Here is a 72,089-nt window from a genome sequence, read left to right as displayed (position 1 = left end):
CCTTAGCCGACTTCCCCCCTCTTGAGCATGGTCGTACTCGAAAATTCGGGAATCCTTCGAGAATGGGCCGGTGCGCACTAACCCGAGAGCAAGGCCCCAAGCCAGCCGTAACGAGCAAGGTGCTGTGCCTACGAACCCGCCATTATTGATCTCTTCTAACCATGCTAAGGACGGTGAGGGTAGGCCGCGAGACGTTGATGTGCCGATGGCCGAGGCAAGCTCGGACTCGAGGGACAAAGGGCGCTGGAGGGCCGAGTTATCCGGCACGATAACCGGGAATAAACAAGAGGGCTCGCCTAGCAACGTTAGCCCCGGCGGGACCGGAGCCGCTGAGGGGCACACGACCAACCCAAGGTCCATGGCGGGATATGGTTCGGGAAGGTCCGAGCTCCGAACGTCACCAAGCCTTTGTCCCGGAAAATATTCTAAACATTGGCTATGCTACCACATCAAATGGGCTCCCGGCGATTTATTTCTCATCATCGGAGACACAGAAATTGGCAACGAGACTCGGCCATGCTATCGTCGGTAAGTTCTCCCATTCTATTCCGGCTTCGCACCAAATACAAAAAGCACTTGATAACATCAAATTTAGTCGAGGCTTTACATGGAAGTATATTAATGCAAAACATGTTCTTGTTCAATTTGAGGATATTGCAGACTATGCTAGGCTGCTTGGTGGCCCCAAGGAGACCCCGGTGTGGTATGTTGATCGACATCCTATGCGAATCTTCAAATGGGCGCCGGACTTTGATGCATATTGTGAATCCCCCATAGCGGCAATTTGGTGTAACCTAATTGGCCTCCCCATCCACCTGTTTGACCAATCGGCCCTTTTTGCCATCGAAAAACTCCTTGGGACCCCTATCCAAGTGGATCGAGCTACAGCCAACAAGACACGACTATCATTTGCCCGAATTTGCATCGAGATCGACATAACGAAGCCACCACCCGAGGAGATCAACCTTGACATTTGTGGGCGTGAAACCGTGCAACAAGTGAGGTGGGATAAGATCCCGGCATATTGTAGTGAGTGTAGGCACGTGGGGCATAAAAGTGAGGCTTGTTATGCGGCGGGTAAAGCGGTCCGACCCCCGAAGAGGAACTACAATATTACCACGCCGAGACAGCCACACCAAGGGGCCCAAGGTTTGAAGGGAGGATATGACCAACCGAAGGAAAACTTGAACAGCAAGGAGGGGAAAACAACATTGGAGACCCAAAGAAATGGAAGCTCAACCGATCATAACAACAAGCAATAGAGATACGAATGTTGGAGTTTGGCAAGGACCGGATGTCATGGGCGCCTTGCATGCGGATGGCCCCGTGGATTTGGCCCTCCGAGCCGACGAGGGTGACAAGGACAGGAGTGCAACCCATTCGCATTGTAGGGACTCGGCTTTCACACCCTTTCATCATGGGAAAGGCCGAGGGAACAAGGCGAAAGGAGATACACGTAAGCACCGGGTCACACCCTCGTCCAGGGTTGGAGGACGGTGCGACGAAGACTCAGCCTCGGGTGATCTAGGTTCTCCGTTGGCTGGAAGAGGGTGATAAAAACACTAGGTTCTACCAAAGAGAATTTGGTTGCGAATCAACAAGATTAATGCTAATGGGAGGGAGCTCACGGATGACCTTGAAATCAGAAACTCGGCGGTCGAGTTCTATCAAAATCTCCTTGCACCAACTTACCCGGAGTTGGCTGCCCCGGACCTAGACCTCCTGCAACAACTTCCTCCCTCGAAGCAATTGGAGGATCTCCCCAAGCCGCCAGATGCGGATGAAGTGAAAAGGGCGGTTTTTGACATCTCAAGAAATAGTGCCCCCGGGAAGGATGGGTTCTCGGCCTTGTTCTACCAAGCTTGTTGGGGAATCGTGGGGCGAGATGTAGTGGATGCGGTTAGGCAAATTTTCTGTGGGGCCTTCCTCCGGTGAAGTTTCACGGCAACAAGTATTGTTCTCATCCCTAAGAAGCCGTCCCCCGACACTTGGGGAGACTACCTGCCCATCAGCTTGTGCAACGTCATCAATAAGGTGATTCCAAAAGTCCTCACGAAGAGACTCGCACCCTTTCTACCACGTGTCGTCTCACCGAATCAAAGTGGGTTCGTAAAGGGGAGGCTGCTAAATGACAATGTGCTCCTTGCACAGGAAATGTTCCATGAACTTGGCCGATGCACCCTGACCCCGAACGTCGCAATCAAGATTGACATGGCTAAGGCCTATGATCGGGTGCAATGGCCCTTTCTGCTCAAGGTCCTTAAGCAAATGGGAACTTGCTAGTTCTCAATCAAGATTCCCGGGCCCTTGGATTGCGCTTATTGAAGGATGCATGGGAACTTGCTAGTTCTCAATCCTCATTAATGGCTCCCCAACAGGTTTCTTCAAATCCACCCGTGGGCTCTCAGGCAAGGTGATCCCATCTCCCCTGCCCTCTTTGTGTTAGCAGCAGATTATCTCTCACGCACCCTCAACAGGCTTATTCTTGGGCACAAAGAGATGACCTTCAAAGCCAGTCGTGGAAGCTTAGAGATCAGCCACCTTGCATATGCCGACGACATCATTATTTTCACGCAAGCGGCCACGACATCCATCAGGAGGCTTAGAGCGTGCCTTGACCACTATGGAGAGGTGTCGGGCCAACAAATCAATCTGGCCAAGAGCAACTTCTACATTGCGGAAGCACATGAAGGATGGTCGAACTCTATCCAAATGGAAGGGGGCTTCTCTAGAGGTACTTTCCCGTTCCTTTATTTGGGGGTTCCAATTTATCGAGGTGTGAAGCGCTCGGATATGTTTATGTTCCTACGGGAAAAGATAGCGGCTAGGATCTCAGGGTGGGCCCATCGACACATTTCTTTCGGGGGGAGACTCACATTGATCAAGAGCACGCTTGAGGCGGTCCCACTGCATATCTTTCAAGCAATCGAGCCTACCAGTGGAGCCCTCAAGCAGCTGGACCAGCAAATGGCTCGCTTCTTCTGGGGATCGACTAGTGATAAGAAAAGGACACACTGGATTGGCTGGGACCAAATCTGCCTCCCCACGGCCGAAGGGGGCCTTGGTATCCGCAACCTTAAAGAGGTGCTTCGTGCTTTCAATATTAAACTTTGGTGGAGGTTTCGTGAACAGAACTCCTTGTGGGCACAATACATGATGGCCAAATATTGCCACAAAGCATCCCCTCTAAAATCTAGAGCGTCCGGAAGGTATAGCCCGACGTGGAAAAGGTTGCTAAAGGTGCGACATCAAGCTCATCCCCACGTTAGATGGGTGGTGGGACAGGGGAAGATTTATTTATGGGACGACATTTGGATTGGGGATGTTGCGCTAAGGGAGCTATGCATTGACGACCGGGCGCCCCCCTTGACTATGGTTTCGGATTTCATCCTGGATGGGACATGGGACGAGGCCAAGTTACACATGCTCCAGGACCAAGCCGGCCTCTCCTGGATGGACGAATTCTCTTTGGCCACGACATGGGAAACCATTCGCTCACAAAGGCCAATCATCCCGGGGCTTGATGATATTTGGAAAGCCGGACTCACCAAGTCAATTGCAATTTTCAATTGGCGCCTCTTGTCGAATCGGATCCCGGTTGACACAAAACTCCAATGGAGAGGGATTGAGATGGCATCCAAATGCCAATGCTGCCCTATTGGACCGAACGTTGAATCCTTGCAACACCTTTTTATTCAAGGCCGTGTGGCAACTAGCATATGGAGGGAATTTGATGGGTGGTTCGTGGGATCTTCTCCGCCGATCAGAATCAATGATACAATCCCGGAGAGAGTCGACGTGTGGTCACGAAGGACACAACAACAAGATAAGAAACACTTGTGCCATGCCTTGCCATATCTCATCATTTGGTTCATTTGGGCGGAACGAAATAGGAGCCGACATGACCAAGTCCCCTTCAAACCTTACAATATGATATGGCAAGTGCAAACCTTCATCCGGAATGGTATGGCTATTGGTACCATCAAGCCGAAGCATTGGAGAGGCATGCTCTTGAAGATGAATGTCCCAAGCCAAGTCGAGTCGCGAAGGCCAAGACCGCTTGCCATCCAAGTCAAGTGGCACCCCCCGGACCAGCCCTGGATAAAGATTAACACGGATGGTGCAATTTCGTTGGTGACGGGCAAAGCCGGAGGAGGAGGGGTAGTACGAGAGGATACCGGAAAGTCCTTGGCGTATTCGCTACCCCACTCGAAGCTCAATCAGCCCTTGAGGCCGAACTTATGGCCATCCACCACGGCCTCGTCATAGCTAAGGAGTTCAATCGGCCTATTTGGATTGAATCAGACTCCGAACAAGCCATCAAGTTCTTCAATGGTACAACCTGGGGGCCGGCGCATATCTGCCGGACCATGGCGCGCCTCGCCATCCTCAACGACAACACCACACCCGAGCCACCTTCATCCACCGGGAGGGAAACAAAGCGGCTGATTGGTTAGCCAAGATGGGACTGTACCTTTCAAGCTTCTGTCACATGTCCGAACAAACGATCCCTAGAATGCTCAAAGCCATCATCCGTATGGACGAGATGGGCCTCCCCAACATTCGAGTCCGGAATGAAGATCGCGAGTAAACAAGGAGCCGAGGAGGGACGGTTTTATCATGAGCTCAACGGACGCTGGAGAGTATGGTGGTGTCGCGCTACCCATGGCATGTCCCCCTCTTACTCTTATAGCGTAATTGTTCTAGTGGTTCTTTGTAATTATTTTTGGTTTCCCTAGACTTAGATAGTTCGTCCTTCTTGTATCTCCTCGAATGTAACATCTTTCGCATTGCAATATAGGGATGAGGGACCCACGAACCCTCCACCGTGAAGGTCTTTGATTAAAAAAAAAAAACACCCTCACATGCCATCCCAACATCTAGCATAGGATTCACGTGGGGTGTGGTACTTGCATCATGTGGGTGGTTGACCAACTCCAACTCCTTTCGTGCTTCACCAAGATTCCGGCCATCTGGCGCCGGCGACGTTCCGGCCACCACCTCGTGGTCGAGCCCAACCCTTTCACGCTTTGGAGCATTCCCATCCTTTGCCATTTAAGCTAAAGTGCTCAACATTTCCCCAATAAGGACTCACTTATTTTCCGGCGACTCATTTTCTTCTCCATGGTGTTTGGCGAAGATGCAAAATTAGCCATTTCAAAGACCATCTTCTTCTTAGCCCTACTAACCTCCGAACCAGTTTCGAGGCCAACGCGTTTGAGGGCATGTCGTGATTTCTCCGGGTGCGGCGTGCCAACCCTTTTCGTTTTTGCCCGTACTATTGAGTGAAAGTTCCATTCCGGCGAGGAGAGGGGCTGCACCAGGTGAATCAAGGCCGCGGCATCCCCCTCCGACAACTTATCACCGGCCTTCTCCATTTGTGGGATGCAACAATCACATTTCACCTCCCTCAAAGGGGAGGGAGGAAGAGAGGGCGAATTCTAGAGAGAAGGGAGAGCTTCTCACTCTAGAATGGCGCATTACTCAAAAGGCCTTCTTCCGAATGAAATGATCCTGCCCAGTCTTTATGTATCTCGGCTATATAGAAATTACTCTTGGCGAGGTTGATTTGTTGGTCCGAAACCTCCGCATAAACTTCAAGGCATGATCTTAGGGGCCTAATAGATGGCGCGGCCGCTTGGGTGAATATGATGATGTCGTCGGCATAGGCTAGATGACTTATCTCCATGCAGTGCCGAGCCGACTTAAAAGACATCTCTTTGTGTCCCAGAATAAGTTTATCAAGCGCCCTTGAGAGGTATTCCGCCGCGATCACAAACAGAGCCGGGGAAATGGGGTCACCCTGTCGGAGACGTCGGGTAGATTTGAAGAATCCCGAGGGGGCGCCATTAATTAGCACCGAGAACCAGCATGTGCCAATGCATCATTCAATGAGGGAGATCCAAGCTTCCGGGAATCCCATCCGACGTAGGACCTTGATGAGGAACGGCCACTGGAAGCGGTCATAGGCTTTATCCAAATGGAAGGGGGCTTCTCTAGAGGTACTTTCCCGTTCCTTTATTTGGGGGTTCCAATTTATCGAGGTGTGAAGCGCTCGGATATGTTTATGTTCCTACGGGAAAAGATTGCGGCTAGGATCTCAGGGTGGGCCCATCGACACCTTTCTTTCGGGGGGAGACTCACATTGATCAAGAGCACGCTTGAGACGGTCCCACTGCATATCTTTCAAGCAATCGAGCCTACCAGTGGAGCCCTCAAGCAGCTGGACCAGCAAATGGCTCGCTTCTTCTGGGGATCGACTAGTGATAAGAAAAGGACACACTGGATTGGCTGGGACCAAATCTGCCTCCCCACGGCCGAAGGGGGCCTTGGTATCCGCAACCTTAAAGAGGTGCTTCGTGCTTTCAATATTAAACTTTGGTGGAGGTTTCGTGAACAGAACTCCTTGTGGGCACAATACATGATGGCCAAATATTGCCACAAAGCATCCCCTCTAAAATCTAGAGCGTCCGGAAGGCATAGCCCGACGTGGAAAAGGTTGCTAAAGGTGCGACATCAAGCTCATCCCCACGTTAGATGGGTGGTGGGACAGGGGAAGATTTATTTCTGGGACGACATTTGGATTGGGGATGTTGCGCTAAGGGAGCTATGCATTGACGACCGGGCGCCCCCCTTGACTATGGTTTCGGATTTCATCCGGGATGGGACATGGGACGAGGCCAAGTTACACATGCTCCAGGACCAAGCCGGCCTCTCCTGGATGGACGAATTCTCTTTGGCCACGACATGGGAAACCATTCGCTCACAAAGGCCAATCATCCCGGGGCTTGATATTATTTGGAAAGCCGGACTCACCAAGTCAATTGCAATTTTCAATTGGCGCCTCTTGTCGAATCGGATCCCGGTTGACACAAAACTCCAATGGAGAGGGATTGAGATGGCATCCAAATGCCAATGCTGCCCTATTGGACCGAACAATGAATCCTTGCAACACCTTTTTATTCAAGGCCGTGGGGCAACTAGCATATGGAGGGAATTTGATGGGTGGTTCGTGGGATCTTCTCCGCCGATCAGAATCAATGATACAATCCCGGAGAGAGTCGACGTGTGGTCACGAAGGAAACAACAACAAGATAAGAAACACTTGTGCCATGCCTTGCCATATCTCATCATGTGGTTCATTTGGGCGGAACGAAATAGGAGCCGACATGACCAAGTCCCCTTCAAACCTTACAATATGATATGGCAAGTGCAAACCTTCATCCGGAATGGTATGGCTATTGGTACCATCAAGCCGAAGCATTGGAGAGGCATGCTCTTGAAGATGAATGTCCCAAGCCAAGTCGAGTCGCGAAGGCCAAGACCGCTTGCCATCCAAGTCAAGTGGCACCCCCCGGACCAGCCCTGGATAAAGATTAACACGGATGGTGCAATTTCGTTGGTGACGGGCAAAGCCGGAGGAGGAGGGGTAGTATGAGAGGATACCGGAAAGTCCTTGGCGTATTCGCTACCCCACTCGAAGCTCAATCAGCCCTTGAGGCCGAACTTATGGCCATCCACCACGGCCTCGTCATAGCTAAGGAGTTCAATCGGCCTATTTGGATTGAATCAGACTCCGAACAAGCCATCAAGTTCTTCAATGGTACAACCTGGGGGCCGGCGCATATCTGCCGGACCATGGCGCGCCTCGCCATCCTCAACGACAACACCACATCCGAGCCACCTTCATCCACCGGGAGGGAAACAAAGCGGCTGATTGGTTAGCCAAGATGGGACTGTACCTTTCAAGCTTCCGTCACATGTCCGAACAAACGATCCCTAGAATGCTCAAAGCCATCATCCGTATGGACGAGATGGGCCTCCCCAACATTCGAGTCCGGAATGAAGATCGCGAGTAAACAAGGAGCCGAGGAGGGACGGTTTTATCATGAGCTCAACGGACGCTGGAGAGTATGGTGGTGTCGCGCTACCCATGGCATGTCCCCCTCTTACTCTTATAGCGTAATTGTTCTAGTGGTTCTTTGTAATTATTTTTGGTTTCCCTAGACTTAGATAGTTCGTCCTTCTTGTATCTCCTCGAATGTAACATCTTTCGCATTGCAATATAGGGATGAGGGACCCACGAACCCTCCACCGGGAAGATCTTTGATTAAAAAAAAAAAACACCCTCACATGCCATCCCAACATCTAGCATAGGATTCACGTGGGGTGTGGTACTTGCATCATGTGGGTGGTTGACCAACTCCAACTCCTTTCGTGCTTCACCAAGATTCCGGCCATCTGGCGCCGGCGACGTTCCGGCCACCACCTCGTGGTCGAGCCCAACCCTTTCACGCTTTGGAGCATTCCCATCCTTTGCCATTTAAGCAAAAGTGCTCAACATTTCCCCAATAAGGACTCACTTATTTTCCGGCGACTCATTTTCTTCTCCATGGTGTTTGGCGAAGATGCAAAATTAGCCATTTCAAAGACCATCTTCTTCTTAGCCCTACTAACCTCCGAACCAGTTTCGAGGCCAACGCGTTTGAGGGCATGTCGTGATTTCTCCGGGTGCGGCGTGCCAACCCTTTTCGTTTTTGCCCGTACTATTGAGTGAAAGTTCCATTCCGGCGAGGAGAGGGGCTGCACCAGGTGAATCAAGGCCGCGGCATCCCCCTCCGACAACTTATCACCGGCCTTCTCCATTTGTGGGATGCAACAATCACATTTCACCTCCCTCAAAGGGGAGGGAGGAAGAGAGGGCGAATTCTAGAGAGAAGGGAGAGCTTCTCACTCTAGAATGGCGCATTACTCAAAAGGCCTTCTTCCGAATGAAATGATCCTGCCCAGTCTTTATGTATCTCGGCTATATAGAAATTACTCTTGGCGAGGTTGATTTGTTGGTCCGAAACCTCCGCATAAACTTCAAGGCATGATCTTAGGGGCCTAATAGATGGCGCGGCCGCTTGGGTGAATATGATGATGTCGTCGGCATAGGCTAGATGACTTATCTCCATGCAGTGCCGAGCCGACTTAAAAGACATCTCTTTGTGTCCCAGAATAAGTTTATCAAGCGCCCTTGAGAGGTATTCCGCCGCGATCACAAACAGAGCCGGGGAAATGGGGTCACCCTGTCGGAGACGTCGGGTAGATTTGAAGAATCCCGAGGGGGCGCCATTAATTAGCACCGAGAACCAGCATGTGCCAATGCATCATTCAATGAGGGAGATCCAAGCTTCCGGGAATCCCATCCGACGTAGGACCTTGATGAGGAACGGCCACTGGAAGCGGTCATAGGCTTTATCCAAATGGAAGGGGGCTTCTCTAGAGGTACTTTCCCGTTCCTTTATTTGGGGGTTCCAATTTATCGAGGTGTGAAGCGCTCGGATATGTTTATGTTCCTACGGGAAAAGATAGCGGCTAGGATCTCAGGGTGGGCCCATCGACACCTTTCTTTCGGGGGGAGACTCACATTGATCAAGAGCACGCTTGAGGCGGTCCCACTGCATATCTTTCAAGCAATCGAGCCTACCAGTGGAGCCCTCAAGCAGCTGGACCAGCAAATGGCTTGCTTCTTCTGGGGATCGACTAGTGATAAGAAAAGGACACACTGGATTGGCTGGGACCAAATCTGCCTCCCCACGGCCGAAGGGGGCCTTGGTATCCGCAACCTTAAAGAGGTGCTTCGTGCTTTCAATATTAAACTTTGGTGGAGGTTTCGTGAACAGAACTCCTTGTGGGCACAATACATGATGGCCAAATATTGCCACAAAGCATCCCCTCTAAAATCTAGAGCGTCCGGAAGGCATAGCCCGACGTGGAAAAGGTTGCTAAAGGTGCGACATCAAGCTCATCCCCACGTTAGATGGGTGGTGGGACAGGGGAAGATTTATTTCTGGGACGACATTTGGATTGGGGATGTTGCGCTAAGGGAGCTATGCATTGACGACCGGGCGCCCCCCTTGACTATGGTTTCGGATTTCATCCGGGATGGGACATGGGACGAGGCCAAGTTACACATGCTCCAGGACCAAGCCGGCCTCTCCTGGATGGACGAATTCTCTTTGGCCACGACATGGGAAACCATTCGCTCACAAAGGCCAATCATCCCGGGGCTTGATATTATTTGGAAAGCCGGACTCACCAAGTCAATTGCAATTTTCAATTGGCGCCTCTTGTCGAATCGGATCCCGGTTGACACAAAACTCCAATGGAGAGGGATTGAGATGGCATCCAAATGCCAATGCTGCCCTATTGGACCGAACGTTGATTCCTTGCAACACCTTTTTATTCAAGGCCGTGGGGCAACTAGCATATGGAGGGAATTTGATGGGTGGTTCGTGGGATCTTCTCCGCCGATCAGAATCAATGATACAATCCCGGAGAGAGTCGACGTGTGGTCACGAAGGACACAACAACAAGATAAGAAACACTTGTGCCATGCCTTGCCATATCTCATCATGTGGTTCATTTGGGCGGAACGAAATAGGAGCCGACATGACCAAGTCCCCTTCAAACCTTACAATATGATATGGCAAGTGCAAACCTTCATCCGGAATGGCATGGCTATTGGTACCATCAAGCCGAAGCCTTGGAGAGGCATGCTCTTGAAGATGAATGTCCCAAGCCAAGTCGAGTCGCGAAGGCCAAGACCGCTTGCCATCCAAGTCAAGTGGCACCCCCCGGACCAGCCCTGGATAAAGATTAACACGGATGGTGCAATTTCGTTGGTGACGGGCAAAGCCGGAGGAGGAGGGGTAGTATGAGAGGATACCGGAAAGTCCTTGGCGTATTCGCTACCCCACTCGAAGCTCAATCAGCCCTTGAGGCCGAACTTATGGCCATCCACCACGGCCTCGTCATAGCCAAGGAGTTCAATCGGCTTATTTGGATTGAATCAGACACCGAACAAGCCATCAAGTTCTTCAATGGTACAACCTGGGGGCCGGCGCATATCTGCCGGACCATGGCGCGCCTCGCCATCCTCAAACAACAACACCACATCCGAGCCACCTTCATCCACCGGGAGGGAAACAAAGCGGCTGATTGGTTAGCCAAGATGGGACTGTACCTTTCAAGCTTCTGTCACATGTCCGAACAAACGATCCCTAGAATGCTCAAAGCCATCATCCGTATGGACGAGATGGGCCTCCCCAACATTCGAGTCCGGAATGAAGATCGCGAGTAAACAAGGAGCCGAGGAGGGACGGTTTTATCATGAGCTCAACGGACGCTGGAGAGTATGGTGGTGTCGCGATACCCATGGCATGTCCCCCTCTTACTCTTATAGCGTAATTGTTCTAGTGGTTCTTTGTAATTATTTTTGGTTTCCCTAGACTTAGATAGTTCGGCCTTCTTGTATCTCCTCGAATGTAACATCTTTCGCATTGCAATATAGGGATGAGGGACCCACGAACCCTCCACCGTGAAGGTCTTTGATTAAAAAAAAAAACACCCTCACATGCCATACCAACATCTAGCATAGGATTCACGTGGGGTGTGGTACTTGCATCATGTGGGTGGTTGACCAACTCCAACTCCTTTCGTGCTTCACCAAGATTCCGGCCATCTGGCGCCGGCGACGTTCCGGCCACCACCTCGTGGTCGAGCCCAACCCTTTCACGCTTTGGAGCATTCCCATCCTTTGCCATTTAAGCTAAAGTGCTCAACATTTCCCCAATAAGGACTCACTTATTTTCCGGCGACTCATTTTCTTCTCCATGGTGTTTGGACGTTGAGAAGACCTTGTGCTTCCGTAGGCTTGCCCCAATCTTCTCGAACTAGATCACTGAAGCCATCATGGCGGATCCACATACTTTGAAAGCGGAAGGGGCTGCCCCCGGAGTGAGTACTTGGCAGCTTGCACCGCAACAGCACCGGGCCATGATCCGAGGCCACCCGTGGAAGGTTTGTTGCCCTCACCGATTCAAAGATTCAGGCCCACGGTTCATTTACCAACACCCGATCTAGTCTTTCGAAGAGGCCATTCTTGGACCACGTAAAGTCCGACCCGTCATAGCCTGGGTCAAGTAGTCTGCAGTCCTCGATTGCTTCAGCGAAGTCGATCATCTCCGTTTGTCGATTAGTGTCACTTCCGGCCCTATCTCGTGTAGAGAGGATGGTGTTAAAATCCCCGCCAATGATCAAGGGCATCCCTTCTGTGTTTACTGAAATTTCTCTCATTTTATCCCAAAGCGCAACTCGTTCTCCCCTAGTACACTTTGCGTACACGGCCGACACCATAATGGAACAAGGTAGCCGCGGGAAAATATGAAGTTAATTGACGCATTCGCGATCCCCCTAATGTTCCAAAATATGAAGTTAATTGACATGATTAACAAGAGGGGGACGTACCCGGTGGGTGTGAAGGCCCGCCTTGGAATGCAATGATTTCTAGATCATTTCCTTTTTAGCATGGTTCGGCTTCCATGAGATTGGGGTTCGCCTCGTCCACCTCCTCAAAATGGGCCGTGTTCATTTCCCAAACTTCATGTTCGCCATCATCGTGGTCAACGAAAGTTTCATCGGCCATGAGGGAGTAGTACCGGTTGGAACTCATGAGGCTTTCCCTCTCTTTTGCTTCGGCCTTCTCAAGATCAAAGTGTCGATACGATCCGCTCAATCTCCCTCGTTCCCCGGCCAAGGAGGTCCCTTCGTGGCCATCCTTGAGTTTCCCTAGCATGGCACCTTCCCGCCCTCGTTCTAGTGAGGATGCTCTACCGAGCGAGCCTCTCGGTTGATTGCGGGTTTGGGGCCCGTACCGGTCCTTTTTGTTGTGATAGGGAACCATCTCCGAGCCATGTTCACCCGGCATGTCCCCCATGATGTCCGGGCCTAGCCCTCCCGGACCATTGCCTCCTCTAGCCTTCGAACTCGTACTTGGCTGACTTTCCTTGGCTTTGTTCTTCCCTTGTTGTTGCCATTTCGTATTGGATTCATTTTGTCTCAGTTCCACTGTGGTGCTCTTGGTTCCTCGTTCCCCTTGTTGTGGCTGTTTCGGTGGGGCTACATTATAGTTCCGTTTTGGTGGACGCTCTGACGGCCTTGCCGCATAACATACCTCACTCCTATGCCCCACGTGTTTACATTCTCCGCAATACGGTGGAATTTTATCCCATTTTACTTGCTGCACCACTTCCCGTCCACATATGTCCAAGATGATCTCCTCGGGGTGTGGCCGTGTAATGTCGATTTCGATGCATATTCGAGCGAAGGAGAGGCGAGATTTGTTGGCCGTTGCTCGATCAATCTGAATTGGCGTTCCAAGCAGCTTTCCTATGGCGAAAAGGGCTGATTGATCAAAGAGATGTATGGGAAGACCGATATGGTTGCACCAAATTGCCGCAATGGGTGATTCACAATATGCATCAAATTCGGGCGACCATTTGAAAACTCTCTTCTGGTGACGATCAATAAGCCTAACCGGCGTGCCTTTTGGGCCACTTAAGAGCCGAGCATAATCCGCAATGTCCTCGAATCGCACAAGAATGTGTTTAGCATTAATGTATTTCCAAGTAAAGCCACAACGAAATTTAATTTTTTCGAGAGCCTTTAGAATTTGGTGCGAAGCCGGAATAGAGTGTGAAAATTTACCTACGATAGCGTGCCCAAGGTTTGTCGCTAGCCTTTGAATTTCAGCCCAGGAGAAGTAGATTGAAGGGACTCCATTGGATATCGATGCAAATCCGATGTTTTGGATGTTCTCCGGGTCGAAGGCTTGCGGGCCATCGGGGTTAGGTGCGCCTCGGACCATGTCGGCCATGGAGAACGGCTTGCTCCCGTGCTTCGCGACCTCCTCCTTCCCTTGGACCTTGTTGTTGTTCATCAGGTTCATGTGAGGCTTCTCCGTCGCCATGGCTTGGGGGCCTTTCGTGTCCTCGCAATGCATTTCACCACGCTTGTCACCTTCAGCCATTGGTTCATCGGTGTAACAAGGCGCCTCCAACGCACCCTTCGGTGGTTGATTACTAGTAGATGTCGCGGATGATCCCCCGGGGGCCGATGTGTCTCGGATGCTATGTCCCTTCGGCTGGGCTCTCGGCCAGGCCGGGGCCGAGACCGCCTGTGGAGCGCCGGCCTCAAAATTCGCTCGGAGCTTCCTAGTACGTCCCGGAACTAGGGGCGGGAAATCCTGCAACGAGAGCCCGCTAGAGGCGACCGGGAGGGCCGAGGGGGTCTCGAGTGCCGCTACTTACATTGTGGATGGATTCATTATTGAGGTGGCATCTTCCGGTGGGTTTCCGGCAAGGAGAGGCTGCGCCGTCCATGTGTCCAATCGTTCCGGCGAGTCCAAGGAGGCCACTTGCAAGATTGAACTCTTTTTTGGCTGCATTATTAGGGAAGCGTGTAGTGCAGCATGTGACAACCCGGGAGAGTAGGGGACAAAGGCACTTTCACAAAGCATGTTTGGTCCTTTAGCCATTTCGGGTAAGTTGACTCTAGCACACTCCAAAGCACTTTTGGCTTCACTTGATTCATCAAGATCCGAGGGGACTGTGACGGATTCTTTGGTCGTATCTTCTCCAACGGTCATCAAGTCGCCACCGGTGTGAGGGCCTGCCGGCGAAGCCCCGGCGGCTACGGCGTTGTCCTCTAGGGCCAGATTTTCCATTTTACGTTTTCCTTTGCAGTCGAGGATATTTTCATCATTCTCACGGCCATCCTTCTCCGTGTCATGGCCGGGGCTCTCTGAGAATATGGCCGCTTTGTACCGTGGTGACTCGGAGCCGGGACTGGAGTCATTGCCGAACGAGAGCTTTTTCCGGAGCTGTTTGTCTTCCGGGAGAGGGGAAGGGACAAAGCGCTTCCGGCCATTCCCTTTTGACGGCGGGCCTGGCGTGTTTATCCTTGTTTTGCATCTATTCTTCGCCGCCTTCAACTTTGTGGCTTTGGTCGTCGGTTTGGGAGGTGGTTCATCGGGCGACCGAAAGACCATTAGGTGGTCCGCAATGGTTCGAGCTTCCTCGTCCCCAATATCGGGGTCCGGTGGAGGAGGGTCAGGCATATCTAGACCAAGGAGCGGGGGTAGGGGGTGGAAAGAGGGTGGGTTGGCTGACGCTAGTGTTCACCGTGGGGCCTTGGGGTGAAGGGCGTCCGACGGGATTGTGGATGGTGGAGTGAGGGAGGCGGGGTTAAGTGGTGGGGGTGAGATTCCGGCGGGACAATGCGGTAAGGTGGGGGATTGTTAGAGAGAAGGAGGAGCTTCTCACTCTAAACCCTTCCTTCTCGTTGTAGGGAGGATGGGAGTTAGCCGCCTCGTGAGGATTTTTGTGATAATCTTGTTGGAGACGTTGCAAAGGCTGATAGGGCGGTAGTCACTCCACGAGTCCGGGGCGAGCTTCTTCGGGATGAGTACGATGCTCGTGGTCGTGATGCTTCGAGGGAGGAAGGCTCCCCCAAAGAATTGTCGGATTGCGTCAACTACATCCACACCAACCGTATCCCAACATGATTGAAAGAAGGTGGCTGTGAAGCCATCCGGTCCTGGGGCACTATCTCCGGAAGAGCGACCACCTCGCGTGATGGTGGGAGGCGTTGAATCAAGCTCAAGTCCGGCTCCAAGAGCGTGAGGGGACCCGTTTGTCGATTAGTGTCACTTCCGGCCCTATCTCGTGTAGAGAGGATGGTGTTAAAATCCCCGCCAATGATCAAGGGCATCCCTTCTGTGTTTACTGAAATTTCTCTCATTTTATCCCAAAGCGCAACTCGTTCTCCCCTAGTACACTTTGCGTACACGGCCGACACCATAATGGAACAAGGTAGCCGCGGGAAAATATGAAGTTAATTGACGCATTCGCGATCCCCCTAATGTTCCAAAATATGAAGTTAATTGACATGATTAACAAGAGGGGGACGTACCCGGTGGGTGTGAAGGCCCGCCTTGGAATGCAATGATTTCTAGATCATTTCCTTTTTAGCATGGTTCGGCTTCCATGAGATTGGGGTTCGCCTCGTCCACCTCCTCAAAATGGGCCGTGTTCATTTCCCAAACTTCATGTTCGCCATCATCGTGGTCAACGAAAGTTTCATCGGCCATGAGGGAGTAGTACCGGTTGGAACTCATGAGGCTTTCCCTCTCTTTTGCTTCGGCCTTCTCAAGATCAAAGTGTCGATACGATCCGCTCAATCTCCCTCGTTCCCCGGCCAAGGAGGTCCCTTCGTGGCCATCCTTGAGTTTCCCTAGCATGGCACCTTCCCGCCCTCGTTCTAGTGAGGATGCTCTACCGAGCGAGCCTCTCGGTTGATTGCGGGTTTGGGGCCCGTACCGGTCCTTTTTGTTGTGATAGGGAACCATCTCCGAGCCATGTTCACCCGGCATGTCCCCCATGATGTCCGGGCCTAGCCCTCCCGGACCATTGCCTCCTCTAGCCTTCGAACTCGTACTTGGCTGACTTTCCTTGGCTTTGTTCTTCCCTTGTTGTTGCCATTTCGTATTGGATTCATTTTGTCTCAGTTCCACTGTGGTGCTCTTGGTTCCTCGTTCCCCTTGTTGTGGCTGTTTCGGTGGGGCTACATTATAGTTCCGTTTTGGTGGACGCTCTGACGGCCTTGCCGCATAACATACCTCACTCCTATGCCCCACGTGTTTACATTCTCCGCAATACGGTGGAATTTTATCCCATTTTACTTGCTGCACCACTTCCCGTCCACATATGTCCAAGATGATCTCCTCGGGGTGTGGCCGTGTAATGTCGATTTCGATGCATATTCGAGCGAAGGAGAGGCGAGATTTGTTGGCCGTTGCTCGATCAATCTGAATTGGCGTTCCAAGCAGCTTTCCTATGGCGAAAAGGGCTGATTGATCAAAGAGATGTATGGGAAGACCGATATGGTTGCACCAAATTGCCGCAATGGGTGATTCACAATATGCATCAAATTCGGGCGACCATTTGAAAACTCTCTTCTGGTGACGATCAATAAGCCTAACCGGCGTGCCTTTTGGGCCACTTAAGAGCCGAGCATAATCCGCAATGTCCTCGAATCGCACAAGAATGTGTTTAGCATTAATGTATTTCCAAGTAAAGCCACAACGAAATTTAATTTTTTCGAGAGCCTTTAGAATTTGGTGCGAAGCCGGAATAGAGTGTGAAAATTTACCTACGATAGCGTGCCCAAGGTTTGTCGCTAGCCTTTGAATTTCAGCCCAGGAGAAGTAGATTGAAGGGACTCCATTGGATATCGATGCAAATCCGATGTTTTGGATGTTCTCCGGGTCGAAGGCTTGCGGGCCATCGGGGTTAGGTGCGCCTCGGACCATGTCGGCCATGGAGAACGGCTTGCTCCCGTGCTTCGCGACCTCCTCCTTCCCTTGGACCTTGTTGTTGTTCATCAGGTTCATGTGAGGCTTCTCCGTCGCCATGGCTTGGGGGCCTTTCGTGTCCTCGCAATGCATTTCACCACGCTTGTCACCTTCAGCCATTGGTTCATCGGTGTAACAAGGCGCCTCCAACGCACCCTTCGGTGGTTGATTACTAGTAGATGTCGCGGATGATCCCCCGGGGGCCGATGTGTCTCGGATGCTATGTCCCTTCGGCTGGGCTCTCGGCCAGGCCGGGGCCGAGACCGCCTGTGGAGCGCCGGCCTCAAAATTCGCTCGGAGCTTCCTAGTACGTCCCGGAACTAGGGGCGGGAAATCCTGCAACGAGAGCCCGCTAGAGGCGACCGGGAGGGCCGAGGGGGTCTCGAGTGCCGCTACTTACATTGTGGATGGATTCATTATTGAGGTGGCATCTTCCGGTGGGTTTCCGGCAAGGAGAGGCTGCGCCGTCCATGTGTCCAATCGTTCCGGCGAGTCCAAGGAGGCCACTTGCAAGATTGAACTCTTTTTTGGCTGCATTATTAGGGAAGCGTGTAGTGCAGCATGTGACAACCCGGGAGAGTAGGGGACAAAGGCACTTTCACAAAGCATGTTTGGTCCTTTAGCCATTTCGGGTAAGTTGACTCTAGCACACTCCAAAGCACTTTTGGCTTCACTTGATTCATCAAGATCCGAGGGGACTGTGACGGATTCTTTGGTCGTATCTTCTCCAACGGTCATCAAGTCGCCACCGGTGTGAGGGCCTGCCGGCGAAGCCCCGGCGGCTACGGCGTTGTCCTCTAGGGCCAGATTTTCCATTTTACGTTTTCCTTTGCAGTCGAGGATATTTTCATCATTCTCACGGCCATCCTTCTCCGTGTCATGGCCGGGGCTCTCTGAGAATATGGCCGCTTTGTACCGTGGTGACTCGGAGCCGGGACTGGAGTCATTGCCGAACGAGAGCTTTTTCCGGAGCTGTTTGTCTTCCGGGAGAGGGGAAGGGACAAAGCGCTTCCGGCCATTCCCTTTTGACGGCGGGCCTGGCGTGTTTATCCTTGTTTTGCATCTATTCTTCGCCGCCTTCAACTTTGTGGCTTTGGTCGTCGGTTTGGGAGGTGGTTCATCGGGCGACCGAAAGACCATTAGGTGGTCCGCAATGGTTCGAGCTTCCTCGTCCCCAATATCGGGGTCCGGTGGAGGAGGGTCAGGCATATCTAGACCAAGGAGCGGGGGGTAGGGGGTGGAAAGAGGGTGGGTTGGCTGACGCTAGTGTTCACCGTGGGGCCTTGGGGTGAAGGGCGTCCGACGGGATTGTGGATGGTGGAGTGAGGGAGGCGGGGTTAAGTGGTGGGGGTGAGATTCCGGCGGGACAATGCGGTAAGGTGGGGGATTGTTAGAGAGAAGGAGGAGCTTCTCACTCTAAACCCTTCCTTCTCGTTGTAGGGAGGATGGGAGTTAGCCGCCTCGTGAGGATTTTTGTGATAATCTTGTTGGAGACGTTGCAAAGGCTGATAGGGCGGTAGTCACTCCACGAGTCCGGGGCGAGCTTCTTCGGGATGAGTACGATGCTCGTGGTCGTGATGCTTCGAGGGAGGAAGGCTCCCCCAAAGAATTGTCGGATTGCGTCAACTACATCCACACCAACCGTATCCCAACATGATTGAAAGAAGGTGGCTGTGAAGCCATCCGGTCCTGGGGCACTATCTCCGGAAGAGCGACCACCTCGCGTGATGGTGGGAGGCGTTGAATCAAGCTCAAGTCCGGCTCCAAGAGCGTGAGGGGACCCGGGGCTAAGAGATTTTGGAAGTACTCCACCGCCGAGTTCCTAATCTCCAAGTCATCCGAGAGTTCTCTCCCCCCTACATTGATCTTGTGAATGCGCATTCGTAACCTCTTCTGTTTTTTTTTTAATCAAACACCTTCACGGTGGAGGGTTCGTGGGTCCCTCATCCCTATATTTCAAAACCAAAGAGGATTACAATCATGAAGTACAAAAGGGCCGAACAATCTAAGGCTATGTGACCAAAACTATTTACAAAACACACTAGGACAATTAAACCACAAGAGTAGGGAGAGGTCGTGCCAAAGCTAGTACGACACCTGGGTACTCTACGGCCCTCGGCGCTTTCACTTCACGTGACTATCCTCGAAGTCAAAGAGGTAACTCGGTCGGGTCCAACAATTGCCGGAACTCACCCATCGCCCCTTAGGCTAATGTAGGGCGTGCCCGACTTTTCAAGATGGATGATTGCACGAAGTAACCTAGGTGCTGAGTCTTCCGCGATGGTCTGGCGAAGTGTGGCTTCAATTCCCAATTGAGCTAGAAGGGCTGCTGCTTTGTTGCCAACGTAGTGGGTGGTGCTAATTCGGCTATTGCTCTCGGCCATCAAATGTCGAATGTTAACCATGAGGTGCCGGACGTTGGCTGGTCCCCATTCGCCTTTGTTAATCAGAGGCGGGGCTTGTCTCGAGCTGGTCTCGACCCATGTCCGATGGCCACAGCCTCTAGCATGGGAGAGGTCCCGGCAGATCATCTCCAATTCCGCTTCGAGTTCGGACTTCGCGGCCAATGGTGCGAGGAAGGCCGAGACAAGGTTGCCGTGAGGATTCCGAAAGATGCCTCCGCCACCGGATCGACCTGTCACCTCAATGTAGGCTCCCTTGACATTAAATTTGATCCATGGGGGGTCCGGTGGCTGCCATTTCGTGACCATGACTCTCTGCTCCGGCGGTCTCGGTCTTGGGGGTGTCGCGACTACCCCGGTGTTATTGACACCGACAAAATGTTTCGGTCGAAGCCGTTCCCCTTCCACAAGCCGTTGGATGTGCAACTGAACTTGCCAAATAACACTAAACGCCTTGAACCGAACTCCATCATGTCGGCTATTATTCCTCTCCGCCCAAAGAAACCAAAAGATGACGCAAGGTAGAACCCGGGCTAAGTGCGTTTTTGCAGTTCGATTGGATCTCTTTCACCATTTATCCAATCTCGACGGGATGGTGTCTGCCTCGAGGATGGGCTCGCTGCCGTGAACCATTCGTCGAAGAATCTCCAGACTCGGATAGCCCCTTGCCCGCTGACAAAAAGATGTTGTAATGTTTCGACCCTTGGGTGTGAGATGCATTAATGACACTTCGAGGCCAAGCTAATGTTCCACCATTGGAGCTTGGCATCAACCGGGATCCTATTTGGGATTAGTCTCCACATAAATATTGACATGGATGTTGTGAGGCCTTTGTTCCAAATGTCCTCGAGGGCCGGGATGATAGGCCGGCGGGTGCGGTTTGTGTCCCATGCCGAGGCGACCGTGAAATTGCCATGCCGGGATAGGCACCACCTCGGGACATCATTACTCCCCGAGAGAATGGGGACGTTCAAAATATTCTCGGCGATGTGGGGCGGGATGCCAGATTGGCGTTGGGTCATTGTAATCCATGCTTGATCCCACTGGCCGTCGAGCCAAAAATCTGAGACCCGCGTCATGGGGTTTCCCCTCGTGTCAATACAGCTCTCCCTTAGAGGTTTATCCCCGAGCCAAATATCATCCCAGAACAGTGCTTTGCCGTCACCAATGATCCATTGGATATGGGCCTGGGCAAATGGCCATGCCGAAGCCAATATCCTCCATGTTGGGCTGCTTCTACCCCGAGACTGCTCCAGTCAAAGGGGACTTTCTTGGTGCAATATTTGCTATATAAGTGGGTGACCCAAAGAGAATTCTGTTCCCTAAACCTCCACCATAGCTTGATATTGAAGGCCTTGAGGACATCTTCAAAGCGTCTGATCCCTAGCCCGCCTTCCGCTGTGGGGAGGCAAACTTGCTCCCAACCAATCCAGTGAGTTCTTTTCTTCCCTTCAACCGATCCCCCCATAAGAAGCGTATGATTTGTTGCTCAAGAAGCTTGAGGGCCCCTTTGGTCGGCTCGATGGCTTGAAATACATGGATCGGAATAGCTTCAAGTGTACTATTGATGAGAGTAAGCCTCCCACCGAATGAGAGGTGGCGGTGGGCCCATCCCGTGATCCGTTTTGAGATTTTGTCTCGGAGGAAAAGGAACATGTCCGTTCGCTTCGCACCTTTATAAATGGGGACTCCAAGATAAAGGAGGGGGAACGTACCTCTAGAGAATCTCCCTTCTGTTTCTACAATGGCCGCATGTCCTTCATTGTTCTCCATGATGAAAAAGTTGCTCTTCGTTAGGTTTATCAATTGACCCGAGACAGCCGTGTAATCATCAAGGCAAGCTTTCAATTGTCGTAAGCAAGGTGACTAACCTCAGTGCTGGCCCGGGTAGATTTGAAAGTCATTTCTTTCTTCCCAAGGATCAAATTGTCGAGGGCTCTAGATAAGTAGTCGGCGGCATTAACGAACAGGGTCGGTGAGATGGGGTCTCCCTGTCGCAACCCTCTGGTAGACTTAAAGAATCCCGTGGGCGCACCATTAACCAAGACCGAGAACCAACAATAGCCTATGCATCTCTCCACCATCTTGATCCACGGCTCGGGAAAGCCCATTTGCTTAAGTACTTTGGACAGAAAGGGCCACTGAACCCGGTCGTTGGCTTTCGCCATATCCAGCTTAAGGGCAACATTTGGTGCTGGTTTGCTACGATAGAGCTCATGGAACATTTCTTGTGCAAGGAGGACGTTGTCGTTGAGAAGCCTTCCTTTAACGAAACCACTTTGGTTTGGAGAGAGAACCTTTGGTAGGAAGGGGGTGAGCCTAGACGTGAGGATCTTCATAATAATCTTGTTTGATACGTTACATAGGCTGATCGAAAAACGTGTTCTAGAGAGAGATGCTCTCCCTTCTCTCTAGCAATTCCCCCTTTTGAACGATAATCCACCTTTCGACCACCCCCCCACGCCGACCTTCCGTTCATCTCCACACCTCACCAACCTCCTTCCAACTCCCCGGTTCGGTTGGTGTCTTCACTCTCCATCAACCATGCCGGAACACCCACCGGATCCTCCTCCGGGGTCCGAGGAACCCCGTACCATCTCGGACCAGCAAATGGTTCTCCGTGCGGCCGAGGCCCCTCCCTTGGTCCAGCAAATGACGTTCGCGTCGGAAGAGGCTGCCTCCACGAGCCTTCCCCCCAAGAAAATGGCGAGGAAAACTTTGAAAACGAAGGTGAAAGAGAGGAAAAGTACCCCAGCCCCTCCCACCAAAGGTGATGGCCGGAAAAGGTTTGTACTCTCTCCCATGCCGGAAGACAAGCAACTCCGGAAGAAGATCGACTTTGGGGCCGAAGGTAGCTCTCCGGTTGGAAGCCCAAAATGCAAAACATCCTTTTTTCCGGCGAGTCCCGGCCGCGACACGAAGGTGGTTCCACCCGGGAGTGAGGTCACTAACGTCACCTATGTTGAAGAGGATGAGAGAATTGCCATTGGTCTAGACTCCGGCGACAATGCCGGCGAGATTACATCCCCCGTTCAAATTTCCGGCGAAATTCATGACGCCGGCGGCGGTCAGCCGACCGTTGGAGCAAGTGATGACTCAACCTGGTACGCCTCCCCAACCCCCCTTGCTATATCACGTGATGCACAACACCCCATGGTGGAAGGAGTAGTCAACTTGCCATATATGGATAAAGGTACAAAATCTCTTTTGGAAAGCTCCTTTGTCCCTTACCAACCTTGTGGAGGTGTCACATGTGCTGCAAATGGATCCTTGGGAGACACAATAGTCAGCAACCCTGATTTGGCAAAAGAAACAAACTCTCTTTTGGAAAGCCATATAATTCCTTACCATCTTGATGAGTCACATGGTGCTTTGGTTGATGGGTCCGAAATGGATGGGAAAAAGGACAACATTCTTCACCTTGCCTCCATGGACATGGCGGAAATGCTAGACAACATGGCGGCTCAACCTCTTATTGCCCCTAACAAGTCGGAGATTGAACACCCTTCGGTTGAGCTAACTCCTCTACGAGTGACGGCCAACGAATCACCGGTGCCAATGGTCTTGGAGTCCTCGACACCTTCCTACGAGGATTTCCCTCCTCTTGAGAGGGGGAGAACCCGTAGACTCCGGGACTCTTTTGAAACTAGTCGACCCCAGCCCGGGAAGGTAGGAAGTTGGTCGAAGCCTATCTCGGGTGACCATCTATCCCATGTCTTCATGGGACGTGGTGAGGACTCGAACGACATCAGCCGAACCCCGAACTCGGAGCCGAGGGGCATTCTAACGGTGGGACCCGCTGATATCTCGGCCACTGTGGCCGTTGAAGGCGTCGAGGGAGCCTCGAGCACGTCGGGTACCACGGGCGTCCCGGCCATGTCGGCCATCCCGGCCATTGCGGGAGTCTCGGGCACGCCGGGTGTATCGGGTGTCGCGGAAATGGGAGGTGTTTCGGGTGTATCGGGTGCCTCACGAGTCTCGGGCACGGCGGGTATTTCGGGTGGCTCGGGAGCCTCGGGCACAGCGGGTGCATCGGGTGCTGCGGAAATGGAGGGTGTCTCGGCCAATTCGGTCGAATCAGGCACGTCGGGTGCACCGGGTGGCGCGAAAATGGAGGGTGTCTCGGGCGTCTCGGGCACCTCGGGAGCGGCAAGCGCATCGTTTGGTATGGGGCCGCTGGAGATGAACCACACGAGATGTGTCCCGGAGAAGTCCCAAATTAACCCCGGCCAACCAAGCAGGGACTACACGGCCAAAACAGGAGAGTTGCCGAACAAAACCATGAATGGCTCGAACCAAGCTGGGTGTGGCACGACCAACCCGAAGCATAATCAAAGCCCAAAGACCATGGCGGACCTGCTCCGGGGAACACCAAATACCGAAGGGCCACAAGTCTTTGTGCCCGAGACCATCCCCAACATTGGCTTTGCATCCACCTCGAACGGCATCCCGTCTATCTATTTCTCCGGTGCCGAAATTCAAAAGGTGGCAACCAACCTTGGCCATGCAATCGTTGGTAAGTTTTCGCACTCTATCCCATCATCCCTTCAAATCCAAAAAGCTCTTGATCATATCAAGTTTAGTCGTGGATTTTCATGGAAGTATATTAACGCAAAGCATATACTTGTTCAATTTGAGGATATGGCTGATTATGCACGGCTTCTAAGCGGGCCTAAGGGCACCCCGGTCTGGTTTATCGATAGACATCCCATGAGAGTCTTCAAATGGTCTCCGGATTTTGACGCCTATTGTGAATCTCCCATTGCGGCTATTTGGTGTAATCTAATTGGCCTCCCGATACATCTTTTTGATCAAGCTGCCCTATTTGCTATCGGGAAGCTCCTTGGCACACCGATCCAAGTGGACCGAGCGACGGCCAACAAGGCCCGCCTATCCTTTGCACGCATGTGTATTGAGATTGACATTACCAAGCCGCCCCCCGAAGAAATTATCCTGGATATTTGCGGACGAGAATTGGTGCAACAAGTGAAGTGGGATAAAATCCCATCTTATTGCCATGAATGTAAGCATGTAGGCCATACGGGCGAGGTGTGCTATGCCGCCGGGAAAGGGGTGCGACCGCCGAAACGGAATTATAATGTGGGAGCATCCAAACAATCGCAACACGGACAGCAAGCTACGAAAGGAAAGCAAGGACAAATAAATCATAACAGTGGCAACAAGGATGGGAACCAACAAGGAGACACCTTTGGAGATCTTAGCGTGGTGGTGGCCGAACCAAATGTGGATAGTGTGGATGATCACGAGTGGCGAGGGCCGGACATTATGGGCAACTTTCGAGGGACTCACGCTCATGGCGCGGGCCCTACCTCGATGGTCGCGATGGGGAGTGATGGCTCGGACCACTCTCATCCGAGTTCCGCGCATACCAGACATGGCTCGAGGGACGATTGCTTTCCCCTAGACCCGAAAAGAAATTTTGTGGATAAGAGGAGTGATTTCACGTCGAGACGAGGAGGGATGCGAGGCTCGGGGCGACATCACGCGACTTCGGGCCGAGATGCCCAAAGAGACCGAAGCCTTCTTAGCACCAACCAATACTACTCGCTAATGGCTAGCGAAGAATTCATGGGAGAAGAGTTTGAGAGTGCTGACCTTGCGGATACTCTCATGATTGAGGGAGGCGAAGGGGCAACGGATCAGCCCCGGCGCTCCAAGGGTGAACACAAGCATGCTCCCAAGAGTGACCAAAAGAGTGCATCCCACGGAGGCCCTTCATGCCTGCCGGGTATGAATTCCCACTGTTAATTATGTCATGCAATTTGTTGTTTTGGAACGCTAGGGGAATCGCCAACGCGACGACCCAAAACGTCCTTAAAAGATTAATACATGCTCACTTAATTCATTTTCTTGCAATAATGGAACCACTTACCTCACCCAACCCGGAGAGATTCTCGAAGGCCTTGGGGATGGTCTTCAAAGGTTCGAATAGTAATGGAAAAATTTGGGTTTTTGTGGAGGAAGGGGCGGATTTTGAGATTAAGGAAGATTCGGATCAGGTCCTACATGGCTCCTTTTCGTCCCCTCGCTTGGCTCACCGCATTGCATTATCGGCGGTCTATGCCAAATGCTCCAGGGCCGAAAGATACCCACTGTGGGAGAAAATGAAGGATATTGCTCAACTCGAGGAAGGAGCCCCTTGGCTGATTGGGGGAGACTTTAACACTATTCTGGCATCCCGAGAAAGGGTCGGTAGTAACACAAGTCGGCAGGCCGAGATGATTGACTTCGCTAATACCATCGAAGACTGTAAACTCCTGGATCCGGGCTTTGATGGAGCCGAGTTTACTTGGGCCAAGAACGGCCTATTTGAGAGACTGGATAGAGCACTGTTGAGCGAGGCATGGGCGGGAGTTTTTGAGACTACTAGGGTGACGAACTTGCCCCGAGTTGCATCGGATCATGGGCCGGTCCTCGTCAAAAGCACTCTCCCGAGCACAAACCAAGGAGGTAAAGCGTTCAGGTTTCAAAATATGTGGATAAGGCATGAGGGATTTTTGGATGTTGTCCGGCAAGATTGGACAAGCCCAACCGAGGCCGGGGGTCTACTCAACTTACAAATCAAGATGGCTAGAGTAAAGAAAGCCCTTAAGCGGTGGAATAAAGAGGAGTTTGGGAATATCCACGCTAATATTAAACTTATGGAAGAGGACATTGCCGCGGCCCAAGAGGCGTTTGAAGAAAGGCCGTCGCCGGACAATAGGACGTTGATCAACAAACTCATTGCAAATTATATCCTCCTTCTCAAAATGGAAGAGGACTTTTGGAGGCAAAAGGCCACCCTCCGATGGCTTGCGGAGGGAGACAAAAACACAAGGTTCTACCAAAGTTGGGTAAAACAGAAAAGAATCCGAATGCGGATCCATAAAGTTAACGCCCATGGCCGAGAGCTTACTGAAGAAAATGAGATCAAGAACTCGGCGGTTGAATTTTATCGGAACCTCCTAGTGCCCGATCCAATGGAGTTAGCGGAACCCGATCTTGGGATTATCCGACCTCTCCCTCCCTCGGCATGTATGGAAGGCTTGACCACTCCACCCGACGCAGATGAGGTTAAGCTAGCCGTCTTTGATATCTCTGGAAACAGCACGCCAGGGCCCGATGGATTCACGGCGTCCTTTTACCAAGCTTGCTGGGGGTGTGTAGGGCCAGATGTGGTTGAGGCGATTAGACAATTCTTCCAGGGGGCTTTCCTCCCGAGGAGTATTACTGCCACTAGTATTGTCCTCATTCCCAAAAAGGAATTACCGGAGGCATGGGGAGACTACAGGCCCATTAGCCTTTGCAATGTGATTAACAAAATCATCACTAAGATCCTAATGAAGCGACTCTCTCCGCTCCTCCCGGAGGTCATCTCCCCGAACCAAAGTGGCTTTGTTAAAGGCCGGCTCTTAAATGACAATGTCCTTCTTGCACAGGAAATGTTTCATGAATTGCCACGGTGTACCCCGTCTCCCAATGTTGCGATCAAGATTGACATGGCCAAAGCATATGATCGTGTACAATGGCCTTTCCTCCTTAGGATTCTTCGATGCATGGGCTTCTCGGAAACGTGGGTCTCCTTGATTGATAGGTGCATTGGATCATGCTGGTTCTCAGTTTTAATTAATGGTGCTCCGGCGGGCTTCTTCAAGTCCACCAAGGGCCTAAGGCAGGGAGATCCCATCTCCCCGGCTCTCTTCGTTATTGCTGCGGAATACCTATCTAGGGCCATTGACAAAGCTATCCTGGGCCATAAAGACATGGTCTATAAAGCCTCCCGCCGATGCATGGAGATAAGCCACCTTGCCTATGCGGATGATATAATCATTTTCACCCAAGCAGCCGCGGGGTCCCTACGGAAACTCAGAAGTTGTCTCGACGAGTATGCGGGGGTCTCAGGGCAGATGATCAACCTCTCCAAGAGCAGCTACTACATTGCCGAGGAGCATGGACGTTGGGCGAACTTAATTCAAGCAGAAGGAGGCTTCACCCGAGGTACCTTCCCCTTCCTTTACTTGGGCGTTCCAATCTATCGGGGATGCAAACGGTCGGATATGTTCATGTTCCTCCGGGAGAAAATTGCTAGAAGGGTCTCGGGTTGGGCACATCGACACCTCTCCTTCGGTGGGAGGCTCACCCTTATCAAAAGCACCCTAGAGGCGGTTCCCCTTCATATCTTCCAAGCAATTGAACCCACGGGCGAGGCGCTTAAGCACTTGGACCAGCAACTTGCCCGATTCTTTTGGGGGGCGTCGAATGATAAAAGGAAGACCCATTGGATCAGCTGGGATCAGATTTGCCTCCCCTTCGCCGAAGGCGGCCTTGGCGTCCGGAAAACAAAAGAAGTGTTACGCGCGTTTAATATCAAACTATGGTGGCGATTCCGCGAGCAAAACTCTCTATGGGCCAAGTACTTGATGGCTAAGTATTGCTATAATGCTTCGCCCATTACAGCTAGACCCTCTGGGAGGAATAGTCAAATTTGGAAAAGGCTCCTAAAAGCCCGGCCCCAAGCGCAACCACATATCCGTTGGATGGTGGGGCAAGGGAAAGTGTATTTCTGGGATGATGTCTGGATCAAGGATTCCCCCCTCCGGGACCTTTGCATCGATGATAGGGGGGACTCCAAAGCACTTGTGGCAGAGTTCATTAGGGAAGGGGCTTGGGACGTTTCTAGACTGCAGTTGCTCCAAGACCAAGCCGGGCTATCCCAGTATGTTATTAATCATATCCTTGCCACTCCGATCATGATGGGGGTGGAAGATGTTCCGAGATGGTCTCTCTCGCGATTGGGAGACTTCTCCCTATCCACAACGTGGGAAACCATCCGGTCGCATAGACCGATCGTCCAAGGCCTTGACAATATTTGGAAGGCCGGCCTCGCTAACTCTATTGCCATCTTCAACTGGCGCCTCTTATCGAACCGAATCCCAGTTGACTCAAAGCTCCAATGGCGGAGAATTGAGATGGCGTCCAAATGCCAATGCTGTCCACATCGCCCGAACACGGAGTCACTTCAACATCTTTTCATCCAAGGAAGTGGGGCGGTTAGTGTGTGGAGGGAGTTCGATGGCTGGTTCGAGGGTGCCTCCCCATCCCTCCGGATCAATGATACGATCCCGGAGAGGCTTGTGGTGTGGTCCCGGCGGACACAACAACAAAACAAAAGGCATTTGTGCTATACCATTCCCTATCTCATCCTCTGGTTCCTGTGGTCCGAGAGAAATAGAAGCCGTCACCAGCAGGTACAATTCAAACCTTACAATGTAGTGTGGCAGGTCCAAACTTATATCCGGAATAGCATGACAAACGGGCGCCTAAGTCCGAAACATTGGCACGGTGTTCGGGTCACTTTTGAAATCCCTAACCGATCCGACGCAAGAAGGGAGAGGCCGCTAGCCATGGCGATCAAGTGGAACCCACCGGACAGACCGTGGATCAAAGTTAATACGGATGGGGCTTTCAATGTGGAAACAGGTAAGGCCGGGGGAGGCGGGCTGGTACGGGATGCTGAGGGCAAATTGCTTGTGGCCTTTGTAACTCCCCTCGAGGCTCACTCGGCCCTTGAAGCCGAACTCATGGCCCTACAACTTGGATTGGAATTCGCTAAGGAGTTCGAGCGACCTATTTGGATTGAATCAGATGCAAAACAGGCAATCAATCTCCTAAAAGGCTCGAAATGGGGGCCGGCTCACTCTTGCCGAGCCATGGCGCGCCTTACGATCACCAAGAAACAAGTCACTTTCCGGGCCACTTTCATCCACCGAGAGGGTAATAAGCCGGCGGACTACCTAGCCAAAATGGGGTTGTCGTTGGAGAACCTTAGCCGCTTAACGACACACACAGCCCCGAGATTACTCATTGCTATGATCAGAATGGACGAGATGGGAATCCCTAATGTTCGGGTTCGGGAGGAAGAATAGCCGCTATTTGATGGTATTGTTGTATGAGGCGAAAGTTTTTGGTTTGTAGTAATCTTGTTGATCACTTTTGTAAGGAGTAGGATGAGGTCCGAGACAATTGGAATCGGACCGCATACTACTCTTGATTTGTGTAGGCACACCACTTTTGGGTGTGGCCTTATCCTGTAACATCTTGACTGAAATCTAGGGATGAGGGACCCACGAACCCTCCACCATGAGGGTGTTTAAAAAAAAAAAAAAAAAAAAAAAAAAAAAACGTCACATAGGCTGATCGGCCGGTACTCTGACCACGAAGACGGGTTGAGCGTTTTCGGCAGTAGAACAATCATCGTTGCTGTGATGCTCCGAGGGAGATACGCCCCTTTGAAAAATTGGAGCACCGCGTTGACAACATCGTGGCCAATGGTGTCCCAGCATTTATGATAGAATGTAGCGGTGAATCCATCCGGCCCCAGTGCGCTATCCCCCGATATTTCCCACACCGCTTGCTTGACCTCCTCTGTCGACGGGAGGGAAATCAGACCGCTCCAATCAGTTGTGTTCGGCATTTGTTGGATGAGGCTCAGGTTTGGCTCAATTAGGGGAGGGGTTGGGGGAGCTAAAAGATCCTGGAAGAACAAAGCTGCCGACGCCTTCACTTCGGATTCCTCGGTGAGTACCCTATCCCCCACTTGCATGCTATGTATGCGGAGTCTGGCCCTTTTTTGCTTAACCCAACTTTGATAAAACTTGGTGTTTCTATCCCCGTCTTTGAGCCACCTCACAGCTGCCTTTTGCCTCCAGAGATCCTCTTCCATTTTTAAGAGGAGGATGTATTGTGCGATGTGCTTGTTGATGTTGCTTCGATTGATCGGGGAAGGGTCGGCCTCGTAGGCTCCTTGTGCCGAATCCACCGTCTCCTCGGGTTCACGAAGGTTTGCATGTAAGTTGCCGAATACCTCCTTATTCCATCTTTTCAGTACCTTCTTAAGCCTTGCTAATTTGACTTGGAAGTTAAGGAGACCCACAGCCTCAGTCGATTGTGCCCAACTTGATGTCACTACTCCTTTGAACTCCGGGTGTCTGATCCACATGTTTTGGAAACGAAAAGGTTTACCTTGGGGTCGTGGGGTAGAGGTCTCGCACCGCATGAGGACCGGTCCATGGTCCGAGGCAACCCGCGGCAGATTCGAGACTCTAGATGACTCAAAAACGCTGGTCCACTGCTCGTTGATGAAGACCCTGTCCAATCTCTCAAACAACGCGTTCTTGGCCCATGTGATGAGGGAACCATCGAACCCTAGGTCCATTAGCTTACATTCCTCAACAACTTCAGCAAAATCCGTCTTCTCGGCCACTCTATTGGAGTCACTCCCGATTCTATCTTGTGGACTTAGGATAGTGTTGAAGTCGCCACCTATCATCCATGGTCGACCTTGTACCTCTCCCGCAATGTCTCGTATTTTGCTCCACAGAGGGTACCTTTCAGCTCTCGTACACTTTGCATAGACCGCCGATATAGCAATAGGTTGGTTGGTGGCCAGGGTGGTGAGAAGACCATGTAGCACCTGTTCCGAATCATCAAGTATCTCAAAGCTGGACCCTTCTTTAACAAAAACCCAAATTTTCCCGGCTGTGTTCACCGCCTTGAACTCAAGACCCAATAGCTTTGAATAGAAGTCCGGGTTGGGTTGAGTGAATGGTTCCATTATTGCCAAGAAAGAAACATTATAGAGTGAGATTAATCTTTTGACAACGTTACGCGAGGAAGCTTTCACTATCCCCCTAACGTTCCAAAACAAAAAGTTGTATGACATAATTAGACAAGAGAGGTCTTACCCGAGCGGGGGGAAGGCCGCCCGTTAGAGTCTCTCGATTGTGCCATCTTGCCCTCGATAAGATTGTTTCCTCGTAGGGAATTGGCATCACCACCTCCGTATAGGCGAGAGGTAGAGGGGTCCATGCTAGTTGTCTCCTCCATCCCATCGTGGTCGATGCAAAACTCTTCCACGTCCATAAGGGCGTGATATTTATTCACGCTCATGAAATTTTCTATTTCACTCTCGTGTCGGTTTCCTTGTGTGTCTCCGGTCCTAGCCGAGGGCTGACCCTTCCGGGACATGGGTGGCGAGCCGCTCCTTGCCTTGAATCTCCCGTTCCCTTTCCGATGATGCGAACCCTCCCCCACTACCATCCCCTGATTTCCGCCTTCTTTCATTTTCTTGGCCCACACTTTGCCTCCCTTGGGTGGCTCCAATATGTCCGGGATCGAGGCCGGTGGGAAGTAGGAGTCCTGGGTGATCCCCGCTTCGGCTCCCAATGGTGACTTTGGAGTTGAGTTCCCCTCGTTGTCCAACCTTTGCCTTACCCCTTCGTTCACCCCCTTGAGGACTAGTTGTAGCTCCGTCGGACCATAACCATAACCCGAGGGCTGCCTCCCTTTTTGAGCATTGAAGTTTCTTCTCGGTGGTCTTTCCCTATTGCCGGATGCATAGCACATTGCCGCCGTATGTCCCACTTGTTTGCATTCGGAACAGAATGTTGGGATCTTGTCCCACTTGACTTTTTGGATGGTCTCTCTCCCACAAATATCAAGGATAATTTCTTCTATAACCGGCTTTGTAATGTCAATTTCTACACAAATTCTCGCAAAAGACAATCTGGATTTGTTGGCCGTGGCACGGTCGACTTGGATCGGATTACCAAGGAGTTTCCCGATGGCAAAGAGGGCCGCATGATCAAAAAGGTGGATTGGAAGACCTATTAAATTACACCATATTGCTTCGATAGGAGACTCACAAAACACATCAAACTCCGGAGTCCACTTGAAGACTCTCATCGGGTGTTTATCGATGTACCAAACCGGGATATCCATTGGACCATTGAGAAGGCGTGCGTAATCCACCAAGTCTTCCACTTGAATGAGAATATGTTTGGCGTTGATGAACTTCCAAGAAAACCCCCGCGTGAACTTCATGTTGTCGAGGGCCTTTTGAATTTGGTGCGAGGTCGGGATAGAATGGGAGAACTTTCCCACAATAGCATGTCCCAAATTGTCGACCAATTGTCTCGTTTCAACCCCCGAAAAGTAAATTGAAGGGATCCTGTTACTAGATGAAACCATACCAACATTTTTAATCTTACCCGGTTCAAAGATGTGTGGGCCGTTGGGGTCCGGCTGGTTGCGGAGCAAATCTGCCATCTTCTCTGGCCTAGCTGGTGCGGGCCCCCCGCTCGCGTTCCGGGGAGGTTCCGTAGAGGTTGGTTGGGGTGTCGTGTTCCGGGGACATTGCATAGAGGTTGGGTGGGGTGTCGCGACAGCTCCCTCCGGCACATGGGACTCACGTCCAGCATGGTCGGCCACGCTCGAGGGTTGCTCCGGTCGGGGTCTCCCTTGTCGCTCCGGCGTAACCCAAGTTTCGAAGGCTCCACATAGTTTCTTGGTCCGGCCTTTCTCAAGAGGTAGGAATTGGTCCAAGGGAGCGTTGTTATGGACCTCTTGAGGCTTCGCCCACCCGACCTTAGGTACATGAGCCGAGGGTTGAGTGAAGTCTAGGACGGCCCTCCTCGGTTCCGGGACAATTGGTTCCGACTTGCCGGCGGTGAGAAGTGGTTGGGATGAAATCTGGTCAAGTACATCGACCGAATCCGCATGTACAAGGTGTGAGAGAGAGTATTTTGGCTCCTCAATTGACCCATCACCAAGGTGTTCACGTGACTCACCGAGTTGGTATGAGACAATTTGTCTTTCCATATTCGCCTCTTTTGTCTTCTCCAATTCGGGAAAGTTGACTAGTGTAGTTGTAAGAGAGTTTGTCTCCATCTCCACCTCGGCACATGCGACCAGCTGGTGCTCTTTTGTCTCTTCCATCACGCCAACGGTCATTTCCTCGACGGGAGGGTCGTCGGAAATCGCATGTCGTCTCGGCGACCGTGACCCGGCCATATCCGGCTCTTCCATCGACGATGCCGCACCGCGCCTGCCGTCTTCCCGGCTCAAACCCTTGACTTTGGGCTCCTTCTTCTCCGGTTAGACCTTGCTTCCAACGTGGTCATCGCTTCCGGCCACCTCCGCCGCCATGTCAAGTTCCGCAATCAAATTTTTGTAAATCGCTTTTTGGCCAACAACCTCGTCCCCTTCGTCGGCTATCGCTTTCTTGAGCTCCGGTTTGGTTGACGGTGATGGAGAAGGGTTAAACCTTTTCTTCCCGTCCCCCTTAGTCACCGGCCGCGGGGTGGACTTCCTCAACTTCAAGCGTTCTCCCACACTTTTGCGTGCTTCCCTCTTGCATGCCGAAGCACTTGTGATGCTATCGCCGATGGATTGAAACAAAGCCGCCGGCGAGTCGTCCTTGTCTAGGACCGGGTCATCCATGGTGAACGTCCGGCTCCCCTTGTGTGGATGAGGGAGTACCGAAGGTCTCGGCTGATGGGGGACCGCCGATGACCTTTGTGTCGTGAGCGTTTTTAGAGAGAGAAACAAGAGAGAAGGGAGAGCTGGAGGAAAGGAGTTAACCTTTTCATGAGTACCTTTGTTATGAACTTGTTGATCACATTGCACAGGCTGATGGGGCGGTAGTCCCCCCACGATTCGGGAGTGAGCTTCTTAGGGATCAGGACTATGTTCGTTTCCGTGACACTCCGCGGAAGGAACGCCCCGAGGAAAAATTATCTAACCGCGTGCACCACATCGTGTCCCACGATATCCCAACACGATTGTGGCCGTAAAGCCATCCGGCCCTGGCATACTATTTCCGGATATATCAAACACAGCTCGCTTAATTTTCATCCTCTTCAGGTGGATTTGGGAGATCCCGAAGTTGTTCCGAAGGTGGGAGTGGTGGATCAGGTCAAGATCCGGCTCACCAAGGGCCGAGGAAGTGGGGGCAAGGAGACTCTTAAAGAAATCAATCGCCGAGTTCTTGATCTCTTCCTCCCCGGTTATTTCCATTCCATTCACGGAGATTCTATGAATACGTAATCGAATCAACTTCTGTTTAACCCAGCTTTGGTAGAATCTTGTGTTCTTGTCTCCATCCACTAGCCATCGGAGAGCCGCTTTTAGTCTCCAATAGTCTTCCTCCATTTTGAGGAGAAGGATGTAGTTAGCAATGAGCTTGTTCACCAAGGCTCTATTTTCGCCCGAAGGGTTCAATTCGAACTCACACTGGGCCCCGGCCACCTTGTCTTCCATTTCCTTTAGGTTGGCGTGTATAGTCCCAAAGACTTCTCTATTCCAATGTTTGAGCATTTTCTTGGTTCGCGCAAGCTTGATTTGGAGATTGAGCAATCCCTCGGCCTCGGTAGGCTGGGTCCCCATGTATTGCGTACAAGATCCAAGAAACTTTCATGGCGGATCCATATATTTTGGAATCGGAAGGCCTTTCCTCCGGGGTGCCGGTTAGGGCATCTGCATCTAGCCAAGACCAGCCCATGGTCCGATGAGACGCGTGGGAGATTAGTGACTCTTGTTGCCTCAAAGACCTGTGGCGAAACATCATTCACCAATATTCTATCGAGCCTCTCCAAAAGTCCGTTCTTTGCCCACGTATAGGCCGATCCGTCGAACCCCGGGTCAAGAAGCCTGCAATCCTCAAGTGTCTCGGCGAAGTCAACCATCTCGGCTTGCCGATTGGTGTCACTCCCGACTCTCTCATGTGGGGATAGAATGGTGTTAAAGTCCCCGCCGACGATCCAAGGTGTCCCCTCGGTGAGGATCGAGATTTCCCTCAGCTCATCCCAAAGGTGGTATCTATCCGACCGCGGACACTTCGCATAGATAGCTGAGACGGAAATGTGGTTCTCTAGGCGTGGATATAGGTAGCGGCCGTGTAGCACCTGGTCCGAGTCATCTTCCACAACAAAGTTTGCACCCTCCTCGACAAAAATCCATATTTTCCCATTAGTATTTGAGCCTTTAAACACTAGCCCCAAAGCCCTAGAGAATTTCTCCGGGTTGGGGCAAGTAAACGGCTCCATTATTGCAAGAAAATGAACATTATAAGACTTGATTAATCTTTTTAAAACGTTTTGGGTAGATGCGTTCGCAATACCCCTAACGTTCCAAAACATGTAGTTTTCTTGGAATTCGATCATTTGTTGGTCGAGCCATTCGTGATCCATCTCGGACTCCAAGGTTGGGTTGCTCGCACCACCGGCATCGTCGCTAGTGTGCGCACCCATCTCGAACCTCTCATTAGCATCATGATCACCATCCTCATAATCTTCATCTTCCATGAGGGAATAATATTGATTGGTGCTCAAGTGGCTCCCCTTCTCTCGTTCTCCACTCTTAGCCGCGGGGGTCTTGGTTGTTGGGCCTTTTGGGCCCTTGGGTGCCGAGGCAGTCTTCCCTCCCCGGTCAGCCGAGGCAAGGCTAGCGGCATCCGATGTTGCTTCCTCGGGAGGATAGACAAAAGGCTTGACACCTGCATACTCTGCAGCGTCTCTTGGTTCCGGATCGGTGGAGTCATCCAGTCTCTTGTACTACTCTCGATCTTCATCGCTCACCTGGATGTTGGGAATTCCCATCTCGTCCATACGGGCAATGGCTTTGAGCATTCTTGGGGCTGTTTTCTGCAGACATGCGGCAGAAGGTGGTTCGGTCAAGACCCAATTTGGCTAGGTAATCGGCTGCTTTGTTTCCTTCCCTATGGATGAATGTGGTTCGGATGGTGTGTTGGCGCATGAGGATGCCAATGCGCGCCATGGCTCGGTGGGTGTGTGCAGGCCCCCATGAAGTGCTATTAATGAGCTTGACCACTTGTTCTGCATCCGCTTCGACCAAAATTGGCCGCCCAAATTCCTTGGCCAGGTCATTGCCATGGATAATTGCCAAAAGTTCGGCCTCCAAAGCTGATTGTGCTTCGAGAGGGGCCGAGAAATCGGCAAGGATATATCCTCCCCCATCTCGCACAATTCCCCCTCCGCCTGCCTTTTTTGTTGCGTCCGCTTAGGCATCATCCGTGTTGACCTTGATCCATGGTTGGTCCGGGGGTGCCACTTGACTGCCAACGCAAGTGGTCTCGGCTTTCTAGTCTCGACCTGCGTCGGAGGCTTCATCCTAAGTTGCATGCCTCTCCAATGTTTTCGCTTGATATTTCCATTGGCCATACCATTCGAGATGAACATTTGGACTTGTCAAACCACGTTAAACGGTTTGAATTGAACTTGCTCATGCCTGCTTCTATTACGCTCCACCCAAATAAACCAAAGGATAAGATACGGCATGGAGCGACTTAGGTGTTTCTTGGCTTGTGGTTGAGTTCGACGTGCCCAGACTTTGATTCTATCCGGGATAGTATCATTGATTCGTAAGGATGGTGAAGATCCCTCGAACCATTCGTCGAACTCCCTCCAAATGCTTGTTGCGCCTCGTCCTTGGATAAAGAGGTGGTGGAGGGACTCGATATTCAGCCTATGAGGGCAGCATTGACACTTGGATTTTTTTTTTTTTTTTTTTTTTTTTTTTTTAGCATTGACACTTGGATGCCATCTCAATCTTTCTCCATTGGAGCTTTGTGTCGACCGGAATCCGGTTCGATAGCAAACCGCCAGTTAAAGATCGCAATGGACTTGGTGAGTCCGGCTTGCCATATATCATCAAGCCCTGGGATGATTGGTCTATGTGACCGGAAAGTGTCCCACGTAGAGCCTACCGAAAAGTCCCCATTCCGGGAGAGCGACCACCTCGGAATATCTTGCTCGCCTTCAATTATTGGTGTTTCAAGAATCTTGTTAATCACATGTTGGGGGATACCAGCTTGGTATTGTAGCAGCTGCAACTTAGGAGCGTCCCAAGCTCCCTCTCAAATGAAGTTCGAGACCATGGTCAGTGGAGCACCCCTCTCATCCATGCAGAGTTCTCTAAGAGGGACGTCGTCGAGCCAGATGTCTTCCCAAAAGTGAATCCCTCCTTGCCCCACCACCCATCTAATGTGGTTTTGTGCTTGGGCCCGCGCCCTCAATAATCTCTTCCATGTCGCACTATGTCTCCCGGATGGCTTGGCCGTGAGAGGAGACACCTTGGAGCAGTATTTTGCCTTCATGTATCTAGCCCATAGGGAGCTTTGCCCCCGGAATCTCCACCATAACTTTATATTGAAGGCTCGTATCACTTCCTTGAATCTTCGGATGCCAAGCCCCCCTTACTCCGTTGGGAGGCAGATTTGGTCCCAACCAATCCAATGCGTCCTTTTCTTATCATTTGTTGCGCCCCAAAAGAATCGGGCCAGCTGCTGGTCCAACTGGTTAAGGGCACCGACGGTTGGTTCAATAGCTTGAAAGATATTAATTGGGATAGCCTCAAGGGTGCTTTAAATGAGGGTGAGCCTTCCCCCGAAAGATAGGTGCCGGTGTGCCCAACCTGAGACTCTCATTGCAATTTTCTCTCGGAGAAATATAAACATATCTGTGCGCTTGATTCCACGGTAAATTGGGACCCCCAAGTAAAGGAAAGGGGCGGTACCTCGGGAGAAGCCTCCTTCACTTTGAATAAGCCGTGCACTTCCTTCATGAGCTTCATCAATGTAGAAGTTGCTCTTGGAGATGTTGACTTGTTGGCCCGAGATCCTCGCGTATTCATCGATGCAAGCTCTAAGTTTTCGGAGGGAGTTTGTTGCCGCTTGTGTAAAAATGATGATGTCGTCCGCATAGGCGAGGTGGCTGACCTCCAAGCATTGCCTATTAGCCTTGTAAGACATTTCTTTCCTTCCAAGGATCATCTTGTCAATGGCCCGTGAGAGGTAATCCGCGGCTAGAACAAACAGAGTCGGGGATATCGGGTCTTCCTGCCGTAATCCTCTAGTCGATTTGAAGAATCCGGAAGTGGCTCCATTGATGAGCACCGAGAACCAGCACGATCCCACCGGGAAACCCATTCGGCGAAGGACTTTCATGAGGAATGGCCACTGTACACGGTCGTAGGCCTTGGCCATGTCGATCTTAATAGCCACATTCGGGGCCAGGGTGCTTCGTGCAAGTTCATGAAACATCTCCTGGGCCAAAAGAACATTGTCATTCAATAGACGACCCTTCACAAAGCCACTCTGATTTGGGGAGACCACCCTCGGGAATTGGAGTTAGCCTTTTCGTTAAAATCTTCGTGATCACCTTGTTAATAACATTGCACAGGCTAATGGGTCGATAATCTCCCCATGTGCTCAGTGAAGTTTTCTTCGGGATAAGCACAATACCTGTAGCCGTGATGCTCCGTGGAAGGAAGGCCCCAAGGCAGAATTGCCTAATTGCATCCACCACATCCTTGCCCACAATTGACCAACTTGCTTGGAAAAAAATGGAGGAGAAACCGTCCGGGCTTGGTACACTATCTCCGGATATATCAAACACCGCCCGCTTGACCTCCTCCTCGTTCGGTGGTGTTGCGAGGTCTGCCAGATCCACCGATTTTGGGATTTGCGGGATCAAACTTAGGTCCGGATCCACTAGAACCATGGGATCCGGCGCAAGGAGTGCTTGAAAGAACTAGACCGCTGAGTTTTGTATGTCCTCATCATCCGTGAGTTCTTGTCCGTGCGCATTAATTTTGTGGATATGCATACAGATCCGTTTCTGTTTAACCCAGCTCTGATAAAACCGTGTATTCTTATCACCTTCCGCAAGCCACCGGAGCGTTGCTTTCTGCCGCCAAAAATCTTCAAATTTGTTGACCGTTGTCCAATTCACTGGAGTTTGTTGACCGTTGTCCTATTCACAGGAGTCGGGTTCTTTTCAAATTCCTCTTGAGCCTCGGCAATCCTTCCCTCCATCTCCTTCAGATTGTTGTGGATGTTTCCAAAGGTTTCCTTGTTCCATTTCTTCAGGGTCTTTTTAATTCTCGAGAGCTTAATCTGGAGCTTGAGCAGTCCCACGGCCCCCGTCGGTTGAGACCACTTGTCGTGAACGAGGCCGATGAACCCTTCATGCCGAGTCCACATGTTTTGGAACCGGAAAGCTCTACCCACATTTTGGCCGTTCCTCATCTTGCACCTCACTAGGACCGGTCCATGATCCGATGAAATCCTAGGGAGGTTGGACACCCGTGTTGCATCGAACAAAGGAGACCACGCTTCGCTTATAAGAATTCTATCCAGCCTCTCAAAAAGGCCATTCTTTGCCCATGTGAAGTCGGCACCGTCAAACCTCGGATCAAGCAGTCTGCATTCCTCAATAGCCTCAGTAAAATCAACCATTTCAGCTTGTCTGTTGGTGTCGCTCCCGACTCTATCCCGCGATGAGAGGATAGTGTTGAAATCACCCCCGATCAACCAAGGATAACCCTCGGGCATATGCGAGATTTCCCTCATCTTGTCCCAAAGTGCGTACCTTTCCGCCCGTGTGCACTTCGCATTGACAGCCGAAATATAGACACGCCTTGCCAAACGGGGGGAAAAGTAGCGCTCATGGAGGAGTTGTTCCATTTTTTTAATCAAACACCGTCACGGTGGAGGGTTCGTGTGTCCCTCATCCCTATATTGCATCAATAAAAGGTTACAATTCATGGTCACACCCCAAAGTGGTGTTCCAATTGAAAATACAATTAGAGTAGTAAGCGGTCCGTGCCAACACGATGCGGACCTCGTCCTACTCCTTCCAAAACAAAAACAAACAACACATCTAAGCTAGGTATAGTCTTCACCACGGATTCGGATATTAGGAATTCCCATCTCCTCCATGCGAACCACGACCCTCACAAGCCGAGGGGCTGTACTAGCGGTCATGCGGTGGTAATTTGTTTTTTTGGCACCCATTTTTGCGAGAAAATCAGCCACCTTGTTACCTTCCCGATGAATAAAGGATGCACGTAAGGTAATTTGGCGTTTGAGAACTATTAAACGAGCTATTTCGTGTCTAACTTGAGGAGGCCCCCAACTTGCTCCATTAAGGAAGTTGAGCGCTTGTTCGGAATCCGCCTCGAGCCATATTGGTCGGTTGAACTCTTGTGCCAAGACTAGGCCGTGGTTGATAGCCTTGAGTTCCGCCTCGAGGGCCGAGTGTGCTTGGAGTGGTGTAGCAAAGGCGGCTAGCATCTTCCCCGCGAAGTCACGGACAATTCCTCCCCCTCCGGCCTTACCAAGGGTGTGCATAAACGCGCCATCCGTATTGACCTTTATCCATACCCCGTCCGGGGGGTGCCATTTGATCGACACGGCAATTGGCCTTGGCGCCCTTGTCTCGGCTTCAGCCGGTATGTTCAAGTTGATTTTCATTCCCTTCCAATGTTTTAGCTTTATGCTCCCGTTAGTCATGCTGTTTCGGATATAAGTTTGTACCTGCCAAACCACGTTGTACGCCTTGAATTGGGTCATTTGGTGCCGACTCCGATTTCGCTCGGCCCAAAGAAACCACATGATAAGGTAAGGCATGGCATGGCTTAGGTGCTTCTTGTTATCTTGTCGGTTTCTTCGCGACCAGACCACCAGGCGTTCCGGTATAGTGTCATTGATCCGGATTGCGGGCGAGGGTCCTTCAAACCAGCCATCAAATTCTCTCCACACTCTGGCTGCCCCGAAACCTTGAATGAAAAGGTGTTAGAGAGACTCAATGCTTGGCCTGTATGGGCAACATTGGCATTTAGATGCCATCTCGATCTTCCTCCATTGAAGCTTTGTGTCGACCGGGATATGATTAGAAAGCAGCCTCCAAACAAAAATGGAGATTGATTTGGTGAGGCCAGCCTTCCATATATGTCATCCAGGCCCCGGATGATAGGTCTCTGAGTCCGGATGGTCTTCCATGTCGTGGCAAGGGGGAAGTCCCCAAGCCAAGATATATTCCATCTTGGGATGTCCGGTTCTCCGTATACATTTAGGGTGCCGAGAATTTGCTGGATTACTTGTTGCGGGAGACCGGCTTGGACATGGAGGAGTTGGAGTTTGGGTTCATCCCATTGTCCACCTCGTATGTAGTCACCAACCATTTCCTTCGCGCATCGTCTATCATCAAGCGCTAGATCCCTCAGGGTACAATTGCCGAGCCATATGCCGTCCCAAAAGTAGATCTTGCCATGGCCCACCACCCACCGAATATGTGGCTGCGCTTGTGCCCGAACTTTCATGAGCCGTTTCCAAGTTGGGCTACTTCTTGACGAAGCCCTAGCCACGAGTGGTGAGGTCGTGCTACAGTACTTGGCCATCATATAGACCGCCCAAAGAGAGTTTTGTTCTCTAAACCGCCACCATAATTTGACATTGAAGGCTCGGAGGACCTCCTTTGACTTACGGATGCCAAGGCCTCCCTCGGTGGTAGGCAGGCAGATTTAATCCCACCCGATCCAATGTGTCTTCTTCCTTTCGTTTGAGGATCCCCAGAAGAACCTAGCCAGTTGTTGATCAATCTGTTTGAGAGCACCGGCTGTTGGTTCGATGGCTAGAAAAATATGTTGAGGTAACGCTTCCAAGGTACTCTTAATGAGCGTGAGCCTTCCCCCCGAACGAGAGATGCCTATGAGCCCATCCAGAGATCCGAGATGCTACTTTCTCCCGAAGGAACATGAACATGTCAGTGCATTTAACACCTCGATATATGGGCACGCCCAGGTATAGGAAAGGGAAGGTACCTTTTTTTTTATATAGAAACACCACGAGGGTGGAGGGTTGAGGCGGACCCACACATGTGCATTGCCAAAGTCAATTGTAACGAACAAACAAAACACCGAATCTCCCAAAAGTGACGATTTGTAACAACAAATTAGAGTACAACGAGGGTCTCCCTATCAACCAGAGTGGTCATCAATGTACTCTTAGCAATTCTATTACAATTGAAATGACGGAACCTTCCCATCACAAAACATAACTCCATCCCTCAATTGAGACCCGCAATAGGGATACCCCGGCGATGGATAGTCCCTCCCGGATAAAGTTCCTCGATGAAGCCTTCCTTCTCCCGGTCGAGGGGCCCGCACGAGACATTCATTGAGCAAGTGCTCGGCTCGTTCGCGCTAGGTTCATCTCGAAGAAATGAAACCGTAGCCACGTTGTCTTTTGAGCGGCAGTAATTGATGTGTTGAGCTGTGGAGTGCGTTTCGCCCTTACGAGCCTTGCCTTTCCTTTTCCGTGACACCAATTGGAACCCATCCTCATCCACACATGGTTGACTCCCAAAGGCCGCTCTTGAGCTCGGCGGATCGGCATCCATTGTGCCCTCCTTGTTCTCCTCTTGGTTGGAACTTTCTTTCCCCTTGTTCTTGTGATCAATGTTCGGTGAAGTGCCAACCCTAGTCGACGCCTTTGGACGCCACTCTCGGCGGGTGGCCTTGGGGACAAGGTTCGAGTAAGCCTCCTTCGTTGGTCCACGGCTATCCTTGCCTCCTCCACGTGACTTCCTTCCCGATGCGTGACATTCATCTTTCACATGCCCAACATGCTTACAATTGGCACAAAACAACGGAATACGGTCCCATGCTACTTTGTATCTTGATTCTTTTCCTCGGATATTGATGATAATCTCTTCCGTCGGGGGGATAGAGATGTCAATCTCTACATATATCCTAGCGAATGAGAGACAGGTTTGATGAATTGTGGCATGGTCGGCTTGTAATGGCTTGCCTAGAAGTTTGCCGATTGCCATGATAGCCGATTCCTCAAATAGATGGGCCGGGATTCCAATGATGTTACACCAAACGGCAACATTCGGCGTTTCAAAGAAGGTATCAAAATCCGGCGCCCATTTGAACACCCTCATCGGGTGGATAGAAACATACCAATTCGAACTCCCATTAGGACCATTTAAAAGCTTAGCATAGTCGGCCACCTCTTGGAATTGGAGTAAAATGTGCTTAGCATTCAAGTATTTCCAAGAGAATGAGCCAACTAATCCCAACCCTCCTAGGGTTTTTTTAATTTGATATGTGGATGGGAGCGAATGGGAGAACTTTCCAACAATGGCTAGCCCTAGCTTCTCTGAGAGGTATTCCGTTTCTAAATCGGAAAAGGAAAGGGATGGTGTACCTTCAAAACATCCGGCTATCCCCAAGGCTTTGATCTTGCCCGCATCCAAGACGATTGGCTCGGCCTTTTGTGGGTTGTGCGCGGCTGATGCGCCCTCCACAGGCCCCATCCCCACGTGGACGAGGAGTGCTTCCGCCGGCGACGCCTGCTTTTCCAGCGAGGATTCCGGCGGCTGAGCACCGGGAACTCGGTCCCCCTTGCACATGTTGTGGGAGGATGTGTGGCACATGTTGTTGCATTTGAATTCAAATTGGCATTTTCCAAAAATGGACCAACAAATCCTTGCCCATGCAAAGTGGAGTTTGGCCTATCCTCCTTTTGTGTGTCACATGAAACCACACCCTCACATGCCAGCCGAAGAAAGCTACATTTTGTGAGAAGCTCCTCCTTCTCTCTAAAAACCCCACCTTATTGTCTCACCGGAATTCGCCCCGCCACCCACCATCTTCTCCCTCCGCCCACTCTCCCCCGCCACCCTCCTCCTCCCCCCGTCGCCTCTCACCTCCCATCACAACCTCCGCCGGTCCACGGAGCCCCATCTTGAGTGAGAAGGTGGAGGTTGCGCCCTCGCTCGGCGATGTCGGATCCGCCGCCGAGGAGTCCACCGACCCCGAGGAGGCTCAAACGCTCTCGGATCACCAAATGGTTTTTAATTCCTTCGGGAAGAGCTTGCCAACAAAACCAGCCATGCTAATGAAGGTAAAAGCCTTGAAAGCCAAGCTCAAGCTTCAGAAGAGTACTCCGGCTCCCCCTTTCAAAGGTCATGGACGTAAACGCCTTGATATCTCCCCTCTCCCGGAGGACAAGCCTCTTCGCAAAAAGCTCTCGTTTGGAGGGGAAGATAGCCCTACCGCCGGAAGCCCCACGTGCAAATCGGCCATACTCTCGGCAAGCTTCACTCATGTTGAAGAGGAGAATCTGGCGTTGGAAGCTTCCGGCTCACTACACATCTTGGAGGACGACGAAATGAGCCATAATGTACCCGCCGGCGCCGACTCCGTCGCCGTAATCCCGATCGCCGACCATGTGACCGGCGACGACGCCGGATCCGTTGGTGAAGAAAAGGACACCACCTTACACAAGGATCGAGCGTTGGTTGTTGGTCCTAACATGGGACAAGTGTCCTTGGAGAGTGTGGGAGTCAACTTTCCTAAAATGGTAGAAACAACAAATCCACTTTTTGAAAGTTCCTTGGCGCCATTCCACCCCGGACCCTCACGTGATGCCCTAGCCGTTACACCCCCAATGCATCCAAAATTGAACTCCATTTTGTAGCTAGCATCCCTAGAGTCGGCTGAGATGCTCGATAGTATGGCGGCGCAACCTTTACTCGCCGGCAAACATCCGATGGACGAACAACCAAAGGACAACCACCTCCTTCAACTCCCTTGGACGACCGATGCACCAACAACACCTCCTATGGTTGACAATGGCCCATCCTTAGCCGACTTCCCCCCTCTTGAGCATGGTCGTACTCGAAAATTCGGGAATCCTTCGAGAATGGGCCGGTGCGCACTAACCCGAGAGCAAGGCCCCAAGCCAGCCGTAACGAGCAAGGTGCTGTGCCTACGAACCCGCCATTATTGATCTCTTCTAACCATGCTAAGGACGGTGAGGGTAGGCCGCGAGACGTTGATGTGCCGATGGCCGAGGCAAGCTCGGACTCGAGGGACAAAGGGCGCTGGAGGGCCGAGTTATCCGGCACGATAACCGGGAATAAACAAGAGGGCTCGCCTAGCAACGTTAGCCCCGGCGGGACCGGAGCCGCTGAGGGGCACACGACCAACCCAAGGTCCATGGCGGGATATGGTTCGGGAAGGTCCGAGCTCCGAACGTCACCAAGCCTTTGTCCCGGAAAATATTCTAAACATTGGCTATGCTACCACATCAAATGGGCTCCCGGCGATTTATTTCTCATCATCGGAGACACAGAAATTGGCAACGAGACTCGGCCATGCTATCGTCGGTAAGTTCTCCCATTCTATTCCGGCTTCGCACCAAATACAAAAAGCACTTGATAACATCAAATTTAGTCGAGGCTTTACATGGAAGTATATTAATGCAAAACATGTTCTTGTTCAATTTGAGGATATTGCATACTATGCTAGGCTGCTTGGTGGCCCCAAGGAGACCCCGGTGTGGTATGTTGATCGACATCCTATGCGAATCTTCAAATGGGCGCCGGACTTTGATGCATATTGTGAATCCCCCATAGCGGCAATTTGGTGTAACCTAATTGGCCTCCCCATCCACCTGTTTGACCAATCGGCCCTTTTTGCCATCGAAAAACTCCTTGGGACCCCTATCCAAGTGGATCGAGCTACAGCCAACAAGACACGACTATCATTTGCCCGAATTTGCATCGAGATCGACATAACGAAGCCACCACCCGAGGAGATCAACCTTGACATTTGTGGGCGTGAAACCGTGCAACAAGTGAGGTGGGATAAGATCCCGGCATATTGTAGTGAGTGTAGGCACGTGGGGCATAAAAGTGAGGCTTGTTATGTGGCGGGTAAAGCGGTCCGACCCCCGAAGAGGAACTACAATATTACCACGCCGAGACAGCCACACCAAGGGGCCCAAGGTTTGAAGGGAGGATATGACCAACCGAAGGAAAACTTGAACAGCAAGGAGGGGAAAACAACATTGGAGACCCAAAGAAATGGAAGCTCAACCGATCATAACAACAAGCAATAGAGATACGAATGTTGGAGTTTGGCAAGGACCGGATGTCATGGGCGCCTTGCATGCGGATGGCCCCGTGGATTTGGCCCTCCGAGCCGACGAGGGTGACAAGGACAGGAGTGCAACCCATTCGCATTGTAGGGACTCGGCTTTCACACCCTTTCATCATGGGAAAGGCCGAGGGAACAAGGCGAAAGGAGATACACGTAACCACCGGGTCACACCCTCGTCCAGGGTTGGAGGACGGTGCGACGAAGACTCAGCCTCGGGTGATCTAGGTTCTCCGTTGGCTGGAAGAGGGTGATAAAAACACTAGGTTCTACCAAAGAGAATTTGGTTGCGAATCAACAAGATTAATGCTAATGGGAGGGAGCTCACGGATGACCTTGAAATCAGAAACTCGGCGGTCGAGTTCTATCAAAATCTCCTTGCACCAACTTACCCGGAGTTGGCTGCCCCGGACCTAGACCTCCTGCAACAACTTCCTCCCTCGAAGCAATTGGAGGATCTCCCCAAGCCGCCAGATGCGGATGAAGTGAAAAGGGCGGTTTTTGACATCTCAAGAAATAGTGCCCCCGGGAAGGATGGGTTCTCGGCCTTGTTCTACCAAGCTTGTTGGGGAATCGTGGGGCGAGATGTAGTGGATGCGGTTAGGCAAATTTTCTGTGGGGCCTTCCTCCCGTGAAGTTTCACGGCAACAAGTATTGTTCTCATCCCTAAGAAGCCGTCCCCCGACACTTGGGGAGACTACCTGCCCATCAGCTTGTGCAACGTCATCAATAAGGTGATTCCAAAAGTCCTCACGAAGAGACTCGCACCCTTTCTACCACGTGTCGTCTCACCGAATCAAAGTGGGTTCGTAAAGGGGAGGCTGCTAAATGACAATGTGCTCCTTGCACAGGAAATGTTCCATGAACTTGGCCGATGCACCCTGGCCCCGAACGTCGCAATCAAGATTGACATGGCTAAGGCCTATGATCGGGTGCAATGGCCCTTTCTGCTCAAGGTCCTTAAGCAAATGGGAACTTGCTAGTTCTCAATCAAGATTCCCGGGCCCTTGGATTGCGCTTATTGAAAGATGCATGGGAACTTGCTAGTTCTCAATCCTCATTAATGGCTCCCCAACAGGTTTCTTCAAATCCACCCGTGGGCTCTCAGGCAAGGTGATCCCATCTCCCCTGCCCTCTTTGTGTTAGCAGCAGATTATCTCTCACGCACCCTCAACAGGCTTATTCTTGGGCACAAAGAGATGACCTTCAAAGCCAGTCGTGGAAGCTTAGAGATCAGCCACCTTGCATATGCCGACGACATCATTATTTTCACGCAAGCGGCCACGACATCCATCAGGAGGCTTAGAGCGTGCCTTGACCACTATGGAGAGGTGTCGGGCCAATAAATCAATCTGGCCAAGAGCAACTTCTACATTGCGGAAGCACATGAAGGATGGTCGAACTCTATCCAAATGGAAGGGGGCTTCTCTAGAGGTACTTTCCCGTTCCTTTATTTGGGGGTTCCAATTTATCGAGGTGTGAAGCGCTCGGATATGTTTATGTTCCTACGGGAAAAGATAGCGGCTAGGATCTCAGGGTGGGCCCATCGACACCTTTCTTTCGGGGGGAGACTCACATTGATCAAGAGCACGCTTGAGGCGGTCCCACTGCATATCTTTCAAGCAATCGAGCCTACCAGTGGAGCCCTCAAGCAGCTGGACCAGCAAATGGCTCGCTTCTTCTGGGGATCGACTAGTGATAAGAAAAGGACACACTGGATTGGCTGGGACCAAATCTGCCTCCCCACGGCCGAAGGGGGCCTTGGTATCCGCAACCTTAAAGAGGTGCTTCGTGCTTTCAATATTAAACTTTGGTGGAGGTTTCGTGAACAGAACTCCTTGTGGGCACAATACATGATGGCCAAATATTGCCACAAAGCATCCCCTCTAAAATCTAGAGCGTCCGAAAGGTATAGCCCGACGTGGAAAAGGTTGCTAAAGGTGCGACATCAAGCTCATCCCCACGTTAGATGGGTGGTGGGACAGGGGAAGATTTATTTATGGGACGACATTTGGATTGGGGATGTTGCGCTAAGGGAGCTATGCATTGACGACCGGGCGCCCCCCTTGACTATGGTTTCGGATTTCATCCGGGATGGGACATGGGACGAGGCCAAGTTACACATGCTCCAGGACCAAGCCGGCCTCTCCTGGATGGACGAATTCTCTTTGGCCACGACATGGGAAACCATTCGCTCACAAAGGCCAATCATCCCGGGGCTTGATGATATTTGGAAAGCCGGACTCACCAAGTCAATTGCAATTTTCAATTGGCGCCTCTTGTCGAATCGGATCCCGGTTGACACAAAACTCCAATGGAGAGGGATTGAGATGGCATCCAAATGCCAATGCTGCCCTATTGGACCGAACGTTGAATCCTTGCAACACCTTTTTATTCAAGGCCGTGTGGCAACTAGCATATGGAGGGAATTTGATGGGTGGTTCGTGGGATCTTCTCCGCCGATCAGAATCAATGATACAATCCCGGAGAGAGTCGACGTGTGGTCACGAAGGACACAACAACAAGATAAGAAACACTTGTGCCATGCCTTGCCATATCTCATCATGTGGTTCATTTGGGCGGAACGAAATAGGAGCCGACATGACCAAGTCCCCTTCAAACCTTACAATATGATATGGCAAGTGCAAACCTTCATCCGGAATGGTATGGCTATTGGTACCATCAAGCCGAAGCATTGGAGAGGCATGCTCTTGAAGATGAATGTCCCACAAGCCAAGTCGAGTCGCGAAGGCCAAGACCGCTTGCCATCCAAGTCAAGTGGCACCCCCCGGACCAGCCCTGGATAAAGATTAACACGGATGGTGCAATTTCGTCGGTGACGGGCAAAGCCGGAGGAGGAGGGGTAGTATGAGAGGATACCGGAAAGTCCTTGGCGTATTCGCTACCCCACTCGAAGCTCAATCAGCCCTTGAGGCCGAACTTATGGCCATCCACCACGGCCTCGTCATAGCTAAGGAGTTCAATCGGCCTATTTGGATTGAATCAGACTCCGAACAAGCCATCAAGTTCTTCAATGGTACAACCTGGGGGCCGGCGCATATCTGCCGGACCATGGCGCGCCTCGCCATCCTCAACGACAACACCACACCCGAGCCACCTTCATCCACCGGGAGGGAAACAAAGCGGCTGATTGGTTAGCCAAGATGGGACTGTACCTTTCAAGCTTCCGTCACATGTCCGAACAAACGATCCCTAGAATGCTCAAAGCCATCATCCGTATGGACGAGATGGGCCTCCCCAACATTCGAGTCCGGAATGAAGATCGCGAGTAAACAAGGAGCCGAGGAGGGACGGTTTTATCATGAGCTCAACGGACGCTGGAGAGTATGGTGGTGTCGCGCTACCCATGGCATGTCCCCCTCTTACTCTTATAGCGTAATTGTTCTAGTGGTTCTTTGTAATTATTTTTGGTTTCCCTAGACTTAGATAGTTCGTCCTTCTTGTATCTCCTCGAATGTAACATCTTTCGCATTGCAATATAGGGATGAGGGACCCACGAACCCTCCACCGTGAAGGTCTTTGATTAAAAAAAAAAAACACCCTCACATGCCATCCCAACATCTAGCATAGGATTCACGTGGGGTGTGGTACTTGCATCATGTGGGTGGTTGACCAACTCCAACTCCTTTCGTGCTTCACCAAGATTCCGGCCATCTGGCGCCGGCGACGTTCCGGCCACCACCTCGTGGTCGAGCCCAACCCTTTCACGCTTTGGAGCATTCCCATCCTTTGCCATTTAAGCTAAAGTGCTCAACATTTCCCCAATAAGGACTCACTTATTTTCCGGTGACTCATTTTCTTCTCCATGGTGTTTGGCGAAGATGCAAAATTAGCCATTTCAAAGACCATCTTCTTCTTAGCCCTACTAACCTCCGAACCAGTTTCGAGGCCAACGCGTTTGAGGGCACGTCGTGATTTCTCCGGGTGCGGCGTGCCAACCCTTTTCGTTTTTGCCCGTACTATTGAGTGAAAGTTCCATTCCGGCGAGGAGAGGGGCTGCACCAGGTGAATCAAGGCCGCGGCATCCCCCTCCGACAACTTATCACCGGCCTTCTCCATTTGTGGGATGCAACAATCACATTTCACCTCCCTCAAAGGGGAGGGAGGAAGAGAGGGCGAATTCTAGAGAGAAGGGAGAGCTTCTCACTCTAGAATGGCGCATTACTCAAAAGGCCTTCTTCCGAATGAAATGATCCTGCCCAGTCTTTATGTATCTCGGCTATATAGAAATTACTCTTGGCGAGGTTGATTTGTTGGTCCGAAACCTCCGCATAAACTTCAAGGCATGATCTTAGGGGCCTAATAGATGGCGCGGCCGCTTGGGTGAATATGATGATGTCGTCGGCATAGGCTAGATGACTTATCTCCATGCAGTGCCGAGCCGACTTAAAAGACATCTCTTTGTGTCCCAGAATAAGTTTATCAAGCGCCCTTGAGAGGTATTCCGCCGCGATCACAAACAGAGCCGGGGAAATGGGGTCACCCTGTCGGAGACGTCGGGTAGATTTGAAGAATCCCGAGGGGGCGCCATTAATTAGCACCGAGAACCAGCATGTGCCAATGCATCATTCAATGAGGGAGATCCAAGCTTCCGGGAATCCCATCCGACGTAGGACCTTGATGAGGAACGGCCACTGGAAGCGGTCATAGGCTTTATCCAAATGGAAGGGGGCTTCTCTAGAGGTACTTTCCCGTTCCTTTATTTGGGGGTTCCAATTTATCGAGGTGTGAAGCGCTCGGATATGTTTATGTTCCTACGGGAAAAGATTGCGGCTAGGATCTCAGGGTGGGCCCATCGACACCTTTCTTTCGGGGGGAGACTCACATTGATCAAGAGCACGCTTGAGGCGGTCCCACTGCATATCTTTCAAGCAATCGAGCCTACCAGTGGAGCCCTCAAGCAGCTGGACCAGCAAATGGCTCGCTTCTTCTGGGGATCGACTAGTGATAAGAAAAGGACACACTGGATTGGCTGGGACCAAATCTGCCTCCCCACGGCCGAAGGGGGCCTTGGTATCCGCAACCTTAAAGAGGTGCTTCGTGCTTTCAATATTAAACTTTGGTGGAGGTTTCGTGAACAGAACTCCTTGTGGGCACAATACATGATGGCCAAATATTGCCACAAAGCATCCCCTCTAAAATCTAGAGCGTCCGGAAGGCATAGCCCGACGTGGAAAAGGTTGCTAAAGGTGCGACATCAAGCTCATCCCCACGTTAGATGGGTGGTGGGACAGGGGAAGATTTATTTCTGGGACGACATTTGGATTGGGGATGTTGCGCTAAGGGAGCTATGCATTGACGACCGGGCGCCCCCCTTGACTATGGTTTCGGATTTCATCCGGGATGGGACATGGGACGAGGCCAAGTTACACATGCTCCAGGACCAAGCCGGCCTCTCCTGGATGGACGAATTCTCTTTGGCCACGACATGGGAAACCATTCGCTCACAAAGGCCAATCATCCCGGGGCTTGATATTATTTGGAAAGCCGGACTCACCAAGTCAATTGCAATTTTCAATTGGCGCCTCTTGTCGAATCGGATCCCGGTTGACACAAAACTCCAATGGAGAGGGATTGAGATGGCATCCAAATGCCAATGCTGCCCTATTGGACCGAACGTTGAATCCTTGCAACACCTTTTTATTCAAGGCCGTGGGGCAACTAGCATATGGAGGGAATTTGATGGGTGGTTCATGGGATCTTCTCCGCCGATCAGAATCAATGATACAATCCCGGAGAGAGTCGACGTGTGGTCACGAAGGACACAACAACAAGATAAGAAACACTTGTGCCATGCCTTGCCATATCTCATCATGTGGTTCATTTGGGCGGAACGAAATAGGAGCCGACATGACCAAGTCCCCTTCAAACCTTACAATATGATATGGCAAGTGCAAACCTTCATCCGGAATGGTATGGCTATTGGTACCATCAAGCCGAAGCATTGGAGAGGCATGCTCTTGAAGATGAATGTCCCACAAGCCAAGTCGAGTCGCGAAGGCCAAGACCGCTTGCCATCCAAGTCAAGTGGCACCCCCCGGACCAGCCCTGGATAAAGATTAACACGGATGGTGCAATTTCGTCGGTGACGGGCAAAGCCGGAGGAGGAGGGGTAGTATGAGAGGATACCGGAAAGTCCTTGGCGTATTCGCTACCCCACTCGAAGCTCAATCAGCCCTTGAGGCCGAACTTATGGCCATCCACCACGGCCTCGTCATAGCTAAGGAGTTCAATCGGCCTATTTGGATTGAATCAGACTCCGAACAAGCCATCAAGTTCTTCAATGGTACAACCTGGGGGCCGGCGCATATCTGCCGGACCATGGCGCGCCTCGCCATCCTCAACGACAACACCACACCCGAGCCACCTTCATCCACCGGGAGGGAAACAAAGCGGCTGATTGGTTAGCCAAGATGGGACTGTACCTTTCAAGCTTCCGTCACATGTCCGAACAAACGATCCCTAGAATGCTCAAAGCCATCATCCGTATGGACGAGATGGGCCTCCCCAACATTCGAGTCCGGAATGAAGATCGCGAGTAAACAAGGAGCCGAGGAGGGACGGTTTTATCATGAGCTCAACGGACGCTGGAGAGTATGGTGGTGTCGCGCTACCCATGGCATGTCCCCCTCTTACTCTTATAGCGTAATTGTTCTAGTGGTTCTTTGTAATTATTTTTGGTTTCCCTAGACTTAGATAGTTCGTCCTTCTTGTATCTCCTCGAATGTAACATCTTTCGCATTGCAATATAGGGATGAGGGACCCACGAACCCTCCACCGTGAAGGTCTTTGATTAAAAAAAAAAAACACCCTCACATGCCATCCCAACATCTAGCATAGGATTCACGTGGGGTGTGGTACTTGCATCATGTGGGTGGTTGACCAACTCCAACTCCTTTCGTGCTTCACCAAGATTCCGGCCATCTGGCGCCGGCGACGTTCCGGCCACCACCTCGTGGTCGAGCCCAACCCTTTCACGCTTTGGAGCATTCCCATCCTTTGCCATTTAAGCTAAAGTGCTCAACATTTCCCCAATAAGGACTCACTTATTTTCCGGTGACTCATTTTCTTCTCCATGGTGTTTGGCGAAGATGCAAAATTAGCCATTTCAAAGACCATCTTCTTCTTAGCCCTACTAACCTCCGAACCAGTTTCGAGGCCATGGTTTCGGATTTCATCCGGGATGGGACATGGGACGAGGCCAAGTTACACATGCTCCAGGACCAAGCCGGCCTCTCCTGGATGGACGAATTCTCTTTGGCCACGACATGGGAAACCATTCGCTCACAAAGGCCAATCATCCCGGGGCTTGATATTATTTGGAAAGCCGGACTCACCAAGTCAATTGCAATTTTCAATTGGCGCCTCTTGTCGAATCGGATCCCGGTTGACACAAAACTCCAATGGAGAGGGATTGAGATGGCATCCAAATGCCAATGCTGCCCTATTGGACCGAACGTTGAATCCTTGCAACACCTTTTTATTCAAGGCCGTGGGGCAACTAGCATATGGAGGGAATTTGATGGGTGGTTCATGGGATCTTCTCCGCCGATCAGAATCAATGATACAATCCCGGAGAGAGTCGACGTGTGGTCACGAAGGACACAACAACAAGATAAGAAACACTTGTGCCATGCCTTGCCATATCTCATCATGTGGTTCATTTGGGCGGAACGAAATAGGAGCCGACATGACCAAGTCCCCTTCAAACCTTACAATATGATATGGCAAGTGCAAACCTTCATCCGGAATGGTATGGCTATTGGTACCATCAAGCCGAAGCATTGGAGAGGCATGCTCTTGAAGATGAATGTCCCACAAGCCAAGTCGAGTCGCGAAGGCCAAGACCGCTTGCCATCCAAGTCAAGTGGCACCCCCCGGACCAGCCCTGGATAAAGATTAACACGGATGGTGCAATTTCGTCGGTGACGGGCAAAGCCGGAGGAGGAGGGGTAGTATGAGAGGATACCGGAAAGTCCTTGGCGTATTCGCTACCCCACTCGAAGCTCAATCAGCCCTTGAGGCCGAACTTATGGCCATCCACCACGGCCTCGTCATAGCTAAGGAGTTCAATCGGCCTATTTGGATTGAATCAGACTCCGAACAAGCCATCAAGTTCTTCAATGGTACAACCTGGGGGCCGGCGCATATCTGCCGGACCATGGCGCGCCTCGCCATCCTCAACGACAACACCACACCCGAGCCACCTTCATCCACCGGGAGGGAAACAAAGCGGCTGATTGGTTAGCCAAGATGGGACTGTACCTTTCAAGCTTCCGTCACATGTCCGAACAAACGATCCCTAGAATGCTCAAAGCCATCATCCGTATGGACGAGATGGGCCTCCCCAACATTCGAGTCCGGAATGAAGATCGCGAGTAAACAAGGAGCCGAGGAGGGACGGTTTTATCATGAGCTCAACGGACGCTGGAGAGTATGGTGGTGTCGCGCTACCCATGGCATGTCCCCCTCTTACTCTTATAGCGTAATTGTTCTAGTGGTTCTTTGTAATTATTTTTGGTTTCCCTAGACTTAGATAGTTCGTCCTTCTTGTATCTCCTCGAATGTAACATCTTTCGCATTGCAATATAGGGATGAGGGACCCACGAACCCTCCACCGTGAAGGTCTTTGATTAAAAAAAAAAAACACCCTCACATGCCATCCCAACATCTAGCATAGGATTCACGTGGGGTGTGGTACTTGCATCATGTGGGTGGTTGACCAACTCCAACTCCTTTCGTGCTTCACCAAGATTCCGGCCATCTGGCGCCGGCGACGTTCCGGCCACCACCTCGTGGTCGAGCCCAACCCTTTCACGCTTTGGAGCATTCCCATCCTTTGCCATTTAAGCTAAAGTGCTCAACATTTCCCCAATAAGGACTCACTTATTTTCCGGTGACTCATTTTCTTCTCCATGGTGTTTGGCGAAGATGCAAAATTAGCCATTTCAAAGACCATCTTCTTCTTAGCCCTACTAACCTCCGAACCAGTTTCGAGGCCAACGCGTTTGAGGGCACGTCGTGATTTCTCCGGGTGCGGCGTGCCAACCCTTTTCGTTTTTGCCCGTACTATTGAGTGAAAGTTCCATTCCGGCGAGGAGAGGGGCTGCACCAGGTGAATCAAGGCCGCGGCATCCCCCTCCGACAACTTATCACCGGCCTTCTCCATTTGTGGGATGCAACAATCACATTTCACCTCCCTCAAAGGGGAGGGAGGAAGAGAGGGCGAATTCTAGAGAGAAGGGAGAGCTTCTCACTCTAGAATGGCGCATTACTCAAAAGGCCTTCTTCCGAATGAAATGATCCTGCCCAGTCTTTATGTATCTCGGCTATATAGAAATTACTCTTGGCGAGGTTGATTTGTTGGTCCGAAACCTCCGCATAAACTTCAAGGCATGATCTTAGGGGCCTAATAGATGGCGCGGCCGCTTGGGTGAATATGATGATGTCGTCGGCATAGGCTAGATGACTTATCTCCATGCAGTGCCGAGCCGACTTAAAAGACATCTCTTTGTGTCCCAGAATAAGTTTATCAAGCGCCCTTGAGAGGTATTCCGCCGCGATCACAAACAGAGCCGGGGAAATGGGGTCACCCTGTCGGAGACGTCGGGTAGATTTGAAGAATCCCGAGGGGGCGCCATTAATTAGCACCGAGAACCAGCATGTGCCAATGCATCATTCAATGAGGGAGATCCAAGCTTCCGGGAATCCCATCCGACGTAGGACCTTGATGAGGAACGGCCACTGGAAGCGGTCATAGGCTTTATCCAAATGGAAGGGGGCTTCTCTAGAGGTACTTTCCCGTTCCTTTATTTGGGGGTTCCAATTTATCGAGGTGTGAAGCGCTCGGATATGTTTATGTTCCTACGGGAAAAGATTGCGGCTAGGATCTCAGGGTGGGCCCATCGACACCTTTCTTTCGGGGGGAGACTCACATTGATCAAGAGCACGCTTGAGGCGGTCCCACTGCATATCTTTCAAGCAATCGAGCCTACCAGTGGAGCCCTCAAGCAGCTGGACCAGCAAATGGCTCGCTTCTTCTGGGGATTGACTAGTGATAAGAAAAGGACACACTGGATTGGCTGGGACCAAATCTGCCTCCCCACGGCCGAAGGGGGCCTTGGTATCCGCAACCTTAAAGAGGTGCTTCGTGCTTTCAATATTAAACTTTGGTGGAGGTTTCGTGAACAGAACTCCTTGTGGGCACAATACATGATGGCCAAATATTGCCACAAAGCATCCCCTCTAAAATCTAGAGCGTCCGGAAGGCATAGCCCGACGTGGAAAAGGTTGCTAAAGGTGCGACATCAAGCTCATCCCCACGTTAGATGGGTGGTGGGACAGGGGAAGATTTATTTCTGGGACGACATTTGGATTGGGGATGTTGCGCTAAGGGAGCTATGCATTGACGACCGGGCGCCCCCCTTGACTATGGTTTCGGATTTCATCCGGGATGGGACATGGGACGAGGCCAAGTTACACATGCTCCAGGACCAAGCCGGCCTCTCCTGGATGGACGAATTCTCTTTGGCCACGACATGGGAAACCATTCGCTCACAAAGGCCAATCATCCCGGGGCTTGATATTATTTGGAAAGCCGGACTCACCAAGTCAATTGCAATTTTCAATTGGCGCCTCTTGTCGAATCGGATCCCGGTTGACACAAAACTCCAATGGAGAGGGATTGAGATGGCATCCAAATGCCAATGCTGCCCTATTGGACCGAACGTTGAATCCTTGCAACACCTTTTTATTCAAGGCCGTGGGGCAACTAGCATATGGAGGGAATTTGATGGGTGGTTCATGGGATCTTCTCCGCCGATCAGAATCAATGATACAATCCCGGAGAGAGTCGACGTGTGGTCACGAAGGACACAACAACAAGATAAGAAACACTTGTGCCATGCCTTGCCATATCTCATCATGTGGTTCATTTGGGCGGAACGAAATAGGAGCCGACATGACCAAGTCCCCTTCAAACCTTACAATATGATATGGCAAGTGCAAACCTTCATCCGGAATGGTATGGCTATTGGTACCATCAAGCCGAAGCATTGGAGAGGCATGCTCTTGAAGATGAATGTCCCACAAGCCAAGTCGAGTCGCGAAGGCCAAGACCGCTTGCCATCCAAGTCAAGTGGCACCCCCCGGACCAGCCCTGGATAAAGATTAACACGGATGGTGCAATTTCGTCGGTGACGGGCAAAGCCGGAGGAGGAGGGGTAGTATGAGAGGATACCGGAAAGTCCTTGGCGTATTCGCTACCCCACTCGAAGCTCAATCAGCCCTTGAGGCCGAACTTATGGCCATCCACCACGGCCTCGTCATAGCTAAGGAGTTCAATCGGCCTATTTGGATTGAATCAGACTCCGAACAAGCCATCAAGTTCTTCAATGGTACAACCTGGGGGCCGGCGCATATCTGCCGGACCATGGCGCGCCTCGCCATCCTCAACGACAACACCACATCCGAGCCACCTTCATCCACCGGGAGGGAAACAAAGCGGCTGATTGGTTAGCCAAGATGGGACTGTACCTTTCAAGCTTCCGTCACATGTCCGAACAAACGATTCCTAGAATGCTCAAAGCCATCATCCGTATGGACGAGATGGGCCTCCCCAACATTCGAGTCCGGAATGAAGATCGCGAGTAAACAAGGAGCCGAGGAGGGACGGTTTTATCATGAGCTCAACGGACGCTGGAGAGTATGGTGGTGTCGCGCTACCCATGGCATGTCCCCCTCTTACTCTTATAGCGTAATTGTTCTAGTGGTTCTTTGTAATTATTTTTGGTTTCCCTAGACTTAGATAGTTCGTCCATCTTGTATCTCCTCGAATGTAACATCTTTCGCATTGCAATATAGGGATGAGGGACCCACGAACCCTCCACCGTGAAGGTCTTTGATTAAAAAAAAAAAACACCCTCACATGCCATCCCAACATCTAGCATAGGATTCACGTGGGGTGTGGTACTTGCATCATGTGGGTGGTTGACCAACTCCAACTCCTTTCGTGCTTCACCAAGATTCCGGCCATCTGGCGCCGGCGACGTTCCGGCCACCACCTCGTGGTCGAGCCCAACCCTTTCACGCTTTGGAGCATTCCCATCCTTTGCCATTTAAGCTAAAGTGCTCAACATTTCCCCAATAAGGACTCACTTATTTTCCGGCGACTCATTTTCTTCTCCATGGTGTTTGGCGAAGATGCAAAATTAGCCATTTCAAAGACCATGGAGGAGGCCTTGGGATCCGAAAAACTATGGAGGTCCTCCACGCTTTCAATATCAAACTGTGGTGGCGATTTCGGGAGCAAAACTCCCTTTGGGCAAGATACATGATGGCAAAATATTGCTCCAACTCCACACCGCTCACCTTGAGATTGCCGAGCAGGAGTAGCCCTACGTGGAGAAGGCTCTCAAGAGCATGGCCCCTCGCGCAACCGCACATGAGATGGCTAGTGGGACAAGGGGACATCTACTTCTGGGATGACATTTGGCTTGGCAATAGCCCTCTGAGGGAACTTAGCCTTGATGATAGGGGAAGACCAACCACCCGGGTCTCGGAGTTCATTACAAATGGTGGTTGGGATGTGCCCAAGCTTCAACTCCTTCACAATCAGGCCGGCCTCCCTCAGCATGTTATCGATGGCATCATTAATACACCGATCCTCCATGACGAACAGGATATCCCGAGGTGGAACCTCTCTAAGCATGGGGAATTCACGGTGGCTTCGACATGGGACACACTTCGAGGACGAAACCCGATCATCCATGGTTTGGGGGACGTTTGGAAGGTAGGCCTCACCAACTCAATAGCCATCTTTATCTGGAGGCTTCTCTCCAATCGGGTGCCGGTTGACACGAAACTTCAGTGGCGGGAGATTGAGCTAGCTTCTAAGTGCCAATGCTGCCCCCACAGACCGAACACTGAGTCACTCCAACACCTCTTCATCCAGGGATATGGAGCTCGCAGAGTATGGAGTGAGTTCGACGGCTGGTTCACAGGCCCGTTCCCACGCATCCATATCAATGACACAATCCCTACGAGAATCGAAGTGTGGGCGCGAAGGTGCCAACAGCCGAACAAGAAACATCTTAGCCGAGCCACTCCATACCTCATCCTTTGGTTTATTTGGTCGGAGAGAAACAGGAGCCGCCACCAAGGCACACAGTTTAAACCACAAAACGTGGTATGGCAGGTCCACATGTTCATTCGAAATGCTATGTCTAATGGAAGCTTGAAGCCGAAACATTGGAAGGGAGTTAAACTTGGAATCAATATTCCTCAACAAGCGGCGGCAATCAGGGCGCTACCCCTAGCCATGGCAATCAAATGGAACCCCCCGGATCAGCCGTGGATAAAGCTCAACACGGATGGCTCCTATAATGAAGCGAACGGCAGTACAGGGGCTGGCGGGATTATTCGAGACCACTCGGGTAAGATGCTCGTCGCCGTCAGCACACCCCTTGAAGCCCACTCGGCGTTAGAAGCGGAGCTGTTGGCCATGATCCACGGGCTAAATATAGCCAAGGAATACGGCCTACCAATCTGGATTGAGTCAGATGCAGAGCAAGCAATCAAATTGGTCAATGGGACGGGATGGGGGCCGGCACTCGCTCGGCAAGCGGTGGCGCAACTAACCATTCTCAAACGCCAACTCAAATTCCGAGCCACCTTCATACACAGGGAGGGGAACAAAGCGGCGGACTTCCTTGCGAAAATGGGGCTAGTCCAAGACAGTGGCCTACGAATGCACTACAACTCAGCACCGAGAGAACTATTGGACTTGGTTAGATTGGACGAGATGGGAGTGTCGCACATCCGAAACCTAGACGGGGACGGGCATCAAAGTTGATCATGAGACGACGGGAGACAATAGTGACTAGCTTTGTGGTTAATTGTTTTTTGGAAAGGAGTATGATGAGGTCCGAACCTTGTGGGATCGGACCGCATACTACTCTTGATTTTGTTACGGCACACCACTTTTGGGTGTGGCCACGCCTTGTAATTATCTCTTGTGGAAATATAGGGATGAGGGACCCACGAACCCTCCACCGTAGAGGTGTTTGATAAAAAAAAAAAAAAAAAAAAAAAAAAAAAAAAAAAAAGCCATTTCAAAGACCATCTTCTTCTTAGCCCTACTAACCTCCGAACCAGTTTCGAGGCCAACGCGTTTGAGGGCATGTCGTGATTTCTCCCGGTGCGGCGTGCCAACCCTTTTCGTTTTTGCCCGTACTATTGAGTGAAAGTTCCATTCCGGCGAGGAGAGGGGCTGCACCAGGTGAATCAAGGCCGCGGCATCCCCCTCCGACAACTTATCACCGGCCTTCTCCATTTGTGGGATGCAACAATCACATTTCACCTCCCTCAAAGGGGAGGGAGGAAGAGAGGGCGAATTCTAGAGAGAAGGGAGAGCTTCTCACTCTAGAATGGCGCATTACTCAAAAGGCCTTCTTCCGAATGAAATGATCCTGCCCAGTCTTTATGTATCTCGGCTATATAGAAATTACTCTTGGCGAGGTTGATTTGTTGGTCCGAAACCTCCGCATAAACTTCAAGGCATGATCTTAGGGGCCTAATAGATGGCGCGGCCGCTTGGGTGAATATGATGATGTCGTCGGCATAGGCTAGATGACTTATCTCCATGCAGTGCCGAGCCGACTTAAAAGACATCTCTTTGTGTCCCAGAATAAGTTTATCAAGCGCCCTTGAGAGGTATTCCGCCGCGATCACAAACAGAGCCGGGGAAATGGGGTCACCCTGTCGGAGACGTCGGGTAGATTTGAAGAATCCCGAGGGGGCGCCATTAATTAGCACCGAGAACCAGCATGTGCCAATGCATCATTCAATGAGGGAGATCCAAGCTTCCGGGAATCCCATCCGACGTAGGACCTTGATGAGGAACGGCCACTGGAAGCGGTCATAGGCTTTATCCAAATGGAAGGGGGCTTCTCTAGAGGTACTTTCCCGTTCCTTTATTTGGGGGTTCCAATTTATCGAGGTGTGAAGCGCTCGGATATGTTTATGTTCCTACGGGAAAAGATTGCGGCTAGGATCTCAGGGTGGGCCCATCGACACCTTTCTTTCGGGGGGAGACTCACATTGATCAAGAGCACGCTTGAGGCGGTCCCACTGCATATCTTTCAAGCAATCGAGCCTACCAGTGGAGCCCTCAAGCAGCTGGACCAGCAAATGGCTCGCTTCTTCTGGGGATTGACTAGTGATAAGAAAAGGACACACTGGATTGGCTGGGACCAAATCTGCCTCCCCACGGCCGAAGGGGGCCTTGGTATCCGCAACCTTAAAGAGGTGCTTCGTGCTTTCAATATTAAACTTTGGTGGAGGTTTCGTGAACAGAACTCCTTGTGGGCACAATACATGATGGCCAAATATTGCCACAAAGCATCCCCTCTAAAATCTAGAGCGTCCGGAAGGCATAGCCCGACGTGGAAAAGGTTGCTAAAGGTGCGACATCAAGCTCATCCCCACGTTAGATGGGTGGTGGGACAGGGGAAGATTTATTTCTGGGACGACATTTGGATTGGGGATGTTGCGCTAAGGGAGCTATGCATTGACGACCGGGCGCCCCCCTTGACTATGGTTTCGGATTTCATCCGGGATGGGACATGGGACGAGGCCAAGTTACACATGCTCCAGGACCAAGCCGGCCTCTCCTGGATGGACGAATTCTCTTTGGCCACGACATGGGAAACCATTCGCTCACAAAGGCCAATCATCCCGGGGCTTGATATTATTTGGAAAGCCGGACTCACCAAGTCAATTGCAATTTTCAATTGGCGCCTCTTGTCGAATCGGATCCCGGTTGACACAAAACTCCAATGGAGAGGGATTGAGATGGCATCCAAATGCCAATGCTGCCCTATTGGACCGAACGTTGAATCCTTGCAACACCTTTTTATTCAAGGCCGTGGGGCAACTAGCATATGGAGGGAATTTGATGGGTGGTTCGTGGGATCTTCTCCGCCGATCAGAATCAATGATACAATCCCGGAGAGAGTCGACGTGTGGTCACGAAGGAAACAACAACAAGATAAGAAACACTTGTGCCATGCCTTGCCATATCTCATCATGTGGTTCATTTGGGCGGAACGAAATAGGAGCCGACATGACCAAGTCCCCTTCAAACCTTACAATATGATATGGCAAGTGCAAACCTTCATCCGGAATGGTATGGCTATTGGTACCATCAAGCCGAAGCATTGGAGAGGCATGCTCTTGAAGATGAATGTCCCAAGCCAAGTCGAGTCGCGAAGGCCAAGACCGCTTGCCATCCAAGTCAAGTGGCACCCCCCGGACCAGCCCTGGATAAAGATTAACACGGATGGTGCAATTTCGTTGGTGACGGGCAAAGCCGGAGGAGGAGGGGTAGTATGAGAGGATACCGGAAAGTCCTTGGCGTATTCGCTACCCCACTCGAAGCTCAATCAGCCCTTGAGGCCGAACTTATGGCCATCCACCACGGCCTCGTCATAGCTAAGGAGTTCAATCGGCCTATTTGGATTGAATCAGACTCCGAACAAGCCATCAAGTTCTTCAATGGTACAACCTGGGGGCCGGCGCATATCTGCCGGACCATGGCGCGCCTCGCCATCCTCAACGACAACACCACATCCGAGCCACCTTCATCCACCGGGAGGGAAACAAAGCGGCTGATTGGTTTGCCAAGATGGGACTGTACCTTTCAAGCTTCCGTCACATGTCCGAACAAACGATCCCTAGAATGCTCAAAGCCATCATCCGTATGGACGAGATGGGCCTCCCCAACATTCGAGTCCGGAATGAAGATCGCGAGTAAACAAGGAGCCGAGGAGGGACGGTTTTATCATGAACTCAACGGACGCTGGAGAGTATGGTGGTGTCGCGCTACCCATGGCATGTCCCCCTCTTACTCTTATAGCGTAATTGTTCTAGTGGTTCTTTGTAATTATTTTTGGTTTCCCTAGACTTAGATAGTTCGTCCTTCTTGTATCTCCTCGAATGTAACATCTTTCGCATTGCAATATAGGGATGAGGGACCCACGAACCCTCCACCGTGAAGGTCTTTGATTAAAAAAAAAAAAACACCCTCACATGCCATCCCAACATCTAGCATAGGATTCACGTGGGGTGTGGTACTTGCATCATGTGGGTGGTTGACCAACTCCAACTCCTTTCGTGCTTCACCAAGATTCCGGCCATCTGGCGCCGGCGACGTTCCGGCCACCACCTCGTGGTCGAGCCCAACCCTTTCACGCTTTGGAGCATTCCCATCCTTTGCCATTTAAGCTAAAGTGCTCAACATTTCCCCAATAAGGACTCACTTATTTTCCGGCGACTCATTTTCTTCTCCATGGTGTTTGGCGAAGATGCAAAATTAGCCATTTCAAAGACCATGTGTGTGTCCAGAGTAGGAGAAAATTGTAAGTTAGAGAGAGACGCTCTCCCTTCTCTCTAGAATCCCCCACCACGTTTTGAGTTCCCACATCGCCGCCCACCCCATTCTCGCTCGGCTCACCACTGTCGACGGTCCCCCTCACGCCCCCGCTCCACTAGCCACCCACCATCCTCCCGACCTCGGATTCTCACCAACCAACCACTCCCTTGGCTAAGGCACGAACAAAGCTCCGGAGCGGCTGGTGACTCGACTCATTCTCTCGATCATGCCGGAGCGCCTGCCGGATCCCCCCCCGGAGTCAGAAGAACCGCGCACCATCTCGGACCAGCTAATGGTCCTCCGGCCGGCCGAGGACCCTCTCTCGGACCAGCCAATGAATTTCACGTCGGAGGAGTCTTCCTCCATAATTTTTCCCTGCAGGAAAGTGGCGAGGAAAACTTTGAAAATGAAGGTGAAGGCACGGAAAAGTACACCAGCCCCTCCCATCAAAGGCACTGGTCGGAAAAGGTTCGTACCCTCACCGATGCCGGAGGACAAGCAACTTAGGAAGAAGATTGATTTCGGGGCCGAAGGGAGCTCGCCGGTCGGAAGCCCAAAATGCAAAGGCCCCATCTTCCCGACGTCGATGGAGCCCTCCCCTAATCTCAACGGTGAAGATGAAGCTAAGATTAATGAAGAACTTGCCGGCGCCAGAACTGTTGACAACGCTCCGGCCGACGACCTTGCGGCCGGCGCAAACGCGGGGACTGGTGACGGAGGAGAGCACAACCCCCCACATGATGGCTGCTCGGAGAGAGATGGCTCTAGCATGGGTCAAAAGGCCTGGGTGGACGCGCTAGTCAACTTGCCCGAAATGGGCACAACAACAAAATCACTTTCCGAAAGTTCCTTGGCGCCTTGCCACTTCGGAACACCACGTGATGCTGGCCCCAATGCATCCGTTGAGCCCCCAAAACAACAAAAATCTAGCTCCTTTTTGCAGCAACCCAACTTTCCCGAATTGGCTTGGAGACCAAAACCTCCTTCCGAAAGTGGGCTAACTCCTTTCCGTCCCAAGAGCTCACGTGAGACGATTGTCGTGGAGGCCCCAACGCAACCAACAAAGGCCGAAATCATCCACTTAGCCGCCTTGGACTCGGCGGAGATGCTAGACACATTGGTTGCGCAACCTCTCATTACGGCCGGCCACAATCCACTGGAGTTCCCCCTAAACCCTTCGGGATGCATGCAAAGTGTCACACACACACCTCGGGATGGAAATGGACCCTCTCTTGAGGACTTTCCCCCTCTCGAACGAGGACGAACTAGCAAGCTCCGAGCTACGTTTGAGGCTAGTTCGGAACATTATTGTGCGGAGTTCGGCCAGCCGCGACCGAAGTCGAACCCCAACGTCTACCGAGAAAAGCCTTTTATCGAGACGATGAACAAGGCCACGCCTAGTGCCGAGATGGTTGCAGTGACAAGAGACACACCAACACCCAACGATACGCCTATGGATGATGCCGAACAGACCCTCACCGAGAAGGATAAAGTCGAGAAGATCCACACCGAGAAAGAAAAAGCCGAAAAGCCGAGAATGGAAAAGCCGAGAAGGGCACACAACGGCAACGTAGGTGCCGAGAAGATCCACACCGAGAATGGAGAAGCCGAACTCAATAATCCGAAGAGAAATGGAAACACACCTAAGTCCGCGACGGATGCCGCAACACAAGGGCTGAATGTAGTTAATCAACTTGGGGGGGTAGAAGCTACACTGGGGCCCTCGCCGTGGCCGAAATCGATGGCGGACTTGCTTAGGGGTACCCCGTCGGGCTCGGCGAGTAACACTCTACAAGGCCGGGGTGAAGGCGCCGCAAGCCACCCCGGTCGGCCGAAAACGATGGCGGACATGCTCAAAGGCTCGACTGACCCTACCGGCCCCCAAGCCTTTGAACCGGATAAGCTCCAGAACATTGGATTTGCTTCAGTGTCCGACGGCATCCCGGCCATTTACTTCTCCGGAGCGGAAACTCAAAAGCTTGCTGAGAGCATGGGACACGCCATTGTGGGTAAGTTTTCTCACTCTATCCCTACGGGACTGCAAATCCAAAAGACCCTCGACAATATTAAACTTCGGTGTGGATTTAGTTGGAAGTACATTAATGCTAAACATATTCTCATTCAATGCGAGGACTTGGCGGACTATGCCCGAATCCTTGGAGGCCCAAGGGGTACGCCCGTTTGGCTCATTGACCGACACCCGATGAGGGTCTTCAAATGGTCCCCGGACTTTGATGCTTACTGCGAGTCCCCCATTGCGGCAATCTGGTGCAACCTAATTGGCCTCCCCATTCACCTTTTCGACCAATCCGCCTTATTCGCCATCGGCAAGCTTCTCGGCAATCCAATACAAATTGATCGAGCCACGGCAAACAAGACTCGGCTTTCATTTGCCCGAATCTGCGTCGAGATAGACATCACAAAACCACCTACCGAAGAGATAATCCTCGATCTTGGTGGGCGAGAAACGGTGCAGCGAGTCCGATGGGACAAGATACCATCATATTGCCGAGAATGCAAACATGTCGGCCATGCAAGTGAGGTGTGCTATGCGACGGGCAAGAAGGAACGGCCGCCAAAGAGAAACTACCACAACGGCCCGCCAAAACAGCCACAACCCGAGAGACAGACCGAGAAGGGGAAGCAAGATATGGGGAAGAATGCCTCCAGCTCCAACGAATGGAAACATCAGGGGAAGAAGCAAGGCAAGGCCGGTGATCGACCAAACAATAACAAAACAAATGGGGAGGACTCCGGTGATATTTCCTGGGAGGGACCGAACTCCAAGGGTGACTCTACTTTGGGGAGCGGACCGAGCTCCGGAACTCAGAATGCCGGGCTTATTGCCGGGATCGAGACTGGGAAGTCCCCACCGAACCGGGGGAATCCATTGCATCCCACCACCGAACCACCAACACCACGTGGGAACATGGACGTGGAGTGGGGCTCCCCCATTGCGAGGAGTTTGGTCTCACCAGTTCGGCGAGGGAATCCGAGAGGAGGCGCGCGCCATGCTTTGACAAGGGGGCGTGGGTTCTTCTCGGCAAAGAACCACATGAGCATTAACCAATATTATACTCTCATGGAGAACGGAGAATTTGATGTTGAGAATTGTGGGGATGCGGACGAAGACCTTATGGAATTGCATGTGGGGGCCGAGAAGTTAGGAGGCAACAGTTCGGCCGAGGACGCCGAGGAGGTCGCTCCGAACCAAGAGCAACACCGTACTGACTATCAAGGAGGGCCTTCAACCTCTTTGGGTACACACCCTTCTTGTTAATAATGTCGTACAATCTCATGTTTTGGAACGTGAGGGGGATCGCGAATGCGCCCACTCAAAACGTTCTGAAAAGACTAATTGGTTGTCATAATGTTTTATTTCTTGCAATAATGGAACCGCTCACACAACCGGACCCGGACCGTTTCTCTAAGGCCTTGGGGCTGTCCTTCATTGGTTCGAACATGAACGAGAAGATTTGGATGTTTGCGGAAGAGGGGTCCACTTTTGATATTGAGGTTGACTCGGAACAAATTCTCCACGGGTACCTCAAATCCCACCGCCTTGCTAGGCCGGTGGCCATCTCAGCCGTGTACGCCAAATGTACAAGGGCTGAAAGACATCACCTATGGGACAAGATGAGAGAGATTGCCGGGCCTCTTGAGGGAACACCTTGGATCATCGGTGGCGATTTCAACACCATGCTATCTCATCAAGACAGAGTTGGAAGTGATACCAACCGGCAAGCCGAGATGGTAGATTTTGCGGAGGCAACGGAAGATTGTAGGCTGCTTGACCCTGGTTTTGATGGAGCGGCATTCACTTGGGCCAAGAATGGCCTTTTTGAAAGGTTGGATAGAGTGCTTGTCAGCGAGGATTGGACTAAGACCTTCGAGGCTACTCGGGTTACGAACCTCCCCCGGATTGCCTCGGACCATGGACCAATTCTTGTCAGGTGCACGAAGATGAACACATCCGCTGGAGCCAAGGCTTTCAGGTTCCAGAACATGTGGATCCGACATGAAGGATTCATGGCCGTAGTGCAAAAAGCATGGGAGGAGCCCACGGGGGCGGGTGGAATCCTAAACATTCAAATCAAGCAGGCCAGAGTTAAAAAGGCCCTTAAGGAGTGGAACAAAGAGGTTTTTGGAAACATTCATGCTAATCTAAAAGAAAAGGAGGAAGAAATTGCTTTGGCCCAATCTTGTTTCGAAGCAAGGCCGACCCCGGATCACAGGACAGCGATCAACAAACACATTGCCGAGTACATCCTTTTGCTGAAAATGGAAGAAGATTTTTGGCGACAGAAGGCAGCTCTGAGGTGGCTTGCCGAGGGAGACAAAAATACCCGGTTCTACCAAAGCTGGGTGAAACAAAAGAGGGTTCGTCTCCGCATCCATTCAATACGTGTCAATGGGCAGGAGCTCACCGAGGAAGCCGAGATTAAAAAGTCCGCAGTGGAGTTCTTCCAACAACTCCTTGCCCCCAATAATCCGACACTTGAAGATCCAGACCTCGACCTAATCCAGCAGGTCCACTCAGCCGAGCAGTTCGCTGACATCGCAGATGCTCCAAGTGCGGACGAGGTCAGGAGTGCCACCTTTTGCATTTCCGGAGATAGTGCACCCGGACCCGACGGCTTCTCGGCCACCTTCTATCAAGCCTGCTGGCCTATTGTGGGACCGGAGGTAGTGGACGCAATCAGACAGTTCTTCAGAGGGGCCTTCCTGCCGAGGAGCATCACGGCCTCAAGCATAGTCCTTATCCCAAAGAAGGCTTCGCCGGAATCATGGACCGACTACCGACCCATCAGTCTCTGCAATGTTTTAAACAAGATCATTACCAAGGTACTCACCTCTCGACTCTCTCCTTTCCTCCCACAGGTCATCTCCCCAAACCAAAGTGGATTTGTCAAAGGTCGGCTCCTTAACGACAACGCACTTCTGGCTCAAGAGATGTTCCATGAGCTTGCTAGATGCTCCCCAGCGCCTAATGTGGCAGTAAAGATTGACATGGCTAAAGCCTATGATAGGGTCCAATGGCCATTCCTCTTCAAAGTTTTACGCCGTATGGGTTTCCCGGATTCATGGATTTCACTTATGGAGAGGTGTATTGGGTGTTGCTGGTTCTCGGTCCTTGTTAACGGGGCACCCTCGGGCTTCTTTAGATCAACTCGAGGACTTCGGCAAGGAGACCCGATCTCCCCTGCTCTGTTCGTAATCGCGGCGGACTATCTGTCCCGAGCATTAGATAAGCTCATCCTCGGCCAAAAGGACATGACGTTCAAAGCCTCCCGGAGATGCATGGAGATCAGCCATCTAGCCTATGCGGACGACATTATCATCTTCACTCAAGCGGCGGCAAATCCTATGCGCCGGCTAAGAGCCTGTCTCGAAAAATATGAAAGAGTCTCCGGCCAACAAGTCAGCCTCGCCAAGAGTAATTTCTATATTGCCGAGGCCCATGAACACTGGGCAAACTCGATCCAGGCGGAAGGAGGCTTCTCTAGAGGGGCCTTTCCTTTTCTCTATCTCGGTGTCCCTATCTACCGTGGTGTCAAGCGCACGGACATGTTCCTCTTTCTACGGGAAAAGATTGCAAGAAGGATCTCAGGATGGGCACACCGTCACCTATCCTTTGGAGGAAGGCTTACGTTGATTAAGAGCACTCTTGAAGCGATCCCCTTGCACATCTTTCAAGCCGTCGAGCCCACGGCCGGTACCCTCAAGCAACTTGATCAACAAATGGCCCGATTCTTTTGGGGGTCTACGAATGAAAAGAAGCGGACCCATTGGATTGGATGGGAACAAATGTGCCGGCCCACTGATGAAGGAGGCCTTGGGATCCGAAAAACTATGGAGGTCCTCCACGCTTTCAATATCAAACTGTGGTGGCGATTTCGGGAGCAAAACTCCCTTTGGGCAAGATACATGATGGCAAAATATTGCTCCAACTCCACACCGCTCACCTTGAGATTGCCGAGCAGGAGTAGCCCTACGTGGAGAAGGCTCTCAAGAGCATGGCCCCTCGCGCAACCGCACATGAGATGGCTAGTGGGACACGGGGACATCTACTTCTGGGATGACATTTGGCTTGGCAATAGCCCTCTGAGGGAACTTAGCCTTGATGATAGGGGAAGACCAACCACCCGGGTCTCGGAGTTCATTACAAATGGTGGTTGGGATGTGCCCAAGCTTCAACTCCTTCACAATCAGGCCGGCCTCCCTCAGCATGTTATCGATGGCATCATTAATACACCGATCCTCCATGACGAACAGGATATCCCGAGGTGGAACCTCTCTAAGCATGGGGAATTCACGGTGGCTTCGACATGGGACACAATTCGAGGACGAAACCCGATCATCCATGGTTTGGGGGACGTTTGGAAGGTAGGCCTCACCAACTCAATAGCCATCTTTATCTGGAGGCTTCTCTCCAATCGGGTGCCGGTTGACACGAAACTTCAGTGGCGGGAGATTGAGCTAGCTTCTAAGTGCCAATGCTGCCCCCACAGACCGAACACTGAGTCACTCCAACACCTCTTCATCCAGGGATATGGAGCTCGCAGAGTATGGAGTGAGTTCGACGGCTGGTTCACAGGCCCGTTCCCACGCATCCATATCAATGACACAATCCCTACGAGAATCGAAGTGTGGGCGCGAAGGTGCCAACAGCCGAACAAGAAACATCTTAGCCGAGCCACTCCATACCTCATCCTTTGGTTTATTTGGTCGGAGAGAAACAGGAGCCGCCACCAAGGCACACAGTTTAAACCACAAAACGTGGTATGGCAGGTCCACATGTTCATTCGAAATGCTATGTCTAATGGAAGCTTGAAGCCGAAACATTGGAAGGGAGTTAAACTTGGAATCAATATTCCTCAACAAGCGGCGGCAATCAGGGCGCTACCCCTAGCCATGGCAATCAAATGGAACCCCCCGGATCAGCCGTGGATAAAGCTCAACACGGATGGCTCCTATAATGAAGCGAACGGCAGTACAGGGGCTGGCGGGATTATTCGAGACCACTCGGGTAAGATGCTCGTCGCCGTCAGCACACCCCTTGAAGCCCACTCGGCGTTAGAAGCGGAGCTGTTGGCCATGATCCACGGGCTAAATATAGCCAAGGAATACGGCCTACCAATCTGGATTGAGTCAGATGCAGAGCAAGCAATCAAATTGGTCAATGGGACGGGATGGGGGCCGGCACTCGCTCGGCAAGCGGTGGCGCAACTAACCATTCTCAAACGCCAACTCAAATTCCGAGCCACCTTCATACACAGGGAGGGGAACAAAGCGGCGGACTTCCTTGCGAAAATGGGGCTAGTCCAAGACAGTGGCCTACGAATGCACTACAACTCAGCACCGAGAGAACTATTGGACTTGGTTAGATTGGACGAGATGGGAGTGTCGCACATCCGAAACCTAGACGGGGACGGGCATCAAAGTTGATCATGAGACGACGGGAGACAATAGTGACTAGCTTTGTGGTTAATTGTTTTTTGGAAAGGAGTATGATGAGGTCCGAACCTTGTGGGATCGGACCGCATACTACTCTTGATTTTGTTACGGCACACCACTTTTGGGTGTGGCCACGCCTTGTAATTATCTCTTGTGGAAATATAGGGATGAGGGACCCACGAACCCTCCACCGTAGAGGTGTTTGATTAAAAAAAAAAAAAAAAAAAAAAAAAAAAAAAAAAAAAAAAGCCATTTCAAAGACCATCTTCTTCTTAGCCCTACTAACCTCCGAACCAGTTTCGAGGCCAACGCGTTTGAGGGCATGTCGTGATTTCTCCGGGTGCGGCGTGCCAACCCTTTTCGTTTTTGCCCGTACTATTGAGTGAAAGTTCCATTCCGGCGAGGAGAGGGGCTGCACCAGGTGAATCAAGGCCGCGGCATCCCCCTCCGACAACTTATCACCGGCCTTCTCCATTTGTGGGATGCAACAATCACATTTCACCTCCCTCAAAGGGGAGGGAGGAAGAGAGGGCGAATTCTAGAGAGAAGGGAGAGCTTCTCACTCTAGAATGGCGCATTACTCAAAAGGCCTTCTTCCGAATGAAATGATCCTGCCCAGTCTTTATGTATCTCGGCTATATAGAAATTACTCTTGGCGAGGTTGATTTGTTGGTCCGAAACCTCCGCATAAACTTCAAGGCATGATCTTAAGGGTCTAATAGATGGCGCGGCCGCTTGGGTGAATATGATGATGTCGTCGGCATAGGCTAGATGACTTATCTCCATGCAGTGCCGAGCCGACTTAAAAGACATCTCTTTGTGTCCCAGAATAAGTTTATCAAGCGCCCTTGAGAGGTATTCCGCCGCGATCACAAACAGAGCCGGGGAAATGGGGTCACCCTGTCGGAGACGTCGGGTAGATTTGAAGAATCCCGAGGGGGCGCCATTA

General features: G+C 51.5%; 3 protein-coding genes across 3 annotated transcripts; 2 read left to right on the top strand and 1 right to left on the bottom strand.

Annotated features, from left to right (window-relative positions):
• The first annotated feature begins 368 nt into the window (after window positions 1-368).
• Window positions 369-1,262, top strand: LOC121760613. The gene has a single exon (XM_042156253.1). The coding sequence runs from the start codon at window positions 369-371 to the stop codon at window positions 1,260-1,262; it is 894 nt and encodes a 297-aa protein (XP_042012187.1).
• An 18,166-nt stretch (window positions 1,263-19,428) lies between these two features.
• Window positions 19,429-19,950, bottom strand: LOC121760611. Its single transcript, XM_042156252.1, has one exon. It carries the CDS (start codon window positions 19,948-19,950, stop codon window positions 19,429-19,431), a length of 522 nt encoding a protein of 173 aa, XP_042012186.1.
• Window positions 19,951-45,298: 25,348 nt separating this feature from the next.
• LOC121760610 lies at window positions 45,299-46,192 on the top strand. The gene has a single exon (XM_042156250.1). It carries the CDS (start codon window positions 45,299-45,301, stop codon window positions 46,190-46,192), a length of 894 nt encoding a protein of 297 aa, XP_042012184.1.
• Window positions 46,193-72,089: the final 25,897 nt, after the last annotated feature.

The sequence above is a fragment of the Salvia splendens genome, chromosome 13 (genome assembly GCF_004379255.2).
Source record: "Salvia splendens isolate huo1 chromosome 13, SspV2, whole genome shotgun sequence".
NCBI lineage: Eukaryota > Viridiplantae > Streptophyta > Magnoliopsida > Lamiales > Lamiaceae > Salvia > Salvia splendens.
Note: the sequence above shows the minus strand (reverse complement) of the source record. Positions and strands in the feature narration are given on the sequence as shown.

Excerpts from the sequence above, each read along its gene's own strand:
- LOC121760613 (XM_042156253.1), top strand. The coding sequence starts at position 369 with ATGGTTCGGGAAGGTCCGAGCTCCGAACGTCACCAAGCCTTTGTCCCG.
- LOC121760611 (XM_042156252.1), bottom strand. The coding sequence starts at position 19,950 with ATGGTCACGAAATGGCAGCCACCGGACCCCCCATGGATCAAATTTAAT.
- LOC121760610 (XM_042156250.1), top strand. The coding sequence starts at position 45,299 with ATGGTTCGGGAAGGTCCGAGCTCCGAACGTCACCAAGCCTTTGTCCCG.